General features: G+C 47.0%; 4 protein-coding genes and 1 pseudogene across 6 annotated transcripts in view; 2 read left to right on the top strand and 3 right to left on the bottom strand.

The window, feature by feature from the left end:
- The window catches only part of LOC101771671 (flocculation protein FLO11-like), a 24,856-nt gene extending 8,469 nt beyond the window's left edge, over positions 1-16,387 (bottom strand). Inside the window, exons 1-3 of the mRNA XM_012846809.1 lie at positions 16,251-16,387; positions 15,134-15,154; positions 14,643-15,050 (exon numbers count right to left, since the gene is read on the bottom strand). Coding sequence (XP_012702263.1) covers positions 14,643-15,050; positions 15,134-15,154; positions 16,251-16,387 — 566 coding nt within the window. The remainder of the gene's footprint in view (positions 1-14,642; positions 15,051-15,133; positions 15,155-16,250) is intronic.
- Positions 16,388-18,000: 1,613 nt separating this feature from the next.
- On the top strand, positions 18,001-20,012 carry LOC101765185. 2 transcript variants are annotated; one of them, XM_004973141.3, is made up of 5 exons: positions 18,001-18,494; positions 18,588-18,976; positions 19,074-19,232; positions 19,493-19,568; positions 19,675-20,012. In XM_004973141.3, exons 1-4 carry the CDS (start codon positions 18,486-18,488, stop codon positions 19,551-19,553), a joined length of 618 nt encoding a protein of 205 aa, XP_004973198.1. In that variant the 5' UTR covers positions 18,001-18,485; the 3' UTR covers positions 19,554-19,568; positions 19,675-20,012. The 2 variants fall into 2 exon arrangements, with proteins under 2 accessions (XP_004973198.1, XP_004973197.1); XM_004973140.3 differs by having other exon boundaries at positions 18,002-18,494; positions 19,059-19,232.
- Positions 20,013-22,814: 2,802 nt separating this feature from the next.
- Positions 22,815-27,025, bottom strand: LOC101766281 (annotated as a pseudogene).
- A 7,599-nt stretch (positions 27,026-34,624) lies between these two features.
- LOC101764783 lies at positions 34,625-36,642 on the top strand. Of its 2 annotated transcripts, none has more exons than XM_012846660.2 (5): positions 34,625-35,118; positions 35,212-35,606; positions 35,704-35,862; positions 36,123-36,198; positions 36,305-36,642. In XM_012846660.2, the coding sequence occupies exons 1-4, from the start codon at positions 35,110-35,112 to the stop codon at positions 36,181-36,183; spliced, it is 624 nt and encodes a 207-aa protein (XP_012702114.1). In that variant the 5' UTR covers positions 34,625-35,109; the 3' UTR covers positions 36,184-36,198; positions 36,305-36,642. The 2 variants fall into 2 exon arrangements, with proteins under 2 accessions (XP_012702114.1, XP_012702113.1); XM_012846659.2 differs by having other exon boundaries at positions 34,626-35,118; positions 35,689-35,862.
- A 5,824-nt stretch (positions 36,643-42,466) lies between these two features.
- On the bottom strand, positions 42,467-70,524 carry LOC111257697 (the record flags this gene model as incomplete). Its single annotated transcript, XM_022827736.1, has 3 exons — positions 42,467-42,808; positions 68,834-69,312; positions 70,173-70,524. Coding segments are annotated over 3 exons (1,173 nt in total), but the record flags the coding sequence as incomplete, so codon positions are not given.
- Between the last annotated feature and the right edge of the window lie 527 nt (positions 70,525-71,051).

Genomic DNA, 71,051 nt, shown 5'->3' with positions numbered 1-71,051 from the left:
AAACCTCCCAATGACCCTTCGAACGACAATCATAAAGGCCCAGGCCCACCAGCGGTAATGATGATTACCGTCGGCCCAGCATGAGCAGGGAACAGCCCGCTCCGTCTCGCCCGACCCGGGACCCTGGGGTCGGACACTCCCAACCCCTCGATGGCAGAACTCCGCCTCGCTCAACCCGTGGTCCCAGGGTCGGGAGCGCCCAACACCTCGATGGCAAAACTCCACCTCGCCCGACCCACAGTCCCAGGGTCGGATGCGCCCAACCCCTCACCACAAGGCTCCGCCTCACCCGACCTCGGGCGTAGAGGGTCGGACTCATCCAGGCCCACAAGGCAAGAGTCCGCCTCGGGCGTAGAATCGGCAGACGAGGGTGCGGATCTCGTGGGCCCCTCTCCGATCTTGCCATAAATGCGTCGCGGCTCTGACGCGCAAAAAGGCGCCCGCGCCCCTCGACGTGACCGCCACAAGCACCCGGGTGGAACACTGTAGCCACGACCGCATAGGCTACAATGGCTGCCGCTCCCCCTGATTCGTCAAGAGGCACTCATGGCCTGCACCACCTGACGCAGGAGGGAGCTCCGCCCGTTCTCGCGCCCCGCGTATCCGACGATAGGGATGCGACGTCCGTGTCCCATGGACCGTAAGGAGGACAACAGGGATTAGCCGTCTCCCCCAGCGTGCACAGTTGCCATGACTGAACACCATCATCATTGTGGCGGATCCACTTCGAATTTGCTTGATTAGTCATGATTAAGCCGCCTGATATGCGACACTCATGCCTTAACCAAGTAAACACGAACTGCCGTCGAATTTCATCCGATTTAACCACTGGAACATGACCGAATAGCAAACTCACACGAAGGTGAGCAGTTCTAGAGAATACAACAAGTCCACTGAGTTAACAAATTAACCATTTGGTTTGGCCATAAAACAACATCAGAGTTTACAAGGTTCAGAAGAAAAACAACAGAAGGTAAAACAACTAGCGGAAGCTAACTCGTCGGGGTCGAACATCCCTGGTAAGGACAACCAGGACGTTAGTGATCCCTCTCCGCATCGTCCGAGGAGGGATCCTACTCAACCGTCCAACCCGGAAGGAGTTGGGGCAGCCAAGTGCCAACAGAGGAGGGCTCAGAGGTAGCAACTTCTCCTGAAAAAGAAAAGCCACAACAAGGCTGAGCTACTAAGCTCAACAAGACTTAACCGATAGGGAGTACGCTACTCCACCACTTCTAGACATGCAAGGCTTTTTGGCTGAGGGGTTTGTTTGCCAAAAGCGCTAGGTGTATCCCTACTTTCAAGTTTTAGCTCCGGTTCTGAGTTCATTATCCAGTCTAAGTTTGCAACCTATTCTAAGCAACCATAGAACCAACCAAAAGGTATATATATACATCACAAACCATGTCATCATCAGATTCCTTTCTTACTCAGGGTGACATAGTGATCAAGCAGTCTCAAACAGTGAGAGGCAGACGAATCGATTCGGGTTTCTTAACCATGCATGGTGAACCTAATCTCACGACATCCGCGCACCACCAAGGTCGCTTCCTGTGTCGGCCGTCCCAATCAATTCCCAGGCACGTGTCAGGTCCAAACTTCCCTTAGCATGCAATGCTCCACAGTCCCGGCCTCTACCGTACTGTGACCGCACTTGCACCCACATGATGCACCATGGGAACCTCGTTCCAGGGACAGCAGGGGTATAAGCCACGCCCTAGTTCAATCAGGTACTAGGCTTCCCCATCCCATACTAGGTATGAGATTAGTACTTTCAAACACTTGATCACGAACACCACCACTGTCGGGCCTTAGCAAGTTTCCCTTTAAAAATGAATGCATAACTTTTTCGATTAGACAGACGGGGCGATCAGCCGACCACCAAAAAGTTACCCAACACCTTGCCCGTCCATCGTCCTTATAGTTGTAACAGAAGAGAAAACAACCAACTCCTACAACTCGCGAGTGACAGGGAATCACTCGGCTTTTACCGTTTCCTAGTTAAGCAAGGCATCTACTCGGTCCAACAGCTAGTGATCAGATCAAGGGATCTAAGTCATGCATCTATGGTTCCAAACAACTCCTATACGTAAATGCACAAGCATGTTAAAGAAGGCATGCTCAAGTTTGGTAAAACACAGGGGATTCATGCATTCGGGGCTTGCCTTCGAACAAGGAGGAGGGAAGCTGCTCTTCTACTTGGGTGGCGTCGGCTTCTGGAGGCAGGAGCACGGCTACACCTTCGTCTTCTGGCGCCGGGTGCAGCTCGTAGAAGCCGTCGGTGAGACGCAGCTCTACACGAATGCAATGCATTGGTTAGCATTTAGACGGTTATTTCAACAGCAACACTTGCAAGTTTGAGCCCAGAAACTTGCGCCAAGTTACAGGAGGGTGGGGAGGTTCGCTTGAGTTGGTGGAGAACAAGGTATAAGGGTCGGATGGGAAGGAACTTATGATCAGACCCTTAATCTAGAAGACTAGGTGTGCTAGGGGTCCTTAGACTTAACGATGAAAAGTCCCCAAGTTTTACACATACACCCTCGGTTCAAGGAAAAAGATACAGCCGAGCCCTCGGGCGAGACGGAGAAAGGTCGGCGGAACAGACAGGGTCGGGCGAGACGGAACCGGTGTCGGGCAGATAGGAGGGGTCGGACGAGGCGAACAAAGGGTCGGTAGCTTACCTTCATCTTGCAGATGAGACTTAGGGTCGGGAAAGAGTAGACTCGAGCGGAAAGACTAAGGCTTGGGACAGCGGCGAAGTCCGGTGGGTCCCGACGGCGGCGGGGCTTCTTGTGAACCACAAGCAAGCGTTTGCGAAGCACGGAGGAGCAAGAGGCTGGGCGGATTGAGAGAGCGGTGTGGAGCGGAGAGGAGAGTTCCTCAGAACTTAGGCGGTGGCGTTGTGAGCACGAACAGGGAGCAAAGCGGAAGGGCAGCGATGGTGAAGGGGAACTCTGGCGGGGCTCCGGCATTCCCTTTTTATAGCTACGCGGATGAGAGAAGGGGGAAGCGGCGCGAAGGCTGGGGAAGAAACGATGGAGTGCTCTGCCGGGGCGGCGATTGAGCGACGAGGGCGGTGGAGCAGGACTTCGGGGATGGCACCAGCGGTCATTGGGCACCGATGACAAGGGCAGCGCATGCGCGGTTTTGCCGGTGGTTGAGATTTGGCGAAGGCGGGCGTCGTCGTGCGGTGGATTTGATGGAAGTGACCGGGGAAACGGCGCTAGAAACGAGGGCGCACAGGTGAGAAGACAGGCGGCTGCGGTCGCGCGGGCGAGCGTGGAGCAACAGATTGTCGGGGCGGAGCTCTGACAGGGTGGGAAAAGGAGCTGTCGGTGCTGTGGTCTAGGTTGGCGAAGGAGGAATCGTCGCGTAGTGAGGACTGGGGCGGCGCGACTGTGGAGGAGTGACGGAAAAGATGGGCGGCATCGGGCTCTGCAGCCGGGATCTGGCGATGTGATGATGGGCGCGGGCGGCGAGGTGCTGCAGAAAGGGTAGCAGAGGAGCTTTCGCTGCGATTTGGGAAGGGGGCGCGAGAATCCATCCGGTCGTGGCCGATGACGAGGCGTAGCGGTGGGCGTCTGAGGAGTTAAGCCACGCGGCAAGGGAACTCTGAAAGCGGGCATGCAACTCGAGTGCGTCTGTCGCGGGAGATCTGGGAGAAAGATCTCGTGGGTCCACCAGTCAGTCTCGGTGGTCCACTGCTCAGATTGAAGGGGAGGCGTTGTGGGAGGACTTAGAAAGATCCGGTGGGTGAGTTGGGCTCGGCGGGGTCGGAACGGGGAAATACGGCGAGGGGTCGGATAACAGGGGTCGGGACCGAACTGGAGGTGGAGCACTTAAACTCAGGGAAAGCTGAGATGGGGATCAGGGACACGGATTAAGATTAACGTGAAGGATCTTAACCGAGGTCGTTACAGCCTACCCCCCTTAAAAAGAATCTCGTCCCGAGATTCGGATGTGGAAGCAACCGGTGGGGGTGTGTAGTCCTTACCTTCTTGGCTGGAAAGAAAACCTGGGAAGTGTTTGTTCAAGTACTCTTCCGTTTCCCACGTTGCTTCATCTTCCTTGTGGTTTCTCCAGAGGATCTTGTTTATTTTAACCGCTTGGCGTCATGTGCGCCTCTCCTTTTGGTCAAGGACCTTGGTCGGGTATTCTGCATAGGTTAGGTCAGGCTCGATCTGAAGCTGCTCCTGTTCTAAGATCTCGGTTGGGACTTGGACACATTTCTTCAGTTGAGACACATGGAAAACATCATGTATGGCCGAGAGCTGTTCTGGGAGTTGGATCCGATAGGCAACTGGTCCACAAATTTCCACAATTTCATATGGGCCAATGTAACGGGGAGCCAATTTCCCTTTTACTCCAAACCGTTGTACTCCTTTTGTCGGGGAGACCCGAAGATATACATGATTGCCAATGTCAAACTGTAGGGGCCTTCTTCGCCTGTCGGAGTAACTCTTCTGTCGGGATTGGGCAGCCTTGAGATTTGCTTGAATTACCTTTACTTGCTCTTCGGCCTCTACCACTAAGTCAGGACCATAAACTTGTCTCTCTCTAGCTTGGGACCAGTTCAATGGTGTCCGGCATCTTCGTCCATACAATGCATCAAACGGTGCCAGCTTCAAGCTGGTTTGGTAGCTATTGTTGTAGGAGAACTCTGCCAATGGCAAGCACTTGTCCCAACTTTTGTCATAGTGGATGACACAAGCTCTCAACATGTCTTCAAGGATCTGATTGACTCTATCGGCTTGACCATCGGTTTGAGGATGATAGGTTGAGCTACGGATGAGTTTGGTGCCCATGGATGCTTGTACTTGTTCCCAAAAGCGTGCTACAAACTGAACTCCTCGATCAGAGATGATGGTCTTAGGCACACCGTGTAGGGAAACTATGCGGTCGAGGTACAGCTCTGCATACTGCTTGACCGTGTGGGTGGTGTGGACAGGAAGGAAGTGGGCGGTCTTGGTCAGGCGGTCCACTATAACCCTAATGGAATCATGTCGCTGCGATGAAAGGGGCAGTCCAACAATGAAATCCATGCTGATATCTTCCCATTTCCAAGAGGGAATAGGTAGGGGCTGTAGAGTACCTGCTACCTTTAGATGACTGGCCTTGACGCGTTTGCAGGTGTCACACTCTGAAACATACCGGGCAATTTCCGGCTTCATTCCGCTCCACCAGAAAGTTTGACGGAGATCATGGTACATCTTATTGCTGCCTGGGAGGATTGAGAACTTGGAGAGATGAGCTTCATCTAGGATCTGCTTCCTCAAGTTGGGGTCGGCTGGTACAACCAGTCGGCTTCCATAATACACTTTTCCAGTTTCATCCTGTCGAAACTGCTTATACCCTTCATCCTTCAAGGAAATCTTCCTTGTGATCCGCCTTACTTCCTCATCCTCTACTTGTGCTGACCTTATTTGGTCTTCCAAAACAGACTCAAGGGCGATGTGGCCGAGGGTTCCATGGGAAACAATTTCCAAACTGAATTTTCCCATCTCATGACACAAAGTCTCGGTAAAGGTGGTTGCCGACAAGCAGTTGCAAGAGGTCTTGCGGCTAAGAGCATCGGCCACCACATTGGCCTTGCCGGGGTGATAGTGCACTTCCAAATCATAGTCCTTTATTAACTCTAACCATCTTCTTTGGCGCATGTTGAGGTCGGCTTGGGTGAAGATGTACTTGAGGCTCTTGTGGTCGGTGTAGATGTTGCAGTGAGTGCCCATCAGATAATGTCTCCATATCTTTAAGGCATGAATCACCGCTGCCAACTCGAGATCATGGGTTGAGTAGTTCAACTCATGGGGTCGTAACGCCCGTGAGGCATAGGCAATGACTCGGTTGTCTTGCATAAGAACACATCCAAGTCCAGTGCCAGAGGCATCACAGTACACGTCAAACGGCCTAGAGGGGTCGGGTTGAGCCAAAACCGGGGCTGTGGTCAGCAAGTGCTTCAGGGTCTTGAAGGCTTCTTCACACCTATTGTTCCATGCAAATTTGACCTCTTTCTTCAGCAGTTCAGTCATCGGCTTCACTATCTTGGAGAAGTCTGGTATGAAACGCCGATAGTAGCCTACTAGTCCAAGGAAACTTCGGATCTGGTGCACTGAGGCGGGAGGCTTCCAGTCCATGACTTCCTGTACCTTGCTGGGGTTGACAGCTATGCCATTCCTAGAGATAGTGTGTCCCAAGAACTTGACACTATCTAACCAAAATTCACACTTGGAGAACTTGGCATAGAGTTGATGAGCTCTCAGCCGTTGGAGAACCACATGAAGATGATCAGCATGTTCTTCTTCATTCTTCGAGTACACCAGGATATCATCAATGAACACCACTACAAACTTGTCCAACTCAGGCATGAATACCGAGTTCATGAGATACATGAAATATGCGGGTGCATTGGTGAGTCCAAAAGACATGACCAGGTACTCGTAGAGTCCATGTCTTGTGGAGAAGGCAGTCTTAGGGATGTCACATGGTCGGATCTTGATTTGGTGATAACCTGAATGAAGATCGATCTTGGAGAACACTCTAGCTCCAGCTAACTGATCAAACAAGACATCGATGCGGGGGAGTAGGTACTTGTTTTTGATAGTCACCGCATTGAGAGGTTGGTAGTCTACACACATGCGTAGACTGCCGTCCTTCTTCACAAACAGGGCCGGGCAACCCCAAGGTGATGTACTGGGTCGGATGAAACCTTTCTCCAACAGATCATGCAACTGGGTCTTCAACTCGGCCAGCTCAGTTGGTGGCATCCGATAGGGCCTTTTGGAGATAGGGGCGGTGCTGGGGATCAACTCTATGGCAAACTCCACATCTCTATCGGGCGGCATGCCGGGCAAGTCCTCGGGGAACACATCCGGGTACTCACAGACAACAGGGAGGCTTCCTAGCCGGGCTTGCGATAGAGGGTACGCACAGGGAAGTGCGGACTTAGGATATTTCAAGGATAGGGTAGAACTGCCATGAAAAGGTGAGTTGATGTGGAGGGTTCGGGCAGCTGTGTCTAGGACCACTTGGTGTCTGGTCATCCAATCCATCCAAAGGATGATATCTATTCCTTCCAGGTCAAGGATAACAAGATTCTCCTTAAAAAGGTTTTGGTCTAGCTGGATTGGCACATTGACACTCATCCTATCAGATGTGATTATTCCACCCGGAGTGGATATTCTAAAAGACCCTCTTGTTTGGCATTCCTGTAACCCACACTTGTCACGGGTCTTTCTCCCAATAAAACTATGTGAAGCTCCTGAGTCAAACAAAACCAAAGCTGAAAAACTGTGAATCAAAAAGGTACCCGTCATTATCGGCGTACCTTCAGGAAGCTCTGCTGCGCGGGTGAAGTTCAGTCGACCGTGGCGAACTTGCACCTTGGGCCTCTTCCCTTTGTTGAGCGTTGCATTGCTCTGCTCGGGGCGCGGGCTCTGATTTCTGGGGCAGTCCTTGGCGAAATGCCCCACATTGCCGCAGGCAAAGCAGCGGTTACCCGTTGCAGGGCGTGGGGGTGGCGGCAGGGTTGGCCAGGGTGCCTGTGGTTGGAAACCAGGAAAATGAGGCGCTACCGCTGGTGGGGGTCGGGCGATCCATCTTCCCGAATGCTGGGGTCGGCTGGGCGCCTGGGGTGGAACCATTCTGAAACGTTGCGCAGGTGGGCTGGGCGTTGGCAGTGGAGCTTTCCTCTTCCTCTCAGCTGCCAGAGCCTTCATGCAGTCCTCTTGTGAGATGGCCAGGTTGACCAACTCATTGTACGTATCCACCCTTATCGGGTTTAACCTTTCTCTGAGCTCCAAGCTTAGCCCTCTGCGGAATCTGTCCCGCTTCTTCTCGTCGGTGTCCGCGTGATATCCGGCATAACAGCACAGATCGTTGAAGGTTTGGGCATAGTGCAAGACATCTCGGTTTCCCTGGGTAAGAGCCAGGAATTCATTGAGCTTGCGCTCCAGGAGACCCTCCAGAATGTGATGTGCTCTGAACGCTGTCTTGAACTCGTTCCAGCTGACGATATGGTCGGCTGGCAACATGGCGTGGTAGTGATCCCACCATAGCCGGGCGGAACCACGTAGCTGCTGAGCCGCAAATCGGGCTTTGTTGTGGTCGGGGCACTGGGTAGTGAGAAGCTCGAACTTGGATTCGATGGTGCGAACCCAGGCGTCTACATCAAGCGGGTCTTGTGTCTTCTGGAACAATGGGGGCTGTGTCCCCAAGAAGTCCTCATAGCGAGCAACATGCGGTTGCTGCTGAGCCCTTCCACCATGGGGCTGCTGTTGCTGTTTCCCCTGTACCAGATGCCTCAGCAGCTCGGTTTGAGCCGCTAAGATCGCCTCTAGTGGAGACGGGGGTGGGGGTGGGGGAAGATCCTGTCTTTGCTCGCTACTGCCTGGCACAGAGCCGGATCTGGTGCGGTGCGCCATCTGCAAGAGTTAACGTTCCATTAAATTCATCACCTTAGAAGTACTTCAACAGATGGGAACACACATGCTAAATCCTCAAATGCGACTCTGGCCACAAAGCAACACAACACAGCTTTATAAAGGAGACACACACTTCCTCTTGCCATCCTAGTTAGCAGCCATCTCAGCTCTGCACACGACTTTGGGCAAACCCTAACCAGATTCCAGGAGTTCCATTATGTCTGACCTTAGGCTAAGGGGTCGGGCTAGGTGAACAACTCAAGAGTAGGGGTCGGCAAAACGAACCACCCAAAAAGGGGTCGAGCGAGGTGGAGAACTGCCTCGAGAGGTTGGGCGCATCCGACTCTCGCGCCCCAGGGTCGGCCAAACTTGGACAGACCCACAGAAAACGGTGTGTGTGGTCACAGCACAAACTCACACAATCTGGCATTCCAAACGTGTTACAAGGAGTCAAAGGTCAAACCTAGGATCTAATTTCACTGAGATCTTTACAAGGTTGTTACTAAAACACAAGGAATACTGAACTCAAGGCTAACCTATTACAGGACTATCTAAAATTTAGGTCGCCGAGGAGTACAACAAAAGAATGGGTTCCCTACAACTCTCCATCTACGAGGGAACACTGTGAGTTGGAGAAGGGGTGTCGTCCTCTTCAATGTCCATGCTGGACGCTTCCTCAGCCTCCTTAGGGTCTTCCTATGCTTCCAACTGCATCTGGAGGGCATGCATGTCATCGAGCTCGGCGTGATGCTCGTCCAAATGAGTATTAGCAACTGCCAGCCTCATTTCTACTTCCATCTTTTCCTTTGACAGCTCAATCATGCCGTCCACCAAATCGGCTACTTCTCCTTCAAGCTCGGAGATTCGGTCCTGCATGTCGTGGATTTGGATGCCTCTTTGGATGAGCTGATATGTTTGGCCCACCATGTCTCTTCTGGCGGCATTGAGGTGTCCTTGAGTCTCCACGGCGATCCGAGCAAGGACAGCCATGGCCTGTCCTTGGAGCTCAATCAGCCGATATAGGGCTGACATACACCTGACATTGGTGGAGATGGTGACCATCGAGTGGGAGGTGGCCAACACCTCGATGTTGCTGACGCGGTCGAGCCACGCCGGGTCTAACCGGTTCCTGGCAGGGAACAGGCCGATTGGGTCTAGGGTGACCTCCAGCGGGTGCAGCTGACAAAACTGAGTGAGGAGCTGTAGAGCAGCTGACTCCCAGGTATCTTCCAGTGTGTGGTCATATGCGGAGATTCCAAACTGGGGCCAGTCGGGCCGTACAGGAGGGGGAGGTACTACTGCCTGCACGTTGCACCTTTGGACGCCTTGCTCCAGGTACAACCGTCCCGCATACGAAGGTGGAGACTGGTACCCGAACCACTTCAAGGTGTCCCACAAGATAGCGGGAAAATCCTCGAAGTGCAGACACGTCGAATGGGAGATGCCATCTACGCCATACAGAACATGTCCGGGGGCAGCCATCTGGAACCAAGAACCAAAACAACGTGAGATGAACTCTAAGAGCCAGGGGTCGAACAGAAAAGCATCCGGATTTTAACCGAGAACAAGCTGGAAGAAACTAGAAATCCTTAGAACCAAAGAAGAACTTTTCCGAGCAAGGTTGCTTTTGAGGAGCGTGACTTTACAGATTCTTAGCTTATGTCATATGCACGTCCTACCTCGTTCTTAACCAAAACAACTACCAAAACTTGGCTTACGCGGTTAGTGCCGGTGGCAAGGCAACCAGTACGTCTCTCCCTATAGTAATTAGTTGGTTCTAGATACTTCTCCTAAGCGAACGTGGATAGTGTACCTGCAGAAAACACAACCACATGAACCTTTCGTGCCAGCACCCACGAAAGCGTTCCCAAACATTACCGTTCTCTATAGGAACGGCACCCATGCGTTCAAGGCTGCATGGACAGCACCCAACTGTGGAAATAGGTCCCCTTTGAATGGAACCGTACAACCCTTCGCATACTCGTGATGCGGAATCAGCGCACGTATAATAGACGTGGCGAACAACCGTGATGATAGGCTCGTTGGAATCGAACCTTACCACCCTTCGTATGGATCAGCATACGGAAGCTGCGCACGTATGATAAATGTGGGCGAAACAACCGCGATGATAGGGTCCTTTGAATAGAACTCCCTATCAACCCTCGCATACTCGTGATGCGGAACTCGGCACACGTATGATAAACGTGGTGAAGTGCTGGAAGGGTTAGCAAGATAACAAAATAAATATTATCCACCTAAAAACAACCCCAAAATCCCCTAGCGCCTCTCATACTAAAGTCATCCTTAACGATCGTACGAGATTTTTTCAAAGAGTTTCTTGCAACTTTTATCTTTTTAAAGAAGTGATTAGGGCGGCCAAGTGCCAACAGAGGAGGGCTCAGAGGCAGCAACTTCTCCTGAAAAAGAAGAGCCACAACAAGGCTGAGCTACTAAGCTCAACAAGACTTAACCGATAGGGAGTACGCTACTCCACCACTTCTAGACATGCAAGGCTTTTTGGCTGAGGGGTTTGTTTGCCAAAAGCGCTAGGTGTATCCCTACTTTCAAGTTTTAGCTCCGGTTCTGAGTTCATTATCCAGTCTAAGTTTGCAACCTATTCTAAGCAACCATAGAACCAACCAAAAGGTATATATATACATCACAAACCATGTCATCATCAGATTCCTTTCTTACTCAGGGTGACATAGTGATCAAGCAGTCTCAAACTGTGAGAGGCAGACGAATCGATTCGGGTTTCTTAACCACGCATGGTGAACCTAATCTCACGACATCCGCGCACCACCAAGGTCGCTTCCTGTGTCGGCCATCCCCATCAATTCCCAGGCACGTGTTAGGTCCAAACTTCCCTTGGCATGCAATGCTCCACAGTCCCGGCCTCTACCGTACTGTGACCGCACTTGCACCCACATGATGCACCATGGGAACCTCGTTCCAGGGATAGCAGGGGTATAAGCCACGCCCTAGTTCAATCAGGTACTAGGCTTCCCCATCCCATACTAGGTATGAGATTAGTACTTTCAAACACTTGATCACGAACACCACCACTGTCGGGCCTTAGCAAGTTTCATAGACAGACGGGGCGATCAGCTGACCACTAAAAAGTTACCCAACACCTTGCCCGTCCATCGTCCTTATAGTTGTAACAGAAGAGAAAACAACCAACTCCTACAACTCGCGAGTGACAGGGAATCACTCGGCTTTTACCGTTTCCTAGTTAAGCAAGGCATCTACTCGGTCCAACAGCTAGTGATCAGATCAAGGGATCTAAGTCATGCATCTATGGTTCCAAACAACTCCTATACGTAAATGCACAAGCATGTTAAAGAAGGCATGCGCAAAATTGGTAAAACACAGGGGATTCATGCATTCGGGGCTAGCCTTCGAACAAGGAGGAGGGAAGCTGCTCTTCTGCTTGGGCGGCGTCGGCTTCTGGAGGTAGGAGCTCGGCTACACCTTCATCTTCTGGCGCCGGGTGCTACTCGTAGAAGCCGTCGGCGAGACGCAGCTCTACACGAATGCAATGCATTGGTTAGCATTTAGACGGTTATTTCAACAGCAACACTTGCAAGTTTGAGCCCAGAAACTTGCGCCAAGTTACAGGAGGGTGGGGAGGTTCGCTTGAGTTGGTGGAGAACAAGGTATAAGGGTCGGATGGGAAGGAACTTATGATCAGACCCTTAATGTAGAAGACTAGGTGTGCTAGGGGTCCTTAGACTTAACGCTGAAAAGTCCCCAAGTTTTACACATACACCCTCGGTTCAAGGAAAAAGATACAGCCGAGCCCTCGGGCGAGACGGAGAAAGGTCGGCGGAACAGACAGGGTCGGGCGAGACGGAACCGGTGTCGGGCAGATAGGAGGGGTCGGACGAGGCGAACAAAGGGTCGGTAGCTTACCTTCGTCTTGCAGATGAGGCTTAGGGTTGGGAAAGAGTAGACTCGGGCGGAAAGACTAAGGCTTGGGACAGCGGCGAAGTCCGGTGGGTCCCGGCGGCGGCGGGGCTTCTTGTGAACCACAAGCAAGCGTTTGCGCAGCACGGAGGAGCAAGAGGCTGGGCGGATTGAGAGAGCGGTGTGGAGCGGAGAGGAGAGTTCCTCAGAACTTAGGCGGTGGCGTTGTGAGCACGAACAGGGAGCAAAGCGGAAGGGCAGCGATGGTGAAGGGGAACTCTGGCGGGGCTCCAGCATTCCCTTTTTATAGCTACGCGGATGAGAGAAGGGGGAAGCGGCGCGAAGGCTGGGGAAGAAACGATGAAGTGCTCTGCCGGGGCGGCGATTGAGCGACGAGGGCGGTGGAGCAGGACTTCGGGGATGGCACCAGCGGTCATTGGGCACCGATGACAGGGCAGCGCATGCGCGGTTTTGCCGGTGGTTGAGATTTGGCCAAGGCGGGCGTCGTCGTGCGGTGGATTTGATGGAAGTGACCAGGGAAACGGCGCTAGAAACGAGGGTGCACAGGTGAGAAGACAGGTGGCTGCGGTCGCGCGAGCGAGCGCGGAGCAACAGATTGTCAGGGCGGAGCTCTAACAGGGCAGGAAAAGGAGCTGTCGCTGCCGTGGTCTGGGTTGGCGAAGGAGGAATCGTCGCGTAGCGAGGACCGGGACGGCGCAACTGTGGAGGAGCGACGGAAAAGACGGGCAGCATCGGGCTCTACAGCCGGGATCTGGCGATGTGATGATGGGCGCGGGCGGCGAGGTGCTACAGAAAGGGTAGCAGAGGAGCTTCCGCTGCGATTGGGGAAGGGGCGCGAGAATCCATCCGGTCGTGGCCGGCGATGAGGTGGAGCGGCGGGCGTCGGAGGGGTAGAGCCACGCGGCAAGGGAACTCTGAAGCGGGCATGCAACTCGAGTGCGTCTGTCACGGGAGATCTGGGAGAAAGATCTCATGGGTCACCGGTCAGTCTCGGTGGTCCACTGCTCAGATTGAAGGGGAGGCGTTGCGGGAGGACATAGAAAGATCCGGTGGGTGAGTTGGGCTCGGCGGGGTCAGAACGGGGAAAAACGGCGAGGGGTCGGATAACAGGGGTCGGGACCGAACTGGAGGTGGAGCACTTAAACTCGGGGAAAGCTGAGATGGGGATCAGGGACACGGATTAAGATTAACGTGAAGGATCTTAACCGAGATCGTTACAATCATGCTTGGCGGCAGCAGTCGCTAGGAAGATCGTCGACAGGATCCGAAGACAGCCGTCCTCCTCCGGCGGACGCGCTGACAAGAGCCGAAGGTCGGGGCAGGAGGCGGCGACCCGGGGACTTGGTCCTTCTCCTTGTACTTTACTTTACTTAGCTTATCTCTTTTACTTCTCCTCACATCTGGTTCATCTATAACCCTGGGCTCTCCTTGCGCTATAAAAGGAGGACCGGGGGCCCTGAGACGAAGAGAACTCTCAAGCCAACAGAACGCACGCACACACTCTCCTCTAGAGCATCAGTGCACACCTAAGAGACTTGGGACCGACTCCCTCTCTCGCCCGTTTGTAACCCCTACTACAGACCCCGCGTGGGCAACAGGAGCAGCTCCTCAGACTGGATGTAGGGCTTTCTTTGCCCGAACCAGTCTAACCCCGTGTCTTCCCACGCCACCATCTGAAGCCTTACGTGCATAAAAGAAATTTACTAGCCGTAGTCTTGATCCGCTAATCTTGACAGCAACAAATACGTTTAGCAATGTTAACACCAGAATGTTTGACATCAATTAGCCTAAGAGCAATGATTCTCTTATCTAATTCCCAATCAGCAAAAACAAAATATGCAACAACACTAAGATAGTCTTCCTTAACATTGCTAGACCAAATATCAGAAATTAGACAAACAGAAGAAATAGAAGACTTCAAACATTCAACCAGGGAAGCATGACGCTAAGTAAAGTACTTGGTAAAATCTCTAGTAGTGGTTTGCCTAGAGACTTTATCATAATGAGGATTGTGAGTATGCTGAATGTACTCCTCAAATGCTTCTGTCTCACCAAAGCCAAGAGGTATATCAAGCTAGCAATTAAACGGCACAACTCCTTACGAGCAACATCAGGTTTATATTCCTAATTATGAACAAAGCCATCAAAATTAAACTGAAGTTGAGATTGAACTAGAGCAGAATGATTAGCTTTAGCCAAGCACATCTTTTGGTGCCGGAGCAAATGCCCACTACCAGCACAAGAACGACCAGTGAGAATATTAGAATAGTGAAGGCACTTGGCAGCGTATCTCACCTTTTTACTGTTGGCGCCTTCATGAACAACTCCTCAAAATCGTTCCACGCAGCAGATCTCCGCTTGGTACCCTTCGTGTGGATGCTAACGCCCGTTGAGGTAGTCAGCGTCGAAGATGGGGTAGAAGCTAGCGTCGGAGTCGTAGACACGCCTCCAGCAGCATCACCAGCAGGAGCACCGGCATCTAGATTGATCGGAGCACCAGAGCTATCGAAGATGGCTACAATTTTGGTAGCTAGGTCATCCTCATCGTCGCTTGGCAACCCACAAGCCCGGAGGTCGTCGTTGATGGTGTAGTTCTCGTCTATCACGATGACCTCGTGCGGTAGCCCTCCAGCGTTGACCTCGTCGGCGTCACATTGGCAGCTTCGTCCCTCAACGACGTGCGGCCTCGCACGAGCATGAGACCTGCATGAAGAAGGAGATCATAATAGAAACACCCTAGAATCCTAGATCCAGGGGAACAACATCCGGATCTAGGGTTACTCTACCTGCGCAACCGGAGCCTGGAGCTGAATAGGATGATAGGACGAAAGATTGAGAGGGGATACTGCTAGTAGAGAGAGGACAACAACCAACGTTGGCAAGCAAGACCTCCGCCACTCCACGGCGCGGAGGAGGAGGAGGAGGAGGAGGAGGAGGAGGAGTCGAGGAGAACATGATCGGGAGAGGAGGATCTGAGAGTGGGAGAAGGAGGAACCGAGGAGGAGAGGAGACCTCACCGGTGATGAGAGGAAGAGAGCTAGAGAAGCGAGAGTGCAGTGTGACGGCGGCAGCGGCGAGAAGGAGAGGGACTGCGGGGAGTGCGGGCATGTGGCGGGAGGGGTGGGAACTAGGATTTTTGAAAGGAGCGGCCGCCGGGGGAGTTATATATGACTCCCTCGAGGGCGCTGGGCCACTAGCTAGGCTGGGCTGGGCTGGGCCGCTAGCCGTTGGCTATATGGGCCAGCAATGGGCCAACCGTTGATACGCGAGTCGGGCCATGCCACCCGGCGTGCCGGGTGGCGGCCCACGCCCGGCACGAGCGTGAAGGATTACGGCCAAGCCGAGCTAGGGCTGGGCAAAAAGATAGGCTCCATGCCGGGCTGCCAGGACAACTATGTCGACCACCTAGGTACCACCGTTATGCAACGTGGAAGACTTCACTGTAGTGTCTTTTCAAAGATCTTTCACTTTGTGCCTGAGAATACTTTGTTATTTATGTAATCAAATCTCTACTTTTAATATTAAAGCAAGTACTTTTTTTTGGTCCGTACCCGGTGCTGAGAGTCCAAAACCGTGTCAAATTCACAACTAAAGTGCAAAACCGAGGAAAAATCGAAGAAAAACGAAGTTCTCACGGCAAAACCCCGCCCGACTCAAAAACCGCGTGCTGCGCACCGGCCCCCGCGAGTGGACGTCCCTAGGTAAGGAGATTTTTTACTTTACCCCCTATATCTTTCATCTATTCTTGATACTATTCCTTGAGTCTTCCTAAAATCGCGCGTAGCCCCCTCCAGTAAATAGATATTCTAAATCCAGTCCTTACACTTCGCTTTTCCATATCTAACCCTCAAAATTTATCATTTTCTCAGGCACTCTTCACTATATCTTGAGAAATTGTCTAACTATCTCTTCACATCTATAATTAGGCCGGTGGCGATCTCCAAGAGCTGCTCCTCGCGGTGGACGCCGGCGCTACCGAAGCAGAGGTACACCACGCTGCGGTCGGGTTGCCCGTCGAGCCATGACAGGCACTCGTGCATCCCAGATGTATTGCTTTCTTTCCTCGCATCGGGCGCTTCGACCAACTATCCGACGCAAAACACGGGAGGCATAGCCCAACCACCGACGGGGAAGCTTTGCTGAGAGCTCGAGCTGCCCACGGCTCCAACGACTCAAACGTGTCCACGAGGATGCTGTCGGTGTTGTCCGGCAGTCAAGCACACATGCTCAGAGCGGCGTTGTAGACGTCCCTCTCTGGGCGCTCGCACAACTCCCTACTGAGGTGAGACGCCGGGATGGGAGGGACCTCGAAGAACTCGAGGGGAGTGTCCCAAGCTCTCCAAAGCTTTTTGGGATGTTAGTGGCCATGTAAGGGAGCTTGAGGTAGACGGCGAGAGCGGCACTCACCAGCAAAAGATGAATTACTAAAAAATGGTGTGTCCTCAATTACTAAAAACACATGCCATTTTTTATTGGTTTGTTTTATTCAGGCTGAATTCCTAATCTTGCTCAAAGAAAATTGATATTATTTAGGCATGAATTTCTAATATTATTGAAATCTATTTTGATAATAATTAATATGGGACATAAATCAAGTCATCTTTGAGGTTTTGGTCATGGTTGCTGGGTAAGGGTAGGTAAGGATTTTTTTCCCCCTCCCGTTGCAACGTATGGGCATATTTGCTAGTCTTGTAAAACATGTTCTATTCTTTCTTCTTCTTATATGATATGGCAACGCTCCTGCCAGTTTTCCAAAAAAAAGGGGGGGAAGACTCTACTGTACAGGCCAAAAGTTTGCCCTAAAACATCCAAAAACACTCAAAACAAGGAAAGATGATCTGGGAATGCAGAGTATTCACATCGCACCACGAACGTATCAGGTAACCAGTTTAACTATCTCAAGGGGAAATAAAAAGTCTATGAATATCCATTTTCTCCCCCACGCTAGTGCAACCGACTTAAATTGGGGAACCATATCAAAGCGTTCAGCATGTATCCCGTATAGCATCCTGTATACAGCAAGGCTTGCAATAACCCGTACACCTATGCCGGTTAAACTTTTTTAAGTTTGACTAGATATGTATAAAATATTTACAATATTTATATCTCTAATTAAATTTATTATAAAAATAGATTCAACAATCTATCTAATGATAGATAATTATGTATTATAAATATTAATGTATTTTTATATAAAATGTAGTCAAATTTAACATATAAAAATGAACCATCAATCTCTCTCCTCTGAATTTGCGGGGGTGTTTGGATACACCCCGCTAAAGTTTAGCACCTGTCACATTGGATGTTTGGATGCTAATTAGGAGTATTAAACATAGGCTAATTACTAAACTAATTGTACAGATGGAGTCTAATTCACGAGACGAATCTATTAAGCCTAATTAGTCCATGATTTGACAATGTGGTGCTACAGTAATCATTTGTTAATGATGAATTAATTAGGCTTAATAGATTCGTCTCACGAATTAGCATAGGATTCTGCAATTAGTTTTTATAATTAGTTCTTCTAATTAGCATCCGAATATTCGATATGACACTGCTAAAGTTTAGCCCCTCGTATCAACAAACAGGTATTAGCTCACTGTCGGAGACCCTAGATCCGGGTAGGGGCAGATTTGTTGAAGACCGTTGTCGGGATCTCTACAACACGAAACCCCTCAACAGAATCTCATCCCTCTCCTCCCTGACTGCTCCTCAGCTCCTCATTGGTGGGCCGTGGGCGTCGGGCGGCGGCTGCCTTGCTCTTCGGCCATCATCCTCGGATCCGTTTCTCATCCTCCTGCCTGTGCCATCCCTGTCCTGGTCCTTCAGATCCAGCGCCGTCAGGCGCACTGCAGGACGGCGCACGGCGGGATTTGGAGGGCGAGGTTCCCGGGGGCAGGAGCGGATCCTGAAGCCGGCAAGAGTACGAGCGCCGCATGACGAATCGACGGCTGATTCAGTGATCTCCGAGGGCACGATCTGCCCCCTTGCCATCCCGCGCCTGTCCAAGGCACGCTGCGGAGGGAGGCGGTATTCACAGCGGCGAGCAGCTCCTGTTTACCTTGCGCCGGCCGGCCGGTGCCATCCTCACTCCCTTCTCCTCTTCCGTAGATTGGCGCCGGGGCTCGTATTTGTTTCATGGAGCAGGTCCGTCGCTTCTTTCTGTGATGGTTTACCTAATCCCTATCTGGTTTTCTGTTTTTTTTTAATTCTTGTTAACAACACCCTCAAGTTATTCAGGAGGTCCGTAAGTCAATTGTGCGTATATCTTTTGACTGGAAGCCGAAGCCGGAGGACAAGCGGTTTATGGTTATTGCTGGCATTATTCTTTCAATAGAAGATGATGGGTCTGCTGTCATAGCAGCGAATTCCAAATTTTTTGGGATGAAAAAAAGATTTGTAGTGAACTTCCCAAACGCTACAGGATACGAACAAGAACTTGATGTTCGTAAGCCCATTAAATCTGCGGGAGGTTTCTATATATTTGCTGCTAAGCCAAGTGAAAATGGCTATATAAAAGCAGTCAGGTTTGAGACTCAGTCTGTTCAAGTTGGTGATCCTGTTCATTCATTTGTTTTCCCTAGAGAAGGGTATATTACACCAACCGGTTATTGCAGAGGTTCAGTAATGTAAGATCTCTCATATATTATCACATTATGTAATATTGTCGTTTAAATAAAATTAATAATGTTTTTCTTCTTCAATAAACAGAGATGTTTGTTGCAGAGTTCTATTTCATGATTGCGATATGCATGAGTACGCTTACTTAGGATCACCATTGTTCAATTTGTCTGGTGATCTAGTGGGGATAACATATCTTGATCAGGGACACTGGCAAGCATGGACTGTTTGGGAGCTACTAGATACTTTTAAAAAATGGAAAAGGTAGTATCTGTCTCATATTTGATTAAACTCAAAGAATAATCTAATTTGAAGTATCATGTATTATTTTTCTTAGTATTTGATAAAACCATTCAAAAATGAAATATTTAGAATTGCATTCTTCAAAAAATTGGTCATTGCATATTACGTATTAACATGTGCGTAGACACTTAGTCACTTTGTCCATCTGAATAGATTACTTTTATTCTTGATTTGAATAAATTGGCTTCAATTATCTAACTTTTTTTATTTGGCATGTGCAGTACCATTGTTTCCAAGGGAATTGAAGAACCTGCAGGGGCAGAACCTCAAGTGGAAGAATAAAACATCTAGGAGCAGGTTGTCAGTGCATGATTATTATTAATGCAAATAAATTTTCCATATTTGAGAAAATTCAGTCTGTTATAGAAAAATATGCTTGCTGATAGCTATTTTTTATTTCAAGGGCTGACTATTGGTGGGAGATAGCCTGAGCAGCAGCATATGCAAGATGCCACGCATCTCAAGAAGTCTCAGGCAGCTGCGGTTGTGGAGTTTGAGTTGCAGCCTACTAGTGTACGTGTTGATTTAGGTTTGATTTTTGAACTATTATGTGACTTTTTTAGGAACCATTTATCCCGCCGAGCTGTTGACTGCTATGATGTATTAATGTGATGCGATCTGGTGAACTCTTTTCACATTCATGGATGTTAAACAATTTCTATTAGGGTTTTATCATTGTATTGTTGTGGGAGATGTTTATATAATGTTTGCAAATGCATAGTACGTTCACATTTCTTTAAATTACTAGTAAGCCGTGCGGTGTGCCCCGTACCGCCGTGTTTGGCAGTAGGTTAATTGTATATTTGATGAATATTTGTCGAAGTTGATGGGTTCCAGGAATGTTGTATCATGTGGGTAATTCGTATGATCTAGTGGCATGCTTCGGCCATTGGGCATGGACTGATGCTAAAGAAGCGTCACAGTGAAGTTGACATCGGAGGATCCCGTCGCAGAGGTCATCTGTTTGGCTGGCCTTCTTTTCAGCGCTGCTGCAGCCACAGCACACTGTTGCTACAGTGTTTCACCCCTCTGCCGCGGCTGTCATCCAATGCAAGCTCATTGTAGAAGCAAGCAGGGGAGGAGAAACTCGTCTTACTCGACATTCCAACTTCAGTTGGAGATTATGGAAGAAATGCACAGGAATCAATTAGAAAGGACAGTGGCACGGTCTGCTCATTTAGGCTGCATAGCTTGAAGAGCTGAAGAAAAATGAAGTGCATCCTGTCAATATCTAGAACAAAATTTAGGATGCATAGCTTGAAGAGCTGAAGAAAATGAAGTGCATCGTGTCAATATATAGAACAAAGAACTGATTTTGAAAGGTTAGGTATGCAAAGAAAAATATGAAAAGAAGAGAAAATAAATTACCACCTAGTAGCATCAATCTTTGCTCAAAAAAAAATCTAGTAGCATCAATCACTTTCAAGATATATAGATATATATGAACTACAAGAATTGTGTTAATAATTTACTAAAATCTAGTAAGACGTTGGTCTATTTACTAGAATTTTGCAAATCTAATTATTTACTAGAATTTATTGATTTTGCAAGTTATATGGGAAAATAGACAAATGGAATTAGGAGAAATAAAGTAAATATTGAATTACAAAGTTGGCAATAAGACCGCAATGCTCAGTAGTGGAATATTGATTTGAAGGAAAAACTACGAGAAATGCACTATAGGAATAAATAAACTAAATACTATAATATCATTCTGTGTTATAATATAATTCAGACGTTTGGTAGCGCTAGAGCCTAGAAATGAGACTTCTCAAGAATTAAAATTTGCATACATAATCAACAAAAAACATCAAATTTATTAAAACATCACTCTAAGTTATTACTCCCTCCATCCCAAATTTTATTTCAATTTTCTTGAAGAATCGAAGCGTCATACAGCAGGTCATCCAGAGCGGAGAGGCGGTGGGTTTATTTTGTCTGGTTATTACGGTCTGGATTGAGGGCCATTAGCAAGGAGCATGCCTTCATCTCCGCGTACATACAGTAGCATGCAAGCCAATTAACCCAAGGCCGATGTTAAAATATCTTCTTCCGTGACAATCATATATGGTGAATCCTCAAGCATTGTTGTTGGGAAGGAAAAGCAGATATATAGGAGCAACCATGGCAAACTGAAAGAGTTATGTCAATGCAATGTAATGGTCGATTGTTGAGCAATGATCTACAATAATAATATAAAATAAGTTGGTTGCTGCTTATATTTTCATATCTTATTCAGTTCCATCGAATTATTTCCAAGTCTAGCTCTCTACTAATTTTTATTCTCAAAGAAATGAACATAGTAGTATTTTATCTTACTGTTACTAATTAGAGGCTTAATATAGTTATCATGGGATGAGCTTTGAATTATTTCCAAGTCCAGCTCTCTACTAATTTTCATTCTCAAAGAAATGAACATAGTAGTATTTTATCTTACCGTTACTAATTAGAGGCTTAATATAGTTATCATGGGATGCGCTAGGAAAAAAGACAAATCATAAAAATTCTCATAATAATCAGAAATAGTTGGCCCTTGATTTCGCAGACTCTAACCATCATCACCAACAATAGCATTAGATCCTTTTTGTTTCAATAAAAAATATCCATCCAGTACCTCTCTAAATTTGCATCCAAATAGCCCATCTTTGTCCTTATAAAATATAATTCAAAATAAATTATAAATTTATTTATATCTAAATTACCAATCTCTATCATTATGAAGATAATTTAAAATATCCCTCTATTTTTTCATATAAATTACCCACCTCATCCATTATGAGAGCCAATGCAAAGTAGTCCCTAAGTTTGCATCCAAATTACCCACATATATCATCATAAGAGTAACATTTAAAACTTGTATAGCACATCCTAACAACTCAAACGTGTCCACGAGGATGCTGTCGGTGTTGTCCGGCATTCAAGCACACATGCTCAGAGCGGCGTTGTAGACGTCCCTCTCTGGGCGCTCGCACATCTCCCTACTGAGGTGAGACGCCGGGATGGGAGGGACCTCGAAGAACTCGAGGGGAGTGTCCCCAAGCTCTCCAAAGCTTTTTGGGATGTTAGTGGCCATGTAAGGGAGCTTGAGGTAGACGGCGAGAGCAGCACTCACCAGCAAAAGATGAATTACTAAAAAATGGTGTGTCCTCAATTACTAAAAACACATGCCATTTTTTATTGGTTTGTTTTATTCAGGCCTGAATTCCTAATCTTGCTCAAAGAAAATTGATATTATTTAGGCATGAATTTCTAATATTATTGAATTCTATTTTGATAATAATTAATATGGGACATAAATCAAGTCATCTTTGAGGTTTTGGTCATGGTTGCTGGGTAAGGGTAGGTAAGGATTTTTTTCCCCCTCTCGTTGCAACGCATGGGCATATTTGCTAGTCTTGTAAAACATGTTCTATTCTTTCTTCTTCTTATATGATATGGCAACGCTCCTGCCAGTTTTCCAAAAAAAAGGGGGGGAAGACTCTACTGTACAGGCCAAAAGTTTGCCCGAAAACATCCAAAAACACTCAAAACAAGGAAAGATGATCTGGGAATGCAGAGTATTCACATCGCACCACGAACGTATCAGGTAACCAGTTTAACTATCTCAAGAGGAAATAAAAAGTCTATGAATATCCATTTTCTCCCCCACGCTAGTGCAACCGACTTAAATTGGGGAACCATATCAAAGCGTTCAGCATGTATCCCGTATAGCATCCTGTATACAGCAAGGCTTGCAATAACCCGTACACCTATGCAAGCCACCTACACTCTGGAAATCTAGCACAACTGCTCATCAAGGCAACATGCTCCCCTTGCGATGCTCTTTTGCACTCTGAACTCCAAGGAACACCGTCACCGTTACATATACGTCCATGCCTTCATTCCGCGATAATGTTCTCCTGCCAAATGGTAGAGCCTGTCAGAATACGAAGAAATACTCAGTGCTCAAATATATGGTTTCCTACAACAGATTCTTAGAAGCATTTAAGCTTTTTTATTTTGCATTTGGTACGGCCTTGTTTTCAAGACTATATGGAGATTCCAGGCATCCAAGGCTGCAAGTATTGCAGTGCATTTGAAGGGTGGTTATTCACCCTGATTTGGTTCAACTCATTTTCCATAGCAGAGCTTCCTACGTATTGCACAAGTACAAATTGCATGTGCAAAAAGACTTGTGTACCTCTAGAAAGATGGTTTTATTCCGCGGAATCAGAGTCATCATCGCCATGTACAGGAGCTGAACTTCTAGGCAAGAATTCTTCATCAGGATAGATATCTCCGAATAACTGCAAAAGAAGAAGCATAAAAGAATTCATCAGGACAGAGCTAGTGATGTAAATGAAGCATCAACCATTCTAAAGCTGTCATAAAAAAAAGCATACTCTTGATGTATATTATGAAGAACATGCAATTGCCATATTCAATAACCATCTCATACTGACAGGAACAATTCTGATTAGTAAAAGTTTCACTATTTGCCAGTGCAGGTACATGAGTGCCTCAGAAAACAAACAGCAACATCCCAGGATGCACTACCTTTTTTGTCGATTCCAGTATGAACCTGTAATCCAGGTTTTCATCAGGCATGGGGCATGACCATAAAGAACCAGGTGTTGATGTTCCCTGATAGTGCAAGACAGGACAGTGAATGTTTTAAATAAAAAGAACATATATATATGTAGCAAATTTGTTTACCAGTGCTGAAATGGACATGGATACAGTCCATAATGATAACAAAAAGAAATTCACCTGTGTGATCTCTTGAACATACACACAGCTCTAGATTAGTGTTGGCTTCATATCATCGGTGCTTTCACTGGTTGACTCAAGGTGGCCTTCGGAGCCATCTGAATCCTGTGGCTGTGGACTGAAAAGAGCATCTATTGCTTTTCTGATGCACTGCTTTCTGGCGGAGGCATCAGTACAGAGAGTAGACAGATATGCCATAAACCTGCATGTGAGATTAGCTTGCAGGTAAGTTACTTGCCTATATTATATGGCAATTTTGAACGTGGTTATTCCTGGGGATAGAAACCTAGAACAAGTATATGTGAAAACTGCAATTGATGCATGCTATGATGATAGGATATAAAACTTACATTCCAGAAGGGCATACTGCGAGATTGCTGCTCAATTGAAGAAGCCGAACAGCTGCAACCTGCTTCTCTTCTAGCGCTAAATCAGTAGTGGAAACTGGGTCAACTAAGAGAAACAACAACACCATGGCTACATCAAGGAAACCTAGCAGAAACACACATAGAATAGTTTTTCTTACACTTTGGAGGGAAAACAACCAGAACATTTGATGAACCCTGTTTCACAGACTTGCTAAATATGCATATTCCCCTCACAACACTTCTTGGAAAATTTGAATTTGAATCATCAGATGGAACATCCAAGGTAGGAATTTTGTATGAAGGATCAATTATCAACTGTTTGCAAGAAATATCCTGACCAGATGCCAATCTGGCACCTACAAAATGCTTCTTTTCCTGATCCAATAAGCAAAGTATTTCATGTTAGCAATGGCAAAATTGTAAAAAAAACAAAGAATTGGTAATGCAGCCCTGCAGGTAAAGCATGCATCCTCTGCCATGGCAAACAAAATAAAGAAAATAATCACTGATATATTTACACTATATTTGCAAAACATATCCGAGTATAGTCCAATTGTTAACAAAAAAACATGAAAACAGAAGTTGTGCATGAAAGATGACACATAGCTCAAATAGATTTCAAAATGGTCCACTGTATGATAAACATCAGGAAGAAAAAGTTAACAAGAATATGGCCAGCGTAGAACTTGGTTTATCATCATACCTCATCCATAAGAAGTGCAGCCACTGGCATCCGCAACACCTGAATCACAAAATATGATTGCTCAGAATTGGCACAAGTTACTTATAAGGAAGAAGAAATAAAGTGCAGGATGCCATTCCAGTAGAGAGTTGCCAAGCCCAAGGTCTAGCACAGCAATATTCCTAAATGTTTTGGGAAGCAATAAGCAATCAGATTGCAAGTTACCAATTACAGATCATAGGGACAAAAGATGGTACAGTCACATGACTAAAGAAACAATAGCCAAAGCTAGAGCGTAAAAATCATTGCTACATATATTGTGAAGATCATCTTACATATAGGGCACCCTTAACCGCAGCACAGCGACAGAAAGCTTGAGGCAGCTCACCATGCCCATACATAGGATAAGTGAAAGCACCCTCTGCATTAGCAAACCTGGTATGGTTGAAAACATAAGAAAGATGTAAAATTGTAGACTTGTAGTACCACAGCTAAGTGCTTTTAAGATTCCACATGCCAGGCCACATATATTCTCTAAAGCTAAATAAAATACGGATTAATCAACAAGGCATTTACATAATAGAATATATATGGCTTTCCAAAGTGAACAAGAAAAGGTTCAGGCAAGCCAACTGACCTCCCAATTGATGAGGAGTGCAGAGCAATGGTCTTGATTCCCTCCCTCGTCATAATTAATTTCTCAGAAGGCCCAGGACCATCTTGATCATAATCTGCCATGGCAATTGCATACAGCACAACGCTGCAAACACCACAAAGGACTTAATCTTAGCCACATAATTACTAAAAATAGTGCATACTTGACCAATTCAGAACACCCTTACGCTCTCATCTTGGGAGAAAGCCCATGTTGGTTGAGGAACTCAAGAAAGGGGCGGTCCAGGTCCTCCTCAGATATCATGGCAGCAGCAGCATCCTCTCCCCTCTCATCAGCAGAAGCTGATGTGGCAGCAATCCTTGAAGATGTCATTCCTCGCGCCTGGCACAGGGTAGAGGCAGCCCCCCCAGTAGAGGAGGCTTCCCCTGTCCACGCTCTTGAACTCCACATGGTGGCTGCCCCCCGAGCGCAGTAGGAGGTCCACGGCCTCGTCGGCGCAGTACAGCACCCGGGGCCCCACGAGGTCGACGGTGAACCACCTCGCCGGCTCGGGGACGGCCCCCGAGGTCTCGACCTCCGAGTACACGCTGCGGCGGTGGAGATCGACGGCGGTGTGCGAACCGGAGGCGGCGGCCGCGGTCGAGGAGGACGGGGAAGGGTCGGGGGAGAGGAAGGAGGCGAGGGAGGGGAGCGGGACGGACGTGTAGTGGGAGCCGTAGAACGGGTTGGGGTCGGCGTGGAGGACCGTCTTCCCGGCGGCGGCACAAGCGGCGGCGAGGACGGACTCCGGGAGCCCAGTGCCAAAGAGCATCACGTCGAACGAGGTGGGGTCGATGGTGGGGTAGTCGTGCGTGGCCCCGGCGGCGGCGGCGGCGGTGGCGGCGGGCTCGTCCGCCATGGTCCGGTGACGGAATCGTCGTGGGTTACCGTGAACCAAGATTGGGGTTTGGCTTTTGGTGGGCTCGATTGGTTTTTGGCACGGTGGGTTCGTGGCTATTGTTGGATTTTCGTTCGGGATTCGTGGGCGATTGGGGGTGGATGTGAGCCGATTCGGATATGAAATTCCGTCCCTTTCGGATGCAGATTTGTAAAAATCGTTTACTTATTTGCAGGGCCAAAGAGCATTATGGTTGTAACATAGGTGGGGGGCAGGCAGGCGTTGGGAGAAGAAGGCGGCGAGAAGAGGACTCTTATCTTGCTTGACATGGCGGCTCAGGAGGCCGCCGCAGATGCATCGGGCCCTCGGTTTGCCCCTGATGACCCGACTCTCCCTGCGCCCTGGAAAGCGCTGATCGACGGGGCGACGGTGAACTACTGGAACCCGGGGACGAATGTGACCCAGAACGAGAAGCCGGGTGCTGCGGCGGCGGCACCCCCTCGCCGGCGGGTCCTCCACCAACAACCCCTGCGCAGGTTTCGGAACCCGCACCAGGGGTTTTTTCACAGCCTGGCATGCAGTTTGGCCAAGCTGGTCGGCGGACGCACCAGGAGCGCCCAGGCTTGGGCACCAGCAGCGCAACAGACTCAACAGCCAGCGCACCAGACAACAGCAAGTCGTCGAGTACTAAAACATTACCGTTGACTTTGTTTCCATTTGAGATCGTAGGTGTGATACCTTATACCAAATATTTAGACATCCAAATAATTATAGAGCTATAGAAGCTATCAGCCTAGGTTCGCGAATCTAGAAATGTTTTCACCACCGGTTCAAAACAAACCGGGGGTGATAATTCATTGGTGATGATAGCTTCTATATTATTAGTGATGAGTTTTTAACTTTGGGTGAGTATCAAGACTAAACTTTAGTCCATATCACATCAGATGTTTGCACAATAATTAGGAGTATTAAATATAGTCTAATGATAAAACTAATTGTATCAATGAGGGCTAATTCGCGAGACTAATCTATTAAAACTAATTAGTTCATGATTAGCCCAGATGATACTACAGTAAATATGTGCTAATTATGAATTAATTAGGCTTAATAGATTCGTCTCACAAATTAGCCATCATTTATGCAATTAGTTTTACTTTTAATTGGTATCAAACATCTGATAGGACCTAAAACCATGGATTCAGGTTTGTAATGGTGAGACCTAGCACGTCGTGGGGATAAAACGAATACGGACAAAAACGAACTCCAATTCAAGCGAGCCTGAGATGCATTGAAGTATTGCAATGATTACGACCGTCTCGTGGTAATGTAATGGTGGAACCATTTTCTTTTTAGTTCTAGCAGCCAAGCAAAAAAAGCATTTTGAATTTTGAACGAGGCGGCGACTGGCGAGAGGAGACGTACATCGCCTGTGTGCAGGAGACACCAACGAGAAAAAAGCATTTTGAATTTTGAACGAGGCGGCGACTGGCGAGAGGAGACGTACATCGCCTGTGTGCAGGAGAAACCTTCTCGCTGGTGTGGTGGGCCCTCCAGCCCGGCGGGTGTCAAGCTCTAATAAAACCCCTCTCACCGCCTCAACCCCCCTCCCTCCCGCATTTCCAACACCGCCTCGCCTCGCTCACCCCCTCTTCTCCGACGACACCATGCCGCATTCGTGAGAGAAAGCCTCCACTGCCATGGTGACCAGTAGTGCTCCTCCCGTAGCCCCCTCACCGTCGAAGGAGCTCCTCATCGACGATGCCAGGAGGTGGCGAGGATGGACTCCGGGAGCCCCGTGGCACAAAGCACCACGTCGAACGAGGTGGGGTAGTCGTGCGCGGCCCTGGCAGCGGCAGCGGCGGGCTCGTCCGCCATGATCACAAGTGTTGCCCCGGTGACAGAATCGTCGTGGGTGGAGGAGATTAGAATTGGTTCAACATAGATGGCTTAGAGGTCAAGGCCCTGTTTGTTGTTTGAGATTTAGCTTTCCAAGTTTTCCAGAAAGTTAACTTTTGGCTTTTGCTCCCTAGAAGGGTGGCTTTCCGAAAGCTAGCTTTTGGAAAGGTAACACCATTTGGCAACCTAGCTTTTGGAATGGTGGATGGAGTATCTATTCTGTGGGGTCCACATGTCAGGTTTTTCTTCAACCTTTGATGCCGACCAAATTTGGCGACGGGCGAGATTAGGCGGGGAGGAGGGGTGCTGCACCGGTGGGGAAGATTTGGAGTGGAGGAGCTCCCCTGCAGCGGCTTCCTGAGCCTACTGGATCTGGGCTCCTCGGCAACGGGCGGAGGCGAGGCCGGGGGAGATGTCGGAGGGGATGGCGAGCGAGGCAAGCGGCGCAAAGAGGGGGGCTGCTGCAGCGGCGGTGGCGGCTCGGAGGAGAGGCCGAGGCGCTAGAGCAGGAGGCGGCAGCGCTCCTCGAAGGAGGTGGGCCTAGAGATCCAGATGTCGTACACGGAGGCGTGCGTCGGTGGGGGCTGCTGCAGGTGACGGTGGGAGCACTTGCGGCGGCGGTGGTGGTCGGCGTCGTCATCGAAGGCGGAGGAGCAGGAGGAGGAGAGGATCCGATCCAGTGACTCGTAGAACTCCTCCTGCTGCTCGACCTCCTCGCCCGCTGGATCCATCCCCGGCAGCCGCACCGCCACCTCCGGCATTACCTCAGCCCCCCCCCCCCGGCATGGAGCAGTCGACCAACCACTCGCACGGCACGGCGGGGCGTCATAGGTCGGCAACGAGGCGGGGCGGGGTGGGGTGGGACAAGATGGAGATGGAGCTGAGGAAAGAAAAATGATCGATTCACAACATAAACGATGGCAGGTGGGTAATTTTCATAACCTTGATGTAGAAAGCTGCGAAAAGCTCACATTTCGCTGCTTCTTGACTTTCCATGTAATCATAGCTTCTATGGGTTTTTAGCTTTCGAAAAGCTTAGCCCAGAAGCTCGTTGTTTATTTGAGCTTTCGACTTCTTAGGGTGGAAAGCCCAAACAAACTCGAGCCTTCCTTCTAAGATTACGGTGAACTACCATCCATTCTAAACTTGATAATAAAGAGTTGCCTAATACTCGTAGTATATTCTAATATGCATAGTATTTATAGTAGAAATGTCTTGCTCCCTCCGTCCCAAATTACTATTTATTTTGGCTTTTCTAGATGCAAGTAATCAGCTTTTCTAGGTGCAAGGAGATTACTTGCATCTAGAAAAGCTAAAACAAATAGTAATTTAGGACGGAGGGAGTGGATGGTAAGATTAGAGAAGCCGAGGACCTAATATCTCTAGATAGTCATAATAGTCAATACATCACGGATGTTTCTTTGACCCTACCTAATTTTTTATAATGATTTTTATTCTTAACCCGTTTAATTCACTCCTATAGGGGTTGAACCTGAGCTGCCTACTGAGTGTTACTCAGGTGCTCTAACTACTAGGCTAGAGACTCTTTCACCGTCTCAGATGTTGTGGCTGGAGTTAAAATCCAAACTCAAAGTTTAATTTTATTTTTGACATATTTTACTGTTAGTATGGTTGTAATCACTAGTAGCATCTGGAGCTTCAATTGCAGGATTAGATCCTCCGGATCATGATATGTCATTGTGTCTGTACATTAGATCCAAAAGAAGGGCTCGGCAAGTAAATAGCGAGAGACTAACTGAAGAATATGTGAATGATCCTGACAACATGTAAGAGCATCTTCAACACCATATGTAACATTGGTGATAAAAAATCAGTGTTAGTTGCTGAAAATTTTTGTGCTCCTCTCCAACAACATACCTAAACTTGGATACTTATAAAACTTTCTAAAAATACTCATAGATTTTAGGGGCTTTATGTAAAAAAGCCCGGACATAGAAAAATTCAGGACCTTGCCCAATAATTGATTCAATCTGTAGCTTATTCTTGTGTCCCGAAGTATCATGCGCTTTCCATTACTTATAAAATTTAGGCCCGTGACTTAAAAGTCCAATGCAATAGGAAGTAAAAAATTAGGATTATAAAACAAATTCAGAATATCCATGAGATTATTATTGTTTTAGTTATCAAGCAAGAATAAAGTCCGTTAGTATAATAAGTAACGGGACGTTCTATGAACACTACCTATAGGTGTAACCACGGGAGGAGCTAGGTATTAGCCAACATGGGCCACGGCCCCCTGGTCCATACGTATTTCTAAGCATCAGTATAGAAGTGCAAGTTTATGAGTTATAATAGTGTATACTACCATCTGATAGTATTGTGCACCGTAAAAAATAAAAAAAACAATTAGAACCAAAGCACATCCATGTATTGCTTATAAATACTACTTGCTGGGACTTCACCGCAGCTTGTCATCTACTCCAAACAAAAACATTCCTCATGGCCATAGACTTGAATTTACCACCAGCAGATGGAGACCCACTTGATCTCAATGAAGACCCTTTGTTGGAAGATGATCAAGCTATGGAAGATGAACAAGCTGCTGCCCAGGTAGATGTACAAGCTGCTGCCGTGGAAGATGAACAAAATGAAGTCCAGGTAGATGTACAAGCTGCTACACAGGGAGTGTGTCATCATTTTGATTTGAACATTCCTGCCTTTGACGAACATGAAGAAATACATGGAGGTAATCATGTTTTACTGTACAGAGGTTGCATATTCTGTTTCTTTTTTTAAAAAGTAGACAATGCATCTAACACTTACCCATATTCTGTTTTTTAAGAAGTAGACGATGATGAAGACTACGGTGTGTATGCCGGTGGTGTGGACGTGGTGGTCTTCGAACAAGAAGAGCTGGATGATTCAGAAGATAAGGGAGACAACTAAGGGCAAGGTAACAACCAGAGAAAAAATTTGACTAACGAGCAAAGACAACAGATATATGAAGCTTTGCTTACCCTTAGTAATGGAGGCAACATGAAAAACCACACAACCACTCTGGTTGCTCAAATATTGAATGTGAAAAAGGTCTTTAGTACAAGCTATTTGGTGTAGAGTTAAGGAGTGCCGTGCACTAGGAATACCAGGTGATCTTAGTTCAAGAAAACCTAAAAATTGTGGCCGCAAAATGTTGAAGTAGACTTATCTCAGGTTGCTCACGTCCCTTTGAGAAGAAGGCGCACCATACGGTCACTTGCAGCTGCTATAGGTGTGAAGAGAAGCACACTTCATAAGTGTTTCAAAGAAGGAAAGCTAAGACGTCACTCTAGCTCACTTAAACCATATTTGAAGGAAGCAAATAAAAACAGAGGCTGCAGTTTTGTATATCAATGCTTGATCAGAGTACCTTGCCAAATGACCCAAGATTTATTGATATGCGCAACATCGTGCACTTAGATGAGAAATGGTTCAACGGCACAAAAAAAAACAAGAACTACGTATTTGGCGCCAGATGAACAAGATCCACACAGGACTGTGCAAAACAAAAACTATATTACCAAGGTGATGTTCTTGTCCGCACAAACCAGGCCAAGATATGATCAAGAAGGAAATTTTTATTTTGATGGCAAGTTAGGCTCATGGCCTTTTGTTAGAGAGGTACTGTTGACGCAAAATCCTGAAGGTGGTGGATCCTGCATCACCACATGAGGACCTGGGAGTTCTGCTTAATTCCAGTGCAGAATCCAAATCGGCGCGCGTGGTGTGCGCGGGCGTGCCAGCCAGTTTGACCATTCAACTGACAAGGTGGAGATAATTCTCTCGAAGTTCGATGGAGTCGGCCGATCGGGCCGATTTAATATAATTTACAATAACCATCAGCCATACGGCCGATAGGAAACACGATGCTGTTGAGTTGTTGCTCCACCATAGCTAGAGCCACAAGCCGATGAGATCTAAACTAACATCACCACCAATATTTTTAGGTGAAACCACAGCGATGCGCCCGGTAGTTGCAGTCTAGAAATATTTAGCAGGACGTTAATCTGAACCCCGCCAGCTGATGAATCCAATCACAATGGAACTTACTCCCAACAACACTCGAAGGGGTAACCAAGATTAAGATGCAACAGGCTATTAAATGATCTATCATCTATGATGAACCGATCTAAAGCTAATTAAAGCAAACTGAACGGCAAGACGAAAGAACAGATAAATATCAGCCGATGCAAGCTTAATCAAGGCGGGATAACTGGTGAATACCGTAGATCGAGACAGAAGCGATGTGCCGTAAGTCAAAGATCCAAGATACTCGATAACTGGTAGATGAAACTTGACGAAACCACAGCGATGCGCCCGGTGGTTAAAGCCTAGAACACCTGGTGATGGAACTTGCAGCTCGCCAGAGATCGAGGTCGATGCAGCCCAGCTTGCTAGAAGGAACTCGTCGAGAATCTACATTACTCCTACTCCTAGGGCAATGGCGTGAAGCCGAAAGGTAAAGGTAAATATGTTGTATTATTGATCGTGTGATGATTCTTTACAATGGCCACGTCCCTTTATATTTATAGGGCGGACGTTACATAATTGGCATCTAACCACGCACAAGGCAAGTCACGTACACAATCTTTTCTAATAAAAAACTCTATCTCTAACTAACCCAACTCTATCTCTAAAATATTTTATTCCATGAAACAACCTCCCGTACATGCACAGATCGGCCGCATGCATAATTATTCTGGAAGCTTCCCACGCATGGCATGCAAAGTGCACCAGAATCCATGTTGTATATTCTAATCATTTTTATCCATACGTGCTGGACTTTCCTTTATATCATCCTTGCCGATCAATCCAATGAAGCCGATTTGGACTCCGTGCCCATATACACGCATGCTAGCTTCTTATTGTTGTACGTGACTCCAATTATCTTGTACTCCGAATTTATAGGATTGGTCAAAATCCGGTGTCAACATGTACTAACTATCATGTTTACATTTTTCCTTATTTTATCCATCCAACTTGAGATCCTAACAGTTTTATTATGTTTGTGTCGCTCACTTCGACTGATGAGGCTGTCTTGTTGGTGGTTACGAAGTCCAAAAGATAAAAGGGGGCCATGGGGCTGTCTGAGGGCTCAAGGGAGAAAATGTATAGACTGAGGTCCCGTTTTCTTCCACTGACTTATTTTTAGCACCTGTCACATCGAATGTTTAGATACTAATTAGGAGTATTAAACGTAGACTATTTACAAAACCCATTACATAAGACGAATCTAAACGGCGAGAGGAATCTATTAAGCCTAATTAGTCCATGATTTGACAATGTGTTATTACAGTAAACATTTGCTAATGATGGAGTAATTAGGCTTAATAGATTCGTCTCGCCGTTTAGATTCGTCTTATGTAATGGGTTTTGTAAATAGTCTACGTTTAATACTCCTAATTAGTATCTAAAAATTCAATGTGACACGTGCTAAAAATAAGTCAGTGGAAGAAAACGTCCCCTGAGTGTATGTTACTCAATCCGTCCTAAATTTACGTTTTAGCTTTTCTAAATATTTTATTTTCCTATATATCTAGTTATAGTATATATCTAAGTCTATAGAAAAATAATTGTATCTAGAAAAGTCAAAACGTCTTATAATTTGGAAAGGAAGGAGTACCTTTTAAAGGGTCATGAGTTTACGAGTCTCTAGTTGGTGTCTCACTCCTTCCTGAATATGGATAATTATGTATTATAAATATTAATGTATTTTTATATAAAATGTAGTCAAATTTAACATATAAAAATGAACCATCAATCTCTCTCCTCTGAATTTGCGGGGGTGTCCGCTAAAGTTTAGCACCTGTCACATTGGATGTTTGGATGCTAATTAAGAGTATTAAACATAGGCTAATTACTAAACTAATTGTACAGATGGAGTCTAATTCACGAGACGAATCTATTAAGCCTAATTAGTCCATGATTTGACAATGTGGTGCTACAGTAATCATTTACTAATGATGAATTAATTAGGCTTAATAGATTCATCTCGCGAATTAGCATAGGATTCTGCAATTAGTTTTTTAACTAGTTCTTCTAATTAGCATCCGAATATTCGATATGACACTGCTAAAGTTTAGCCACTCGTATCAACAAACACGTATTAGCTCACTGTCGGAGACCCTAGATCCGGGTAGGGGCAGATTTGTTAAAGACCGTTGTCGGGATCTCTACAACACGAAACCCCTCAACAGAATCTCATCCCTCTCCTCCCTGACTGCTCCTCAGCTCCTCATTGGTGGGCCGTGGGCGTCGGGCGGCGGCTGCCTTGCTCTTCGGCCATCATCCTCGGATCCGTTTCTCATCCTCCTGCCTGTGCCATCCCTGTCCTGGTCCTTCAGATCCAGCGCCGTCAGGCGCACTGCAGGACGGCGCACGGCGGGATTTGGAGGGCGAGGTTCCCGGGGGCAGGAGCGGATCCTGAAGCCGGCAAGAGTACGAGCGCCGCATGACGAATCGACGGCTGATTCAGTGATCTCCGAGGGCACGATCTGCCCCCTTGCCATCCCGCGCCTGTCCAAGGCACGCTGCGGAGGGAGGCGGTATTCACAGCGGCGAGCAGCTCCTGTTTACCTTGCGCCGGCCGGCCGGTGCCATCCTCACTCCCTTCTCCTCTTCCGTAGATTGGCGCCGGGGCTCGTATTTGTTTCATGGAGCAGGTCCGTCGCTTCTTTCTGTGATGGTTTACCTAATCCCTATCTGGTTTTCTGTTTTTTTTTAATTCTTGTTAACAACACCCTCAAGTTATTCAGGAGGTCCGTAAGTCAATTGTGCGTATATCTTTTGACTGGAAGCCGAAGCCGGAGGACAAGCGGTTTATGGTTATTGCTGGCATTATTCTTTCAATAGAAGATGATGGGTCTGCTGTCATAGCAGCGAATTCCAAATTTTTTGGGATGAAAAAAAGATTTGTAGTGAACTTCCCAAACGCTACAGGATACGAACAAGAACAAGAACTTGATGTTCGTAAGCCCATTAAATCTGCGGGAGGTTTCTATATATTTGCTGCTAAGCCAAGTGAAAATGGCTATATAAAAGCAGTCAGGTTTGAGACTCAGTCTGTTCAAGTTGGTGATCCTGTTCATTCATTTGTTTTCCCTAGAGAAGGGTATATTACACCAACCGGTTATTGCAGAGGTTCAGTAATGTAAGATCTCTCATATATTATCACATTATGTAATATTGTCGTTTAAATAAAATTAATAATGTTTTTCTTCTTCAATAAACAGAGATGTTTGTTGCAGAGTTCTATTTCATGATTGCGATATGCATGAGTACGCTTACTTAGGATCACCATTGTTCAATTTGTCTGGTGATCTAGTGGGGATAACATATCTTGATCAGGGACACTGGCAAGCATGGACTGTTTGGGAGCTACTAGATACTTTTAAAAAATGGAAAAGGTAGTATCTGTCTCATATTTGATTAAACTCAAAGAATAATCTAATTTGAAGTATCATGTATTATTTTTCTTAGTATTTGATAAAACCATTCAAAAATGAAATATTTAGAATTGCATTCTTCAAAAAATTGGTCATTGCATATTACGTATTAACATGTGCGTAGACACTTAGTCGCTTTGTCCATCTGAATAGATTACTTTTATTCTTGATTTGAATAAATTGGCTTCAATTATCTAACTTTTTTTATTTGGCATGTGCAGTACCATTGTTTCCAAGGGAATTGAAGAACCTGCAGGGGCAGAACCTCAAGTGGAAGAATAAAACATCTAGGAGCAGGTTGTCAGTGCATGATTATTATTAATGCAAATAAATTTTCCATATTTGAGAAAATTCAGTCTGTTATAGAAAAATATGCTTGCTGATAGCTATTTTTTATTTCAAGGGCTGACTATTGGTGGGAGATAGCCTGAGCAGCAGCATATGCAAGATGTCACGCATCTCAAGAAGTCTCAGGCAGCTGCGGTTGTGGAGTTTGAGTTGCAGCCTACTAGTGTACGTGTTGATTTAGGTTTGATTTTTGAACTATTATGTGACTTTTTTAGGAACCATTTATCCCGCCGAGCTGTTGACTGCTATGAGGTATTAATGTGATGCGATCTGGTGAACTCTTTTCACATTCATGGATGTTAAACAATTTCTATTAGGGTTTTATCATTGTATTGTTGTGGGAGATGTTTATATAATGTTTGCAAATGCATAGTACGTTCACATTTCTTTAAATTACTAGTAAGCCGTGCGGTGTGCCGCCGTACCGCCGTGTTTGGCAGTAGGTTAATTGTATATTTGATGAATATTTGTCGAAGTTGATGGGTTCCAGGAATGTTGTATCATGTGGGTAATACGTATGATCTAGTGGCATGCTTCGGCCATTGGGCATGGACTGATGCTAAAGAAGCGTCACAGTGAAGTTGACATCGGAGGATCCCGTCGCAGAGGTCATCTGTTTGGCTGGCCTTCTTTTCAGCGCTGCTGCAGCCACAGCACACTGTTGCTACAGTGTTTCACCCCTCTGCCGCGGCTGTCATCCAATGCAAGCTCATTGTAGAAGCAAGCAGGGGAGGAGAAACTCGTCTTACTCGACATTCCAACTTCAGTTGGAGATTATGGAAGAAATGCACAGGAATCAATTAGAAAGGACAGTGGCACGGTCTGCTCATTTAGGCTGCATAGCTTGAAGAGCTGAAGAAAAATGAAGTGCATCCTGTCAATATCTAGAACAAAATTTAGGATGCATAGCTTGAAGAGCTGAAGAAAATGAAGTGCATCGTGTCAATATATAGAACAAAGAACTGATTTTGAAAGGTTAGGTATGCAAAGAAAAATATGAAAAGAAGAGAAAATAAATTACCACCTAGTAGCATCAATCTTTGCTCAAAAAAAAATCTAGTAGCATCAATCACTTTCAAGATATATAGATATATATGAACTACAAGAATTGTGTTAATAATTTACTAAAATCTAGTAAGACGTTGGTCTATTTACTAGAATTTTGCAAATCTAATTATTTACTAGAATTTATTGATTTTGCAAGTTATATGGGAAAATAGACAAATGGAATTAAAAGAAATAAAGTAAATATTGAATTACAAAGTTGGCAATAAGACCGCAATGCTCAGTAGTGGAATATTGATTTGAAGGAAAAACTACGAGAAATGCACTATAGGAATAAATAAACTAAATACTATAATATCATTCTGTGTTATAATATAATTCAGACGTTTGGTAGCGCTAGAGCCTAGAAATGAGACTTCTCAAGAATTAAAATTTGCATACATAATCAACAAAAAACATCAAATTTATTAAAACATCACTCTAAGTTATTACTCCCTCCATCCCAAATTTTATTTCAATTTTCTTGAAGAATCGAAGCGTCATACAGCAGGTCATCCAGAGCGGAGAGGCGGTGGGTTTATTTTGTCTGGTTATTACGGTCTGGATTGAGGGCCATTAGCAAGGAGCATGCCTTCATCTCCGCGTACATACAGTAGCATGCAAGCCAATTAACCCAAGGCCGATGTTAAAATATCTTCTTCCGTGACAATCATATATGGTGAATCCTCAAGCATTGTTGTTGGGAAGGAAAAGCAGATATATAGGAGCAACCATGGCAAACTGAAAGAGTTATGTCAATGCAATGTAATGGTCGATTGTTGAGCAATGATCTACAATAATAATATAAAATAAGTTGGTTGCTGCTTATATTTTCATATCTTATTCAGTTCCATCGAATTATTTCCAAGTCTAGCTCTCTACTAATTTTTATTCTCAAAGAAATGAACATAGTAGTATTTTATCTTACTGTTACTAATTAGAGGCTTAATATAGTTATCATGGGATGAGCTTTGAATTATTTCCAAGTCCAGCTCTCTACTAATTTTCATTCTCAAAGAAATGAACATAGTAGTATTTTATCTTACCGTTACTAATTAGAGGCTTAATATAGTTATCATGGGATGCGCTAGGAAAAAAGACAAATCATAAAAATTCTCATAATAATCAGAAATAGTTGGCCCTTGATTTCGCAGACTCTAACCATCATCACCAACAATAGCATTAGATCCTTTTTGTTTCAATAAAAAATATCCATCCAGTACCTCTCTAAATTTGCATCCAAATAGCCCATCTTTGTCCTTATAAAATATAATTCAAAATAAATTATAAATTTATTTATATCTAAATTACCAATCTCTATCATTATGAAGATAATTTAAAATATCCCTCTATTTTTTCATATAAATTACCCACCTCATCCATTATGAGAGCCAATGCAAAGTAGTCCCTAAGTTTGCATCCAAATTACCCACATATATCATCATAAGAGTAACATTTAAAACTTGTATAGCACATCCTAACAACTCAAACGTGTCCACGAGGATGCTGTCGGTGTTGTCCGGCATTCAAGCACACATGCTCAGAGCGGCGTTGTAGACGTCCCTCTCTGGGCGCTCGCACATCTCCCTACTGAGGTGAGACGCCGGGATGGGAGGGACCTCGAAGAACTCGAGGGGAGTATCCCCAAGCTCTCCAAAGCTTTTTGGGATGTTAGTGGCCATGTAAGGGAGCTTGAGGTAGACGGCGAGAGCAGCACTCACCAGCAAAAGATGAATTACTAAAAAATGGCGTGTCCTCAATTACTAAAAACACATGCCATTTTTTATTGGTTTGTTTTATTCAGGCCTGAATTCCTAATCTTGCTCAAAGAAAATTGATATTATTTAGGCATGAATTTCTAATATTATTGAAGTCTATTTTGATAATAATTAATATGGGACATAAATCAAGTCATCTTTGAGGTTTTGGTCATGGTTGCTGGGTAAGGGTAGGTAAGGAGTTTTTTTTCCTCCTCTCGTTGCAACGCATGGGCATATTTGCTAGTCTTGTAAAACATGTTCTATTCTTTCTTCTTCTTATATGATATGGCAACGCTCCTGCCAGTTTTCTAAAAAAAAGGGGGGGGGGAAGACTCTACTGTACAGGCCAAAAGTTTGCCCTAAAACATCCAAAAACACTCAAAACAAGGAAAGATGATCTGGGAATGCAGAGTATTCACATCGCACCACGAACGTATCAGGTAACCAGTTTAACTATCTCAAGGGGAAATAAAAAGTCTATGAATATCCATTTTCTCCCCCACGCTAGTGCAACCGACTTAAATTGGGGAACCATATCAAAGCGTTCAGCATGTATCCCGTATAGCATCCTGTATACAGCAAGGCTTGCAATAACCCGTACACCTATGCAAGCCACCTACACTCTGGAAATCTAGCACAACTGCTCATCAAGGCAACATGCTCCCCTTGCGATGCTCTTTTGCACTCTGAACTCCAAGGAACACCGTCACCGTTACATATACGTCCATGCCTTCATTCCGCGATAATGTTCTCCTGCCAAATGGTAGAGCCTGTCAGAATAGGAAGAAATACTCAGTGCTCAAATACATCTAGGAGCAGGTTGTCAGTGCATGATTATTATTAATGCAAATAAATTTTCCATATTTGGGAAAATTCAGTCTGTTATAGAAAAATATGCTTGCTGATAGCTATTTTTTATTTCAAGGGCTGACTATTGGTGGGAGATAGCCTGAGCAGCAGCATATGCAAGATGTCACGCATCTCAAGAAGTCTCAGGCAGCTGCGGTTGTGGAGTTTGAGTTGCAGCCTACTAGTGTACGTGTTGATTTAGGTTTGATTTTTGAACTATTATGTGACTTTTTTAGGAACCATTTATCCCGCCGAGCTGTTGACTGCTATGAGGTATTAATGTGATGCGATCTGGTGAACTCTTTTCACATTCATGGATGTTAAACAATTTCTATTAGGGTTTTATCATTGTATTGTTGTGGGAGATGTTTATATAATGTTTGCAAATGCATAGTACGTTCACATTTCTTTAAATTACTAGTAAGCCGTGCGGTGTGCCGCCGTACCGCCGTGTTTGGCAGTAGGTTAATTGTATATTTGATGAATATTTGTCGAAGTTGATGGGTTCCAGGAATGTTGTATCATGTGGGTAATACGTATGATCTAGTGGCATGCTTCGGCCATTGGGCATGGACTGATGCTAAAGAAGCGTCACAGTGAAGTTGACATCGGAGGATCCCGTCGCAGAGGTCATCTGTTTGGCTGGCCTTCTTTTCAGCGCTGCTGCAGCCACAGCACACTGTTGCTACAGTGTTTCACCCCTCTGCAGCGGCTGTCATCCAATGCAAGCTCATTGTAGAAGCAAGCAGGGGAGGAGAAACTCGTCTTACTCGGCATTCCAACTTCAGTTGGAGATTATGGAAGAAATGCACAGGAATCAATTAGAAAGGACAGTTGCACGGTCTGCTCATTTAGGCTGCATAGCTTGAAGAGCTGAAGAAAAATGAAGTGCATCCTGTCAATATCTAGAACAAAATGAAGTCCAGGTAGATGTACAAGCTGCTACACAGGGAGTGTGTCATCATTTTGATTTGAACATTCCTGCCTTTGACGAACACGTAGAAATACATGGAGGTAATCATGTTTTACTGTACAGAGGTTGCATATTCTGTTTCTTTTTTTAAAAAGTAGACAATGCATCTAACACTTACCCATATTCTGTTTTTTAAGAAGTAGACGATGATGAAGACTACGGTGTGTATGCCGGTGGCGTGGACGTGGTGGTCTTCGAACAAGAAGAGCTGGATGATTCAGAAGATAAGGGAGACAACTAAGGGCAAGGTAACAACCATAGAAAAAATTTGACTAACGAGCAAAGACAACAGATATATGAAGCTTTGCTTACCCTTAGTAATGGAGGCAACATGAAAAAACACACAACCACTCTGGTTGCTCAAATATTGAATGTGAAAAAGGTCTTTAGTACAAGCTATTTGGTGTAGAGTTAAGGAGTGCCGTGCACTAGGAATACCAGTTGATCTTAGTTCAAGAAAACCTAAAAATTGTGGCCGCAAAATGTTGAAGTAGACTTATCTCAGGTTGCTCATGTCCCTTTGAGAAGAAGGCGCACCATACGGTCACTTGCAGCTGCTATAGGTGTGAAGAGAAGCACACTTCATAAGTGTTTCAAAGAAGGAAAGCTAAGACGTCACTCTAGCTCACTTAAACCATATTTGAAGGAAGCAAATAAAAAATAGAGGCTGCAGTTTTGTATATCAATGCTTGATCAGAGTACCTTGCCAAATGACCCAAGATTTATTGATATGCGCAACATCGTGCACTTAGATGAGAAATGGTTCAACGGCACAAAAAAAAAACAAGAACTACGTATTTGGCGCCAGATGAACAAGATCCACACAGGACTGTGCAAAACAAAAACTATATTACCAAGGTGATGTTCTTGTCCGCACAAACCAAGCCAAGATATGATCAAGAAGAAAATTGTTATTTTGATGGCAAGTTAGGCTTATGGCCTTTTGTTAGAGAGGTACTAACAATCCTGTTTATATTTTTCCTTATTTTATCCATCCAAGGTCCTAACAGTTTTATTATGTTTGTGTCGCTCACTTCGACTGATGAGGCTGTCTTGTTGGTGGTTACGAAGTCCAACAGATAAAAGGGGGCCATGGGGCTGTCTGAGGGCTCAAGCGAGAAAATGTATAGACTGAGTGTATGTTACTCAATCCGTCCTAAATTATAAGACGCTTTAGCTTTTCTAAATATATTTTTTTCCTATATATCTAGATATAGTGCATATCTAAGTCTATATCTATATCTATACATATTATTAAAGCAAGCAACATCTCTGCCAGCTTTTTTCCGTCCGTCATGGTCATTTTGCAAAAAAGTCCCTTGACTTTTTAGTAATCAACCCGCAGTCCAAATGCTGATAAGAGGGGAGCTCGGGTGGAAAAAGAAGGGAAGGGAGGGGGTTGAAGGGAAAAAGACTTCTCCTTTCTTCACAACAGAGAGGCGGAGGGAGATTGGGCGCGGGCGGCCGGCAGCGTCGGTGGTGCGGCGGCCGGCGTCCTGGGCTCAGCCGCGGCCGGCGTCCTGGGCTCAGCCACGGCCGTGGAGAGGGGGAGGAGGGAGAGTGTGAAGGGCGGCCCGACCGCGGGTGCGGACTACGGAGATGAGGTCAAGCGAGCTCCGGCGGCACGCGATGGACGGGGCGGCCGTGCTGCGCCGCTACCCCGGAAGCCATTTTCTCCGGCCGGGCTCCCCTGCAGGGTCGCCGTACGTGCAGGGCTGCGGGCGGCCGGAGCCATGATGGCCATCTGCAGCATGAGCCGGAACGTGTCGCGGATGTTGTTGGCGCTGAACTCCTTGAAGCTCTTGGCGTAGTCGCCGCCCTGCAGGAGGAACACCCGGCCCAAGCCCGCCTCCCTGAGCCGCTCCTCCAGCTTCCGCGTCTCTCCCGCGGACACCAACGGCTTCCTTGGTGGAGACAACTGCTGAAGATGTGACTGTGGCACCCGAGATGGCTACCATTCTAGTAGTCACTGAACTCGATGTTGCGAGTAGCAAGGCGGAGGACTTGTTGAAGACTGCTATGGTTGATGCTGTGGAGATACCAGAAGCAGTTTCTAACGCCACACTGGCTGAAGTCCCCGCTAGTGGTGAGTATGTGAGTACTAGTAGTAGTCACGTGTATGTAGTCTCTGAGTTGATTCTTTCAGGTCTTGGCAAAAACACCGAGGAGTTGCTGCCCGTACCGGCTAATGAGCTGGCTCTGAGTGTACAACCAATTCTCGTGATGAAGAAACATCGACGAGTTCCTCCTCGGTCCATCAAGTAAGTGTTCTGTTGTAATGATTTGGTTATTGATTGCGCAATCAATAGTTGCTGGTTTAATCTTGAGCCATGTTTGATATTAGGACTTCAGAAAATATTGTTCTTGAAAGGGTGAGCACGAAGCAGATTGAAAATCCGTTGGGCGCGGACTCCTCTGCAGCACCTGTTATCGATTTGACAAGTGAAGGTCCAGCACAATCTGGTGATGCAGGTGTAGTGACTTTTGCAGCCGCCATACTGTAGGACATAATCAGCTCGCTCGAAGATTTGGTGCTGCCAGCCCCCAAGGTTGTGAAGGACGATCCACCCCCCGCAACCGAAACTGTGGCGACTACAGCAATGGCGAGTTTTGAAGAGGGGGGGTGTTGTAGTCTCACAGGGTGTCACAACGTCCGGGGATGAAGTTGCACCAACTGCAGCGGGTAAGGGTGTTGTAGAGGCTGGGGCTTCTTTTTCTCAGCAGCTGATCCTAACCCTAAGTGTGAGTACTAGTGTTATGACCAAGACCCCGGGGTTGTCACAAAAAGTTGAAATTTTTGAAAGGCTCCTAGAAGAGTTGCCGCCAATATCAGACTTTGTGAACTTGCATCAACAGATGATAGCTTATACTCAGGTGAGTCCTTGGAACTGCATTTGAGTACTTATATTTCATGGTTTGGCGTCGTTTGCACTCGTAAAGAGTACTAATTGCATGATTGTGCAAGATTTATATGAGAAATCCCACAAGAATGTCCAAATTATCCAAGAGCATAGTGAGGCTGTGCGTCGTGCAGCACAATTGGAGAAAGACATTGCTGAGGAGTGCCGTTGCACTGCCGACTTCTTAAAAAAGTATGAAGATGTTGTGGAGTCCTTTCGGATTGAAAAGCATGAATTTGAAGCAGAGATGAGCCGAATGACAGCGCGTAACAAGTCTTTGCAGCAGAAATTGGAGGGTGAGTACTTTGTACTCGTAGCTTGTGAATCATAATGCTGTATTTTATCAGTTTCCCCGATCGGATTTATTGTTGCTTCTTGAAGAACTCAAAGGTCGGGAAACCAAGCTCAGCATCCAAGTGCTAGATTGGAGAAATGCTCACAGTTGTGCAGCCGACGAAGTTGAGAAACTTACAGCTCAGTTGGCGGAGGCTAGGGAAAACTGTGAAAAAGAGAAGGATCAGTGACGAAGCTTTGTCATTACATTGGCCAAAGCGATGCTTGCTTGCAAAATTCATGCGGTTACTTTGCAGAAGAAAGAGCAAGATCTTAAAGATTTGTTTGATGCAGCACAGGCCTTGGTTGATGTGATCGAGCCTCCCGAAGAAGGAGTAGAGTCCCACCCTTTAATCGCGAGATTGAGGGACGCACCGGCCTAGATTACCAATATGGCGAAATCTGTTTGCAAGCAGGTGTTGGTGATTGTAAAGTCCTTTTATCCAAAGGCGAATTTGGCACTGGTTGCGGATGGTATCGTCGAAGATTGTAGCGATGAAGCATATTCTCAGTATTTGGAGGATCTGGAGCCGGTTGCCGAGCATGTAGCGGGCTTTATTAATTTGGAGTAGTCTCTAGTCGCTGTTTGTAGTTTCATCGATAAACTTGATGTATCTGAACAAGTATCTGCTATTTTTTCTTAGGTGTTGATTATTGTATGAGTACTTGCTTGCAGATCTCCAATGGGTAGTCTGGCGGGTAGTCTTCCGTGTAGGCCTCAATTGTTGCAGATGGTTGTAGAGGACGCGTATGTGTGTACTGTGTCCTTTGCATTATTGCTTTGTACCGGGGAGGACACACGGGAGTACTGTGCAAGACTGATTGTTTGCTGCCAGAGTGATTCACATGTGAGCTTTTGATTCTGCGTAGACATGCTTTCACGTGGGTTGTTTCCTTGAGTAGGACAAGTCGAGTTACTGTGGAGTCACGAGTGCGCTTGTTCTGCTTGGCCTTCCAGCTATAAATAGCCCCCCAGCTGCCATTGCTTGAGGCATGGATCTGAGTATAGTGGTGGTTGGCTTTAGGCTGCTTCTCTTTGATAGTAGCAAGTTTCCAATGAGCGCCCTGGTGCTAGAAGATTCCTCGTAGTGAGGTTCCACATTCCCTCCACAAATCTCCTCACTAGGAGAGATAACTGCGATGCTAGAAGAATCCTCGTAGGAGGATATGCCGTGTACTTGATCTTTTCCCGTACTCTCTGGTAGTAACCATGTTGGAGCTCACGGGTGAAGGATGGGTCTTTATCATGTCTGGTCGAGGATGGAGGCATGGTGCCGACTGCTCTCTCTCTTTGCAATGTCTCGGGATGAGACTCAAGTACACGATGTGTGCTTGAAGTCCAGTTCTGAGTACTTGTAAGAGGGAGAGGGTGTTAATGAAGGGCAGCAGAACTGGACTGTGTGAAGCCCCAGTCTCCGTCTATGCCACCGCTGAGGGGAGGAGAAGGGTACAGCTGCCTAGAGCGTAGCTTCCTTGCGTGCACTCCTCGCTTCTTGGCGGTTCTTCCTTGTGGATTGCGAGTAGTCACAAAGCTCAAGTGTATCCTTGTGATATAATTAAAGCCTGGGACTTCTGTTGTAACTGCCAGTAGGTAGTTTCTTGTAGTCGTTGTTGTGTATTTGTGTTGTACTCTGAACACCCTGACTTCTTATAGTAGAATCAACTGTTGCAATCCTGCAAAATTTTGTTAATACGAAAGTTGCATATAAGAAGAGAGAGATGACTTGTGGAGAACTCGTATAGTCTTGTGTTTTAGCAATTGGAGCTGTACAACTCAAGAAGCTTGTTTAAGTTGAGGTCATAGCACAGAGGCTCGTAGAGTAGCTCAAGTTGTAGCTGACCTGCCTTTGCGAGCCGCTAGACTTGTTGAAAATAAGTTGAAGTCAAAGCGCATAGGCTTGTAGAGCTAAGTCGCTCGAGTTGTAGCTGACCCGCCTTTGTGAGCTGCTAGACTTCTTTGAAAACAAGTCGAATATAGAGCATAGAGGCTCGTGGAGCTGAATAGCTCAGGTTGTAGCTGACTTGCCTTGGCAAGTCGCTAGACTTGTTATTACAAGTCAAAAAGAGAGAGCACAGGGGCTCGTAGAGCTGAATAGCTCTAGTTGCAGCTGACCTGCCTTTGCAAGCCGCTAGACTTGTTGAAAACAAATCGAAAAGAGAGAGCGCAGAGGCTCGTGGAGCTGAATAACTCAAGTTGCAGTTGACCTGCCTTTGCAAGCCGCTAGACTGGAGGCAAAGACAAGTAGTTGATAGTTGCCGAAAAGAAAGTTTATTAATCATATATGAAGAGTAGCGGGCGGTGGCCCAAGTACAATTTCACTTAGTCTGTTAACTATGTTTAGTAGCGGCATAGGTGCTCTATGTTCCAGGAGTTTGTGACTTCTTCGCTGGAGAGTTGTTGTAGCCAATAGGATCCTGGTCCCGTGACTTTGGATACAACATAAGGCCCTTCCCACGGCGAGTTTGACCTCGATCTATTTGGTGAACTTGTCAATGGCGACGAGGACTCGATTGAATCCCCCAGCATGCGAAAGGCCATGTTGGAGGTATTGTGATGAGTTTGTAGGTAGGGACATGTTGTTGCTTGGTGAAAAACTGGCAGCATTAGCATCTACAGACTAGTTCTGCCGCATCTACCAGCGCAGTTGGCCAGTAAAATCCCGCTCTGAAGGCTTTGCCTACTATTGTTCATGAGGATGCATGGTTGCCGCAAATTCCTTTGTGTATTTCCTCAAAGATGTCTTTGCCATCTTCGCGAGTAACACATTTCATGAGTACTCCTGAGGATGCTCCTCTTCTGTAGATTTTATCTCCAACTAGAGTATAGCTTTTGCCGTGCTGTGAGATTTGTTCTGCTCGTGTCTTGTTGGAAGGTAGCTTGTGCTCTTTAATGTAGTCGATAAAAGGAGTTCTCCAGTCTACCTCGATCATCATGATCTTCTGGTCAGGTTCTGGTGGATCGTTGCTGGTCGTTACTGAAGTTGCTTGTTTCGTTATAGACGGCTTGCGAAGTTCATGAACAAAAATGCCTGCTGGGACTTCCGCCCGTGTTGAGCCCATTTTAGATAACACATCAGCGGCGACATTGTTGTCGTGGACTACGTGATGAAACTGAAGGCCTGAGAATTTGTTCTCTAGCTTGCGAACTTTCTTGCAGTACGCGTCCATATTTTCTTTGTTGCAATCCCACTCGTCGTTGACTTGATTGATGACTACCAGTGAGTCACCGTAGACTAGTAACCTTTTGATGCCCAGTGAGACTGCTTGTCGGAGACCGTGTAGTAATGCTTCGTACTCAGCTTCATTGTTTGATGCTCCCTAAAAGATTTGGAGAATGTATTTGAGTTGCTCGCCTTTTGGGGATATTAAGAGTACTCTTGCGCCGGCTCCCTTTAGTTTGAGTGATCCGTCGGAGTACATGACCCAATGTTTAGGGCATTCTATCGGAGTAGGCAATTGATTTTCTCTCCACTCAACCATGAAATCAACTAGAGCTTGGGATTTAATTGCTGTTCTGGGTTTGAATTGTAAGGACAATGCTCCGAGTTCCACTGACCACTTTGAGATTCTGCCCGTGGCATCTCGATTGTGAAGAATTTCGCCGAGCGGGAAGTCAGTGATGACGGATATGTTGTGTTCTTGGTAGTGTCAGAGTTAACGCGAAGTGAGTAGTATGGCATAGAGTAGCTTTTGGACTGGTGGTATCGTGTCTTGGAATCCAAGAGTACTTCGCTGACAAAGTATACTGGTCTTTGGACTTTGTAGACGTGGCCTGGTTTAGATCTTTTGACTACTATTGCTGTGCTGACAACATGAGTAGTTGCAGCGATGTACAAGAGCAAATCTTTGTTTGGAGTTGGGGCTGTGAGGAATGGTAGCTTTGACAAGAAATCTTTCAGTTGTAACAAAGCTTTGTCTGCCTCCTCTATCCATTGAAATTTGTCTTGTCATTTGAGTAATTTGAAGAAAGGTAAGTGTCGGTGTTTTAGACCGGCAACCCACCTAGGGGTACCCTAGGTGGTCTTTTATGCGGTAAGGGTCGTCGAGAATCAAGGAATCAATGGTGACGCAAGGAACACAATTTAGACAGGTTCGGGCCACTAGATCACGTAATACCCTACGTCCTGTGTGTTGGTTTGTATTGAGTTGTGTTTTTATGTGTCTGAGGGGGGTCCCTGCCCGGCCTTATATACCCGGGAGGGCAGGGTTACAAGTCTGAGTCCTAGCCGAGTACTATTATAGAGTTCTACTCGGTATTGGCCTGAGTAGCTTTCCATAAACATACAAGACTAGTCGGAGAAGGATACGCCTATCCTTGTTCTGATCTTGTCCGAGTACGTCCCTTAGTGGGCCGTCCAAGGCCTACTCGTGACCTGGGGAGTATGGCCGACAAGCCCCCGAGTACTTTGTAGTCGTGCGCCAGTCTTGGGCACTGCAGGCACTACCCGAGTAGTTTTGCAGACTGAAGTGCTCGAGTACTGTCACGTGGCTGGAAGGTACTCTTTCTGCAGCTTTGAGTTATTTCTGTTCCTGAGTAATTTTATATGGTAGTGCGATGTTAATCGCAGTCCATATGGAGTAACCCCCGAGCCTTAGGTTGAGTCGAAGAGTCAGGCTTAGGGTCAAACCAGCTTTTGCCCATTTTACCCTCGGAGATCTTGAAAAAGAAAAACTGACCAACGGGTACGGTACCCGCAGCCCCCGAGCACTTAGGCGATTCCTGTCGTTGAAGTGGTCAGCAGTCCGATGAATGGAGTAGCCATTGGGTTTTTAATGCGATTAATACGTGATTAAACTGTTCGTTGCGCAACTGATGCGTCGAAACCGGAGCTGGCGGAGATAAATCTGGAAAGCCCCTTTTCGGTTGCTGTGACGCCGCACGGGCATTAGATCTGTTCTTTCTCCTCCTCTGCGCCTCCGCTCAGTGTTTCGCCGCCGCTAGTGTCGCCGCCTCCGTCATTTGCCGCTTTTTGGGAAAGATCCGAGTGTGAGCCCCCTCTTATCTTGAAGTTGATTCCATCGAATGCGCACCAAGAAGATGGGCAAGAAACCCGAGAAGATCCAAGGCAAGGCTTCGGCGACGGGCAAGGTCAAATCCAAGAAGGGGAAAGAGTTGGTGCTGCCGGCACCGAAAGTGGGGCGGACGGACCAAACTGCGCCGCCGCCACCTGGGGTGACTTGGCAACACTCGGTGATGAAGGAAGAAGCTGTCCAAGCGCTAGTTGATGCCAAGCTCCTTCAGCCAAAGGAGATCCTTGAGTGGCGCCCCGCGTTTCCCAATGCGTGGCAGTTTGAGGAACATCCTGCCGAGACGGTGATGCTTGCGCATTTTGTGGAAAGGGGACTGGCGGTGCCTGCCTCCGACTTCTTCAGAGGTATTCTTGAGTACTACAATCTTCAGCTCATCCACTTGAATCCCAATGGTGTACTGCACATGTCTATATTTGTACATCTATGCGAAGTTTATCTGGGAGTACCTCCAAGTCTCGAGTTGTTTAGGAAGCTGTTCCATTGCAAGCCTCAGCCGAGTGCCCAGCGGACGGAAGTCTTTGGAGGCGCTGGGGTCCAACTCAGGAACTCGAATGCGTATATTGAGTATAATCTGACCGACTCCCATGGGGATTGGAAGAAAAGGTGGTTCTACATCGGGAACAATGATCCTCGCTTGCCCGTGGTGACTGGTCACGCGCCCAAGCATGCGGAAAACTGGGTAAGCGAGCTCGAGGACACCCCAGAACTGGATCACCTGATGCAGCAGATTACCGAGTTGAAAGCGCTCGGTTTGACTGGGATCAACGTGGTGGCCAGTTTCCTGAAGAGAAGGGTCCAGCCACTTCAAAAATGTGCTCACTCGGGAAGTGAGTACGGAGGTCTGAAGGATCCATCGCGTATGTCTGATGAGGATAGATCTGATGATGACGTAGAGGCACTGCTGGCCAAATTTTTTAGGAACTATCAGGGAGTACCCGTAATCCCTACGGCCCTTCGTCAGTATGATGCCTGGTACGAGCCAGAAGTGGTAAGTATTTTCCTCCTGACTTGTTCTTCTTTGACTTGTGATTCTTATTGCTGACACCGATTTGTTGTTTGAAGTCCCAAGTTCTTGCCGGCTACTTGGCGCAGTCGGAAGAAGAGTCGGAAGCTGTCGTCGAGGAGTCGAAGGACGAGCCTTCTCCTCCTGTTAAGAGACGTAGAGTAGTCCGCAAGATGTCTGCGGCTAAGTCTGCTTCAACCCCTGAGAAGTCTCGAGGTACCAAGGTATGTAGTCGGTAACTTGTGTATTACTGATGAACTTGAAATTCGTTATTGATGTGGTGAATCTTGTTTTTGGTTCGTAAAGGCTGTAGATGAGGCTGTTTCTGAAGAGATGGCCGTGTCCGACCCTGAAGTCGGTGATGCGGCTGTTGACACGGTACCGGAGAGGGTTCCATCAACAGAAACTGTGGCAGCCCCCGAGTTAACCGTGCCAACTCCGTCGGCTGCCATGCCGCCCATTGCTGACCAGGCAATTCTGGGGCTGCCTGCTGGAGTAGCGGGTACAACGAAGGAGGTGTCACCAGTACTTGCTACTGATACCTTGCTGTCCAATGTGATCGCCAGTGGTAAGCGTTGTCCCTTCCGATTGTTTTCATTTGAGTAGTACTATAGTCTTGACTTCGGTTTTGTAGGTCTTGGTGAGAAGACAGTGCCGGCGGCTGTTCCCGTGGCTCCGAGTACTCGGCCGCCTGTCGCCGAGAAGAAGCGTGTGCGACTGCCGCCACGTTCCACCCGGTGAGCCTTCTTTTCTTTTTGAATGATGTTGAAGTGTCTTGAAATCATGTAGTAACACTTTTGTGGTGCAGAGATGCAGAGGAAACTATTCCTATAGAGACAGGGGTAGTGCCGGATCCCTCGACTACAACATCTATTCCTCTGGAGGACTTCATTGTTGAAGAGGTACCTGAGGTTGACGCCGGCCGTCTTGGAGCTACTATGTCAATGCTGCAAGATGTAATTCGTTCGGTGGAGGTTCCCGCCGTTGCATCGGGCTTAGGAGGCGCTGGTTTGTCATCGTCTACTGGTGGATCGCTGGCCGTAGTAGATGTTGGAAAAGCCAAACAAGCGACTGCTCCATGTAAGTGCCTGTAGTCTGTTTATTGTAGTCGTAGTCCATAGCTGACATGGTAAATGTTGTAGGTGCTGCTCTGGGTACGATTCCTCATCTTGTGGAGAGTACCCAAAACCAGTACTTAGCCTGCCTTCTGACTTGGAGTTCCAGAGGGCCATTGATGTTTTCCGGGGCTTCCAGGTAGATATTGTTGATGTTATTGCAGGACCCGAGTAGTCATGAGGCTTCTAAACTGATTACACCATACTTGGATTTTTCAGGAAAGAAGCCGCCAGTTGGAGCAAGAATGCGCCCGACTGACAGAAGCTCTTCGGGTTCATGAAGTCGAGGCGAAGTCCTTTGCTGTGGAACGCGCGGATCACACGGTTCTGCAGGAAAAATTGGAGAGCCGCTACAAGTCCTTGAACAAGAAGTATCAAGGTAAGCATTGTGACTAGTTTGGGTGTGTCCAACTGTAGTTGGCTGTGGCCTGAGTTCTTTGCTTTGTAGAACTCAAGAAGCAGGAAGCGGCCGCAAGGAGCCAAGTTATCGATTGGAGGAACGCTCATGACCGAGTGGCAGATGAAGCCGAACATCTTCGAGCCGCGCTGATGGAAGCACAGGCTGCTTGCGAGCACCAGCGAGACCGAAAGATGCAAAATGGCGTGATGCTTGCCATGGCCATGGTGGCATGTAGAGATCATGCCCAGACCTTGGAAAGACTTCGGGGTGAACTCCAAGAGTTGTCTGGAGCGGCTGAAGACTTGGTGAATGCTATAGCCCCCGTGGAGGAAGGCACAGGACCGCAATCGCTAGTAGAGCAACTAAGAGCTGCCCCGAGTAAAGTGGCAGGACTTTGCAAGACTGTTTGCAAACAGGTTCTTGCGGTTGTGAAGTCCTACTACCCGAGGGCAGACTTGGCGGCAGCTGGTGATGGCCTGGCTCGCAACTGCACAGAGGAGGCCTATGCGCAGTACCTCGAGGAGGCGGAGCCTATTGCATCCAAGATGTCAAAGTTTGTCTCCTTAGAAGAGCTTTAAGCTGCTTGTGTAATCTTGTATCCGAGCGCATTGATATTTTGAAATGCCAAGCCTTTGGATTTGTTGTGTCGTTGTCTTGCGAAGGGTAGTTTTTACTCCATTTTGTCGAATCCTGAAGTAGTGCAACTCTGCTGGGTCCGACCCTCTGAGGAGGGGATTCGTCTCGCTCGACCTTGAGTTTTGGGGTCGGCTAAGCCTGACCTCGTCGAGGGTGAAAACTCCGCCTCGCCCGACCTCGAGTCCTGGGGTCGGATGCACCCAACCCTTCGAGGGTGGAACTCCGCCTCGCCCGACCCCAAGTCCTGGGGCCGGATGCGCCCGACCCTGCGAGGGTGGAACTCTGCCTCACCCGACCTTGAGGTTGGAGTAGTCGAAGCCCGCGACATCATGCTTGGCTTGTAGTCCCGAGTGTCGAGTAGTCGTAATGCTATTTGAGTACTCATCTTCTGGGGGACACGGGTGTACTGTACTCGTCTGTCCTTTGTGGATGTACGGGTGTACTGTGCTCTTTTGTCCTTTGCGGATGCACGGGTGTACTGTGCTCCTTTGTCCGTTGCGGCATGAGTGCAGTCACATGGGCAGAGTTAGGAGTTGTCAGACTCATTGATCACGGGTGCACAGTAACTCTTAGGCCGGTGGTAGTTGTGGCTTTCGGCGATAAATAGGGCCATCTGGTGGGCGAACCAACTCAAGCTCTTGAGTAGCGATGGACTGCCTTCGGTTGCTTCTGTTTGAGTGTAGAGAGCCATCAAAGAGTGCACCGGTGCTAGAAGATTCCTTGTAGGTTGAGGCCACCTTCGCTCCACAGACTCCTGCGCTTGTAGGGATAGCCGCGATGCTAGAAGAATCCTCGTAGGAGGTTTTGTCGCACGCCTCATCTTGCAGCTCGTGATCCAGTGGAGTACGCGCTGGAACTCGCGAGTGATGGGTGATGAGTGCCGCGGTCTTTATCCCACTCTAAAAGAGGTGGAGGTGCGGCCGTAGAGTAGATGGGCTTCGCAAGGCTAGCAAAAGAGCAGCCTTGGTTCCCTCTAGGCGCGTCTTGCCGGATTTGGCGTTGCCGCTATCCAGGCGATGGCGGTGATGGAGTACCTGGTGTTGCCTTGGGTAGGGTACCTGGGCATGGCTGCGTTTTGCGTAGCTTCCTTGCGTGTGGGCCCTTCCTGTGGTCGGCAGACCTGAGTGGCCTTGTGATATAGTTAAAGCCTGAGGCTTAAATGCAGCCCGCCAGTAGGCAGTTGCTTGTAGTCTTCGTGTAAGCCGAGTCCTTGTACTCGTATGTAACTTGATGTACTCTTGTTTCAGTAAAGATTGATATGAAGATTTTGTATCAGGGCAAGGATCCTTGTTGTACTGATGGCTCGTCGAAGCTAACACCCCTTGAAGTCGGTAGTCGGGTAGTCGTCTTGAGTAGTTGCCTTGAAGTAAGTACTCGAGTGCTGCTATGGGTAATAGCGACAGAGGTGTTCTATATTCCAGGAGTTTGGCACCTGTTCTCCTGAGAGTTCTTGGAGTCTGTAAGACCCGGGTCCTGTAACCTTTGATACGATGTAAGGACCTTCCCACGATGAATTGAGTTTATGCAATCCTAACGTGTCTTGGATACGCTTAAGGACCATATCGCCCAAGTTGAAAGATCTTTCCTTGACGTTGCGGTCGTGGTAACGCCTTAAACCGTCAAGGTATCTGGCAGATTGCACTAGTGCTGCGCATCTTGCTTCTTCTAAACTGTCTATATCCATTCGCCGCGTTTCGATTGCAAGCTCTTCGTCGTATTGTTCAACGGATGGTGATTGCCACATGATGTCGGCGGGTAGTATGGCTTCCGAGCCATATACCAGAAAATAGGGTGATAGTCCCGTAGTCTTGCATGGTTGGGTACGTAGGCCCCACAAGGCATTAGGTAACTCTTTGAGCCATCGGCCGCCTTTGGTGTTGCCAATGTCATGTAGTCGTTTCTTCAGAGCATCAAGTATCATGCCATTAGCACGCTCGACCTGACCGTTGGCTCGCGGATGAGCAACCGAGACATAGCGGACGTCGATGCCGCTGTTCTCGCAATATTCCCAAAAGTTGTGATTATTGAAGTTTGACCCGAGATATGTGATAATCCTGTTGGGAAAACCATTGCGGTGTACGATTTCATCCAAGAAGTCGAGGACTCGGTCTGCCTTGGGACAAGTGACCGGTTTGACCTTGATCCATTTGGTGAACTTGTCAATTGCCACGAGTACTCTATTGAATCCTCCTGGCGCAGTTGGTAACGGGCCAGTCATGTCGAGCCCCCAGCAGGCAAATGGCCATGTTGGAGGTATTGTGACTAGCTTGTAGGCCGGCACATGTTGCTGTTTTGTGAAGAATTGACAACCTTTGCATTTCTGAACCAGTTGTTTGGCGTCAGCCAAAGCCATTGGCCAGTAGAAGCCCACTCTGAAAGCCTTGCCAACTAGTGTCCTTGAAGATGCGTGGTTGCCGCAGATTCCTTTGTGAATCTCTTCTAGGATTTCTTGGCCATCTTCTCTGGTGACGCACTTCATGAGTACTCCAGATGATGCACCTTTCCTGTAAAGCTTGTCTCCGACTAGAACGTAACTCTGTACTCGTCGGGAGATTTGCTCAGCTTTATTCTTGTCGGATGGTAGCTGGTGATCTTTGATGTAGTTGATGAAGGGTGTCCTCCAGTCGACTTCTATCATCATGATTTCTCAGGAAACGTCAGTAGTCGGGACTACTGGTGGTGTGACCTGTTCAGGTATGGACAGCTTGTGTAGTTCGTGTACGAAAATTCCTGCTGGAACTTCTGCACGAGTTGAGCCCATTTTGGATAAAACGTCGGCGGCAACGTTGTTGTCGCGGACGATGTGATGGAACTCCAAGCCGGAGAATTTGTTTTCCAATTTACGGACTTCTTTGCAATAAGCGTCCATGTTGTCCTTGTTTCGGTCCCACTCATCATTGACCTGGTTTATGATGACTAGGGAGTCGCCGTACACCAGTAGTCATTTGATGCCGAGGGAGATTGCGAGGCGAAGGCCGTGTAGCAGTGCTTCATACTCGGCTTCGTTATTAGATGCTTCCCAAAATATCTGCAGCACGTACTTGAGCTGGTCTCCCCTGGGGGAGATGAGTAAGACACCTGCGCCGGCCCCTTCAAATTTGAGGGATCCGTCAAAGTACATTACCCAATGTTCTGGTCGTTAGACCGGAGTTGGAACTTGATTTTCGGTCCACTCGGCTATGAAGTCGACCAATGCCTGAGACTTGATGGCTATCCTTGGCTTGAAGCTCAAAGTGAGAGCTCCGAGTTCGACTGCCCATTTGGAGATTGTACCCGTGGCATCTCTGTTATGGAGAATTTCGCCGAGCGGGAAATCGGAGATGACTGTGATGTTGTGCTCTTGGAAGTAATGGAGCAGCTTCCAGGAGGTGAGCAGAATAGCGTATAATAGCTTTTGTATCGGTGAATACCGAGTTTTGGAGTCCGAGAGTACTTCGCTGATGAAGTAGACAGGTCGTTGGACCTTTTAAGCGTGGCCCGGTTCAGACCGTTCGACTACTATTGCCGTACTGACGACATGAGTAGTATCGGAGATGTATAGGAGCAAGTCTTCGTTCGGCGAGGGAGTGGTGAGTACAGGAGGCTTTGACAGAAAGTCTTTGAGTTGTGTAAATGCCCTCTCTGCCTCTTCCGTCCATTTGAACTTGTCCTGGCGTTTGAGAAGCTTGAAGAAGGGTAGTCCCCGTTCTCCAAGTCTCGAGATGAACCGGTTGAGAGCGGCCATGCAGCCTGTGAGTTTTTGCACATCCTTAATGCTGGCTGGTGCCTGCATGTTTGTGATGGTAGATATCTTCTCTGGGTTGGCCTCAATGCCACGATGGCTAATGATGAACCCGAGTAGTTTGCCGGAAGGTACTCCAAAGACACACTTAGTAGGATTGAGTTTCCATTGGAAAGCACGGAGACTGAAGAAAGTTTCCTCCAGGTCAGCAATGAGTTCCTCCCAGTTCCTTGTTTTGACGACGACGTCGTCGACATAAGCTTCGACATTGCGATGAAGTTGTTTTTCAAAGCACATCTGTATGACCCTTTGATAAGTTGCTCCTGCGTTCTTTAGTCCGAAGAACATTGTTTTGTAGCAGAAGGCTCCAAAGGGCGTGATGAACGCTGTTTTGGCTTGATCTTCCTCTTTGAGGCTTATCTGATGATAGCCAGAGTAGCAATCGAGGAAGCATAGCAAGGCGCACCCGGCGGTGGAGTCAACCACTTGATCGATCCTGGGTAGCCCAAAAGGATCTTTCGGGCAGTGTTTGTTGAGGTCGGTGTAGTTGACACACATTCTCCATTCGTTGTTTTTCTTACAAACGAGCACAGGATTGGCGAGCCAGTCAGGTTGGAAGACTTCCTTGATGAATCCTGCTGTGAGTAGCTTGGCTAACTCTTTTTTGATTGCTTCTCGTCTATCCTGAGCAAACTGGCGTAGTCGTTGCCGTTTTGGAGTAGCTTTGGGATCGACGTTGAGGGAATGCTCGATCAGTTCCTTGGGCACACCTGGCATGTCAGCCAGCTTCCAAGCGAAGATATCATGGTTAGCCCGAAGGAAACTGACGAGCGTGAATTCCTATTTAGGATCCAGCCCTGTTCCGATCAGGGCTGTCTTGGAAGGATCACCGGTCTGGAGGTCGATCAATTTGAAGTCTTGCTCACTGGCGGGTTTCACCTTTGTGGAGCCCGACTTGGTTTCCGGGATCTCTAGTTCGGTGGGATGGAGTTTCTTTGAAGCTGTGAAGACTTGCTGCATGGGACTAGGAGATTGAGTAGTCGCAGCAATTTCCACGGCTTCGGTGTCACACTCGTAGGATCTCCGGAGATCTCCTCGTAGCGTGAGCTCTCCTTTGGGACCTGGCATTTTGAGTACCAGGTAGACATAATGTGGTATGGCCATAAACTTGGCTAGTGCTGGCCGTCCGAGTATGGCGTGATAAGATGTCTCGAAGTCGGCAACCTCGAATCTGATGTACTCGGTGCGGTAATGCTCCTTAGTTCCGAAGGTGACTAGAAGGACAACTTGTCCCAGCGGTATGGCCGCGTTTCCGGGCACAATGCCGTAGAAAGGTGAATCCGTTGGGGTAAGCATTTCAGTGACGTTGAGGCACATTTTCCTTAATGTTTTGGTGAAAATAACGTTGAGGCCACTTCCGCCGTTGATGAGTACTTTGGTTAACTTTGACCCTGCCACGCTGGATCCAGGACTAGTGGAAAACGGCCTGGTTCTGAAAATTTTGTCCATTGATCTTTTCTGCTGAAAGAAATTGGAACTTCTGACCACTTTAGCGGTGTAGGGTCCGTTGGCTCAATGGCCATGATCTCCCTGAGTACGAGTTTGTTAGCTCGCTTGGATACAGTGCCGGGAATGCCGCCAAAAATGACGTTGACGGTTTTTGAAGCTGGTTGGAAATCGCCGTCCTCATCTTCGTCGTTGCGGACTTTGTTTTTACCCTTATCTCTATTTTTGGCGTACTCTTCAGGAGTTGGTGGTGCGGGTAAGTCTTGCATGACTCGGCGCATGCTGTAACTGTCTAATGCGGAGTGCTTGCTAGTCGGGTGCCATGGGCACTGTTTTTTGAGTAGCTCCGTGAAGGTTAGTCCGTCGTCGTTTCTGCGATGTCCCTTTTTTCCGGAGCTGATCATGGCAGCAACGGTGTTGTCGGGCTTCCTTTTGCGATTGTGGTTTCCTGGGTAGGAGTTCCGAGCCTCGTTATGCCGAGTTTTATCTGTTTCATTGTTGTGGATGTTGTCGCGTCCGCGGTTACGGTGGGAACCGAACCGCTCTTGTCCTTTGTCTTCTTCATCGGCCCACTGTTGCACCATGAGTTTGAGTTCTTTGACATCGGCTGGTCGTCGGCGACCGAAGTCTTGGTATGTTCATCGATCATAGAGTCCGTTTTGGAAGCACTCAATGACGTCTGCTTCGGAGATGTCCACTATGGTAGCCTTCTTTTCGAAGAACCATCGCAGATAGTCGCGTAGGGTTTCGCCCTCTTTCTGCTTAATTTGTCTTAAGTCGATTTTGTTGCCTGGTCTCGCCATGGAGCCGGCGAAGTTGTTGGTAAAAGCCTTTGTTAAGTCTGCCCAAGAGTCAATGGACTTGGGTTTGAGTGACTCGAGCCAGGTCAGTGGTGCGAGTTCCATGCATATGGGGAAATGAATGACTTTGGTGTCGTTGTTACCCCCGGCTGCTTGGACGGCTAGCGAGTAACAGCGTAACCATTGAACTGGGTCTTGCTTGCCGTCGTACTTGGTGATGCCTGTTGGTTTGAACTTTTCGGGTAATTTTGTTTTCATTACCCGGTTTGTGAAAGCAGGAAAGTGGTTGTAGCTGTCGACTTCTCGCTCGCGCCGACTGTTGAGGATTTCTTGTAGATCGCTGAAGTTGGACATCTTGCGGACCTTCCGAGTAGGGCGAATACTTTTAACTGAGTTGGTGGAGCTGACTTCACCCACATCCTTCTGTCGAGTAGGAGCTTTATGCTTGCTTGGTCCTTGGCTGTGTTGCCGGGGTTGGTTTACTGCATCATCATTTCGTGGGGCGACATTTTTATCTGCGGCCCCCCTGCTTCCGTCTTGATGCGATGTAATGCGAGGAACGGATGGGATTGGTGATTCTTTGTCGAGTAGCTTGTAAGCTTGCTCCGCGAGTTGTGCGATTAGTCTGTTGCCACGCTGCACGAGTTGAGCTGTGGCTGCGTTGTCCTTATCTTGAGGCATCAATGTCGTTAAAAGGTTGATTGAAGCGATAGCCGCGAGTGGAGTATTGTGCTCCTAAGCCTGGACTGCGTTGAAAGCCCGTTCAAGATTTGTAATAGGAATATTTGTAGCCATCGACTGTCGTCACTCAGCTCGAGTGGCATTGCGCGACCTTCGTTGTTTGCGCTGTTCGGAAGTTTCATTGTGAGGGGCGTCAGCTGTAGACTCATCTTCAGAGATGTTGTCGACTTGTGCTAGTCGCCTGGGGGTTCTATTCTGGCTAGTACCTGGGTTGTTATTCTGAGTAATAACAAGTATCTCCCTGTTCGGGTAGTAGCTTCCGGAACTTGATGTAGCAATCTCTGTGTAGCTTTCTTCGTGGTTGGACGTAAGTGGAACGCCTTCTTGATATGGCAGGTTGTCTACATGGGCGACGAGGCGCGAGTCGTAGTCACGGTCGAGAAAAGATGGTCGCAATCCCGGCCAGTGGATGAATCTGCCTTGTGGTGTCGAAGTTATTACCAACCCTTGGGCTGGACCAGATAATGGTATCTCTGGTGAGTAGGATGAGTCAAAGTCAACGTCCTCGTCATACCCGAGTTCAACTCGGGTTCGAGCAAGAAAACCTTGGTAGATTTTTGTCGCGTTGCGAAGTCCGTGCGGGAATCGCCTTGAAGTTGAAACTTATTTGGATGTTGACTGGGGCCGCCGAATCCGAAGCAAATCTGACCTTGAGTCCAGGGGTCGGCTGAGCCCGACCCTTTGGAGGAGTAGCTCCGCCTCGTCCGACCCTGAGTGGGATTCCGCCTCGCCCGACCCCGAGTCCTGGGGTAGGGAGAGCCTGACCCCTGAGCGAGACTCCGCCTCGCCCGACCCCGAGGCCTGGGGTCAGCAGAGCCCGACCCTTTGGAAGGGTAGCTCTGCCTCGCCTGACCCCGAGTGAGGCTCCGCCTCGCCCGACCCTGAGTCCTGGAGTCGGGAGTGCATGACCCCCGAGGGAAACGTTGGAGTAGTCCGAGGCGAAGTCAAATCCGACGCGTAGTCGAACTCGAACTTGTTGACTTTGAAATCTTGATTTTTTCTGGTCAAATCTTCTGGTTTCTTCTCCTGAGTGTCGACGATCTGGCACCGGAACGATTCCGAGCCTTCGGCGACGCAGAACCAGGATCCAAAAACGAAGGTGGCACCGGCTTCGATGAAGAAGACGGGCCTAATGATGACTTTCGCCATTAGGTTCGCGTTGAGAAACTCGACGAGCTCCCCTACCTGGTGCGCCAGCTGTCGGTGTTTTAGACCGGCAACCCGCCTAGGGGTTTCCTAGGTGGTCTTTTATGCGGTAATGGTTGTCGAGAATCAAGGAATCAATGGTGACGCAAGGAACACGATTTAGACAGGTTCGGGCCGCTAGATCGCGTAATACCCTACGTCCTGTGTGTTGGTTTGTATTGAGTTGTGTTTTTATGTGTCTGAGGGGGGTCCCTGCCCGACCTTATATACCCAGGAGGGAAGGGTTACAAGTCTGAGTCCTAGTCGAGTACTATTACAGAGTTCTACTCGGTATTGGCCCGAGTAGCTTTCCATAAACATACAAGACTAGTCCGAGAAGGATACGCCTATCCTTGTTCTGATCTTGTCCGAGTACGTCCCTTAGTGGGCCGTCCAAGGCCTACTCATGGACCTGGGGAGTATGCCCGACAGTAAGCCCCGCTCTCTAAGTCTTGATATGAATCTGTTTAGAGCTGCCATGCATCTTGTGAGTTTCTGAACATCTTTTATGCCAGATGGAGGTTGCATGTTAGTAATGGTAGAAATTTTCTCAGGGTTTGCTTCGATGCCTTGATGACTGATGAACAAACCCGAGTAATTTCCCCGATGGTGTCGGGTAGGCATCCCCGGGCCCACCAGAAGACTTGTACGGACCCACTCAAGGAAACATACCCAGAACCTATTCGGACATGAAGACTACTCTGCAGGGTGCGTAGGCTTCATGGACTCCCCGAAGACTAGTCAGGTCAAAAGGAAACTACTCTACCGAGTTAGAGTAGGACTTTGTAAACGTGCTCGACTAGGACTCACACAATCCGCCCTGTAACCCTACTCCCTCGACTATATAAGGGCGGGCAGGGACCCCCTCCAAAAGGGAAGGAAGAACAAGATCAATACAACCAACACATAGGACGTAGGGTATTATGCGATCTAGCGGCTCAAACCTGTCTAAATCATGTTCCTTGCATCACCATCTACTCCTTGATTCTTGACGACACCCACCGCACAAAAGACCACCTTGGGTACTCCCTAGGCGGGTTGCTGGTCTAAAACACCGATGCTGGCGCGCCAGGTAGGGGTGGTCGCCGAGTTTCTCCACATGAGATCGATGGCACTAGTCGTCATCAATCCTTCGTTCACCTTTAAGGTGGGTGCAACCTTCATCTTCAGCTCCTAGCTTTGTATTGCTGACGGCGCTGGATCCTTTCAACTCTACATCATCGGCAACCAGGAAAAGAAGCGTCTTGATGAAAACTTTCTTCATCAAGAAGCAAAGAATTTTGTCGCGAAAATCCAAAATTTCAACGTCAACAACATTGAGTTCAACTATGGCTCAAACTCGACCTCGACTCGAACTAGCCTGCACAGGCTGACGCCCAAGTCATTCGGCAAGTCGACTTCAATTTGAAGTCGATTCCTGCTCGGACTCCATAACGCAGCCGCGGTCCACCAAGAACTCCTCACTTGAGTCCAAACCAGACTCGAGTCAGTTGAGGACTGTGACTACAACTTGGACTCCATCCAAGCGATCCCTTTATGAGGCCCAACTCAAGGCTTGGTAATTACTTCGACTCCGCAGGGTAGATTCATTTATTGGCCTGGGATGAAACCACCGTTCCTTGCCCAAGATTACGAGTCGCGCCTTGTCGCTCACATAGACAACCTCCTGTATCAAGAGGGTATCCTGCTTACTTCAACCCACGAAGAAGGAAGCACTACGAAGATAGCAACATCAAGCTCTGGAAGCTAGTACCCGGATAGAGAAATCTTCGTCATCACATCACTAAACAATGACGCAGGTGCCAGCCACCAAAGAACTCCTCGACGGGTTGGACAACTCAATGACGTCTCACAAGACAAGTTGTCAGCTAACGCCCCGCAAGATGAAACCTCCGAATAGGGAAATCAAAGAAGGGCACACAATGCTGCCCGAGCAGATCATCGCGGACTACTAGCTATGAACATTCCTATCGTGAATCTCGAAAGAGCATTCGATGCAGTACAAGCTCGAGAGCACAACACTCCACTCGCAGCAATTGTCTCAATCAATCTCATATCAACTCTCATACCTCATGACAGAGACAACGAGTTAATAGCACAACTCACGAAAAGGGGCAACGAGTTAATAGCACAACTCGCAGAACAAGCTTACAAACTCCTCGACAAGGAATCACCGATCCCATCTATTCCTTGCAACTCGACCCACCAGGATGGCAGCAGAGACGTTGCAGTCCATTGTGGCAATCACAAGGCTCCAAGAAACAGTAACAAAGTAGTCAACCAACCGAGACAACATAGCCAAAGGCAAAGTAGAGATGAACGCGAGGCTCCAAGGTGAAACAGAGACGCAGAAGAGGCTAGCTCCACCAATTCAGCAAAGAGCCCTCACCACCGCAGAACTGATCGCGAAGCCTCAATCTTCAGTGACTTAAGAGAGGTAATCAATAACAACTGTCGCCGCGAATGCGAACGCAAAGCCAATGACTATGATCACTTCCCCACTTTCACGACATGGGTAAAGAACTCAACTACCCGAGAAGTTCAACCCGACAGGGATCACCAAGTACAATGGCAAGCAAGATCTAGTCCAATGGCTACGGTGCTACTCACTAGCAGTTCAAGCAGCTGGGGGCAATGATGATACAAAGGTCATTCACTTTTCCCATACGCATGGAACCCGCGCCGTTAACATGGCTCGAGTCACTCAAGCCCAAGTCAATCGATTCCTGGGAAGACTTAACGAAGGCCTTCACTAATAATTACGCGGGCTCCATGTCTCGCCCACGCAAAAAAAATTGACCTGAGCCAAGTCAAACAGAAAGAAAGCGAGACAATTCACAACTACCTACGTTGTTTCTTTTAAAAGAAGGCTACAATAGTCGACATTTCAGAAGGAGACGTCATTAAGTGCTTTCAAAATGGCCTCTATAATCGTCGAACATACCAAGACTTTGGCAGACGTCGTCCAGCCACTATCAAAGATCTCAAATTAAAATCATGGTGCAACAATGGGCAAATGAAGAAGACAAAGAACATGAGAGATTCGGCTCTCATCGCAACCGTGGTCGCGACAACAATAACAACAATCATGAACAAGATAGAAACCGCAACAATGATATTCGAAACAACTACTCGAGTAATCAGATCTGCAAGCGCAAACCTGACAATACTATCACGACTATGTCCAACTCAGGCAAGAAAGGGTCACACAAATGCAATGATGGGCCCTCCTTCACCGAGTTAATCAAGAAACAATGCCCATGGCATCCAAATAGCAAACACTCGGCGATTGATTGCTACAACACGTGCCAAGTAATGCAAGAATGACCCGCACCACCCCCTCCCGAAGACATTGGTCACAAGAAGGACAAGGGTAAAAGCAAGGTCGACGAAGCTAACAAAGGTGAAGGCGAGTTCCAAACTACCTCTAAGACGGTCAACGTCATTTTTGGTGGAATCCCAGGTACCGCGTCCAAGCGGTCCAATAAGCTAGTACTTAGAGAGATTATAGCTATCGAGCCAGCAACTCCTACACCGCTCTAATGGTCTGAGGTGCCCATAACTTTCAGGAGAAAGGACCAATGGACAAGCTTCTCAGAACCAGGCCAATTCCCTCTTATACTCAATCCTGTCATCGCAGGCTCAAGACTTTCCAAAGTACTCATCGATGGCGGAAGCGGACTCAACGTCAGTTTCACCAAAACACTAAGGAAAATGTGCCTCGACATCATAGACATGCTTACTCCAACGGACTCACCATTTTATGGAATTGTCCCAAGAAATACTGCCAAATCTTTAGGACAAGTTTTCCTACCAGTCACTTTCGGCACCAAGGAACATTACCGAACCAGAGTACATCAGGTTTGAGGTTGCCGACTTCGAAACTTCTTACCACGGTATACTCGGAAGACCAGCCTTGGCCAAATTCATGGCTATACCACACTACATCTACCTGGTACTCAGGATGCCAGGACCTAAGGCGAGTTGACACTATGTGGAGACTTGAGGCGATCGTACGAGGGCGACATGGAAGATGTTAAAATCGCAGCAATTTCTCAAGCACCCAATCCCATGCAACAAGTCTTCACAGCATCAAAGAAACTCAACCCCACAGAACTCGAGATCCCAAAAAACAAGTAGAGATCAACCAAGGTGAAACCAGCAAGTGAGAAGGACTTCAAACCTGTTGATCTCTAGACTGGTGACTCAGCCAAGACAGTCCTGATTGGAACAGGGCTAGACCCTAAATAGGAAAGCGCGCTCGTCCGTTTTCTTCGGGCTAACCATGGCATCTTTGCTTGGAAGCCAACTGACATGCCCGGTGTGCCTAAGGAGCTAATCGAGCATTCATTGAATGTCGCCCCCCAAAGCTACTCCAAAAAGACAACGACTACGACAATTCGCCCAAGACAGAAGAGATGCAATCAAAAAAGAGCTAGTTAAATTACTCGCGGCATGGTTTATCAAAGAGGTTTTTCACCCTGATTGGCTAGCCAACCCTGTACTCGTTCGCAAGAAGAACAATGAGTGCAGGATGTGCGTCGACTACACAGATCTGAACAAGCATTGCCCAAAGGACCCCTTTGGACTACCCAAAATCGACCAAGTAGTTGACTCCCCAGATGGGTGTGCTTTGCTCTGCTTTCTCGAATACTACTCCTATCATCAAATAACCCTCAAAGAAGAAGATCAAGCCAAAACAGCTATGATCACCCCATTTGGAGTATTTCGCTACAAAACAATGTCTTTCGAGCTAAAAAACGTAGGTGCGACCTATCAACGTGCCAACCAGATGTGTTTTGAGAAGCAATTACACCGCAACATAGAAGCTTATGTAGACAACGTAGTCATCAAAAACAAGAAATCCAGATGATCTAGTCGCAGACTTAGAGGAAACCTTTGCAAGCCTACGAGCGTTTCGGTGGAAACTCAACTCTACAAAATGCATTTTCAGTGTACCCTCGGGAAAATTACTCGGATTCATCATCAGCCACCGTGGCATCGAGGCCAACATGGAGAAAATCTCTGCCATCACAAATATGCAAGCTCCAGCTGGTATCAAGGATGTGCAGAAGCTTACAGGCTGCATGGCAGCCCTCAATCGATTCATCTCAAGACTTGGAGAACGTGGATTACTGTTCTTCAAGCTACTCAAACAGCAACACAAGTTTCAATGGACAGAAGAGGTAGACAAAGCCTAGGCACAGCTCAAGGACTTCCTGTCAAAACCACCAATCCTCACGGCTCCATCTCCAAACGAGGACTTGCTTTTATACATAGCTGCTACTACTCATGTAGTCAACACAGCAGTAGTAGTCGAAAGGTTTGAACCAGGCTACGTCTACAAAGTCTAGAGACCCGTCTACTTCATAAATGAAGTACTCTCGGACTCCAAAACTCGGTACCCACTGGTGCAGAAGCTACTGTACGCAATCCTGTATAGGGATACGAGGTAGGCTACACTAGCGCAAATCAAAATTTCTACCGCATAAAACCAGGAAGAGCTGCCGTATAAGGATCACGGGATTACCACTCGACGCACTACTGGTGCGGAACATGTAGATTTGCGTATGCAGTGAAGACGATCAATGTAGTCGTACATAGTCGATCAACGTAGTCGTACGTAGTCGATCACGTCAACGTCCAGCAACTCCTCAGCAGCTCGTCCACGTGCAGCAAGATCGCCCTCGTGCCGCGGCTCGTCGTCGGCTCGTCGTGGCTCGTCCAAGTGCTGCAGGCGCAACACCTCCAAGGTATCCACATGTGCAGGGAGGAAGCGTTGCAAGCCAGACTGCTAGATCCGTGAGTTGCAACAGGCGAGGGCGTGGGAGGCGTGGCAGATGTGTTTCGCCAAAAGGTGTAAACCCTAGGGCGCCCCCACCCCTCTATTTATAGAGGTTCCTAACGGGCCTTTGGGTCCGAGGCCCATTAGTACCTCTAAACCTAATCCAACTCGGATCAGATCCAAATTGGGCTTCCAGCCCCTTAAGTGTGTGACCCTATGGGTTCGGATATGTATAGACATGGCCCGAGTACTCCTACTCGGCCCAATAGTCGGTAGCGGCCTCTAGCAAGACGTGCCAACTCCTATACGCACACGAAGATCATATCAGACGAACCATCACAACATAATATACATGCTATTCCCTTTGCCTCATGATATTTGGTCTAGCTTCAAGTCGACCGCTCTTTCTCGATCCTGTGATTCGTAATCCCTTTGTAGGTTAACTCTTAACCGTACGTAGCATGGCCATGCATTTTCGGATCCGATCACTCGAGGGGCCCGGAGATATCACTCTCAATCAGAGAGGAGCAAATCCCATCTTGATTGACCATGTCTCATAGCATGCTTCTTGACAAACCCAAAAACTACCTTTATAACTACCCTGTTACGGCGTAGCGTTTGATAGCCCCTAAGTAGGTCGATCCACATCTTGAATACATGCGACAATCTCAGGTCTAAGGACAAAGCGTATATCTTGTTTAAAGAGAGAACTACTTCTCGTGCTGGGTCAGTCCTAGCACATGTCTACACATGTGTCCACATTATTAGTTCAACATCTCCATGTCCATGACTTGTGAAACATAGTCATCAACTAATATATGTGCTAGTCTAATATTCATGTGTGTCCTCACATGATCTCCGATTAGGGACAACTTTAGAATAACCATACAAGTAAAGAGTTTCACATACAATTCACATAATTGCAAATCAATTCAAGTAGCCTTTAATGGATATTCAATGAACACAATATACAAATCATGGATACAAATGGAATATCATCATCTCTATGATTGCCTCTAGGGCATACCTCCAACAGTCTCCCACTTGCACTAGAGTCAATCTAGAAGGTACCTAATACCCATAGCTCTTACATGCGCATCATGCTTAGCCTGCGAGAGTGGTTTTGTCAACAGATCAGAAATGTTCAGATCCGTGTGTATTTTGCATATCTTGATCTCACCCCGGTTAACAAAGTCTCGAATGAGATGAAATCGCCGCATTACGTGTTTGTTCTTCTGGTGGTTCCTTGGCTCCTTTGCTTGCGCAATTGCCCCATTATTATCACAGTAGAGATTCAATGGGCTGGACGTATTCGGGAACACACCAAGCTCAATGAGGAAATTCCTTATCCAAACACCTTCCTTCGCAGCTTGCGAAGCCGCGATGTACTCGGCTTCTGTCGTAGAATCGGCCACCGTCTCCTGTTTGGAACTCTTCCAACTAACAGCACCACCATTTAGCATGAACACAAATCCTGATTGTGACTTTGAATCATCTCTGTCGGTTTGGAAACTAGCATCGGTGTAACCTGTTACAACGAGCTCCTCCTCACCTCCATAGATGAGGAACATATCTTTAGTCCTTCTCAAGTACTTAAGAATGTTTTTCACTGCTATCCAGTGACTCTCACCTGGATCAGATTGGTGTCTGCTTGTCATACTTAGCGCATATAAAACATCTGGGCGAGTACTTATCATTGCATACATGATAGATCCAATAGCCGAGGCATATGGCACTCTACTCATGCGATCCCGCTCATCAGCAGTCGAAGGACACTGAGTCTTGCTAAGATGTATGCCATGTGACATAGGCAAGAACCCTTTCTTTGCCTCTTCCATGCTGAACTGCTTCAACACTTTGTCAATGTAAGTATCCTTGCTTAAAACTATAGACCTTCTCGATCTATCTCTATAGATCTTAATGCCCAGAATGTATGCCGCTTCCCCTAAGTCTTTCATCGAAAAACTATTTTTCAGTGAAGTCTTTACGGACTCAAGCATAGGAATGTTATTTCCAATCAGTAATATGTCATCCACATATAAGATTAGAAATACTACAGAGCTCCCACTAACCTTCTTGTAAACACAAGACTCTTCTTCGTTCTTGGTGAAGTCAAACCCTTTGACCACTTCGTCAAAATGAATGTTCCAACTCCTAGATGCTTGCTTCAGTCCATAAATGGATCTCTGAAACTTGCATACCTTTTCAGCATTTTTCGGATCGACAAAACCCTCGGGCTATATTATATACACGTCCTCAGCTATGTTTCCATTCAGGAAAGCTGTCTTGACATCCATCTGCCATATCTCATAGTCGAAATATGCAGCTATAGCTAGAATAATCCGAATGGACTTAAGCATCACTATGGGCGAGAAGGTCTCGTCGTAGTCAACTCCTTGAACTTGTCGAAAACCTTTTGCGACAAGTCGTACTTTATAGATGTGAACATTTCCATCCATGTCCTTTTTCTTCTTATAGATCCACTTGCACTCTATGGCTTTAACACCATCAGGCGGGTCAACCAAGTTCCAAACTTGATTGTCTCCCATGGACTCTATTTCGGATTGCATGGCACTCTGCCATTTTTTGGAGTCTGGGTCTATCATTGCTTCTGCATACCGCAGTCTCATCATTGTCCAACAATAATATTTCCCGCATTTCGCGGAGCCTTGCTGACCTTCGTGGTTGTGGCGGTGCTTCTCTTGCCATGGGTATCTCAACTTGTTCTGCTACGTTAGTATCACTCATTGATTCTTGCCCGATCGGCTCATCTTGAACTTCTTCAAGATGCGTTGTCTTTCCACTCTTTTCTCCTTTGAGAAACTCTTTCTCTAGGAAAACCCCGTTCCGAGCGACAAACACTTTGCCTTCTGATCGGTTGTAGAAATAATATCCCAAAGTTTCCTTTGGACATCTGACGAAAATGCACTTATCCGACTTGGGTGTGATCTTGTCCGACTGAAGTCGCTTGATGAACACTTCACATCCCCAAATCTTTAGAAAAGACAAACTAGGAACCTTTCCAGTCCATATCTCATATGGTGTCTTAACTACAGATTTAGATGGTACCCTATTAAGTGTGAAAGCTGCTGTTTCTAGAGCGTATCCCCAAAATGACAACGGTAGGTCCGACTGGCTCATCATTGATCGAACCATGTCTAACAAAGTTTGATTACGTCGCTCGGACACACCGTTTCTCTGAGGTGTTCCAGGCGGCGTAAGTTGTGGAACAATTCCGCAACTCTTTAGATGATTGCTAAACTCGTGGCTCAAATACTCGCCTCCACAATAAGATCGTAAGGCCTTAATTTTCTTGCCACGCTGATTTTCAACTTCATTCTGAAATTCCTTGAACTTTTCAAAGGTTTCAGACTTGTGCCTCATCAAGTAGACATAGCCATATCTACTAAAATCATCACTGAAAGTTATGAAGTATTGGAATCCTCCTCTAGCCGTCATGCTCATTGGTCATCTTGCCTAGCAAGCAAGCCTACTGCTCTCTCAGGAAATCCTGTGAAAGGCGTCTTGGTCATCTTGCCTAGCAAGCAAGCCTCACATGTCTCGTATGATTCAAAATCAATCAAAGTTAGAAGTCCATCAGAATGGAGCTTCTTCATGCGCTTTTCACTTATATGACCCAAACGACAATGCCACAAGTAGGTAGGACTCAAATCATTAGGCCGAGGCCTTTTAGTACTTACATTACAGACAGGTGAACCATCAAGATTTAAAACAAATAATCTATTCACAATGGGTGCAAAAGCCATAAACATATTATTCTTAGATATCACACAACCATTGTTTTCACTCGCAAATGAATAACCATCCTTCATCAAGCATGAAGGAGACAAAATATTTCGACTTAAACTAGGAACGAAATAACAATTATTCAACTCCATAATAAATCCTGACGGGAGGTGGAGTTGCATCGTCCCGACGGTCAACGCAGCAACTCTTGCATTATTGCCCACGCGGAAATCAACTTCTCCTCTTTCCATGCTTCTACTTCTTATCATTCCCTGCATCGAATTGCAAATATGAGCAACCGATCCGGTATCAAATACCCAAGAATTAATAATTGTATCAGTGAGAAAAATGTTGTGTATAACATTAACAACAAGCGTACCTGAGGTAGAAGTACTCTTACTTCCGCCATTCTTCAACGAAGCTAGGTACTGCTTGCAGTTTCTCTTCCAGTGACCAAGTTCATGACAGTAAAAGCACTCTTTGTCTGGAGCAGGTCCAGGTCCAGCTTTAACCTTGGGCGCTAGGTTTGGCTTGGACGTTCCAGCCTTGCCCTTCTTCTTCCAAGAATTGCCCTTCTTCTTAAAGCTAGGCTTGTTCTCTATAGCCATCACATGGCTGGTACTAGCGCTTTTCCTAATGTCTACCTCTGCTGTCTTGAGCATACCACACAGTTCATTCAGACCCTTCTCCGTCCCATGCATATGATAGTTCGAGATGAAGTTCCCATAGCTAGGCGGAAGAGATGAAAGAATGAAGTCAGTGGCCAACTCTTTGCCCATTGGGAAGCCCAGCTCCTCCAATTGCTGAGTGTAACCAACCATCTTGATTACATGTGGTTCTACTGCTGCGCCTTCTGCTAGCTTGCACTCCAGAAAGGCTTTGGACACATTGAACCTTTCAGTCCTAGCCTGTGTCTGGAATATGTCTTTGAGCGCCACGATCATATCGTGTGTCTCATGATTTGTTTCGAACTGCATCTGCAGCTCGGGTTCCATGCAAGCAAGCATAAGGCAGCTTACCTCAAGATTAGCATCAAATTCCTTCTTGTAAGCAACCTTAACGGCAGCAGATGCATCATCAGCAGGTACTGGTGGTAGTGGGGTGTCTAGAACATCTTCCTTTTTATCGGCCCTGAGAACAATTCTCAGGTTACGGATCCAATCCGAGTAGTTTGTTCCATTCAACTTCTCCTTCTCAAGGACCGAACGCAAAGCAAACGATGTGGTGGTGTTGCTAGGTTCCATTTAATCTACAGCAAAAGTAATGCAAAATA

This window comes from Setaria italica, chromosome VI (assembly GCF_000263155.2).
Source record: "Setaria italica strain Yugu1 chromosome VI, Setaria_italica_v2.0, whole genome shotgun sequence".
In the NCBI taxonomy this organism is placed as follows: domain Eukaryota; kingdom Viridiplantae; phylum Streptophyta; class Magnoliopsida; order Poales; family Poaceae; genus Setaria; species Setaria italica.
The sequence above is the reverse complement of the archived record's forward strand: the minus strand, read 5'-3'. Positions and strand labels throughout refer to the sequence as shown.

Coding starts and splice junctions, on each gene's coding strand:
- LOC101765185 (XM_004973140.3), top strand. Junction 18,977..19,058: donor TATTGCAGAGGTTCAGTAAT/GTAAGATCTCTC, acceptor TTCAATAAACAG/AGATGTTTGTTGCAGAGTTC. Junction 19,233..19,492: donor ACTTTTAAAAAATGGAAAAG/GTAGTATCTGTC, acceptor TGGCATGTGCAG/TACCATTGTTTCCAAGGGAA.
- LOC101764783 (XM_012846659.2), top strand. Junction 35,607..35,688: donor TATTGCAGAGGTTCAGTAAT/GTAAGATCTCTC, acceptor TTCAATAAACAG/AGATGTTTGTTGCAGAGTTC. Junction 35,863..36,122: donor ACTTTTAAAAAATGGAAAAG/GTAGTATCTGTC, acceptor TGGCATGTGCAG/TACCATTGTTTCCAAGGGAA.